At 40.0% G+C, this 72089-nt stretch overlaps 1 protein-coding gene across 1 annotated transcript; it reads left to right on the top strand.

Annotated features, from left to right (window-relative positions):
* The first annotated feature begins 31708 nt into the window (after positions 1–31708).
* lrrc4cb (leucine rich repeat containing 4C-b) lies at positions 31709–65451 on the top strand. The gene is made up of 2 exons (XM_079810177.1): positions 31709–32716; positions 61057–65451. The coding sequence occupies exon 2, from the start codon at positions 61107–61109 to the stop codon at positions 63000–63002; it is 1896 nt and encodes a 631-aa protein (XP_079666303.1). The 5' UTR covers positions 31709–32716; positions 61057–61106; the 3' UTR covers positions 63003–65451.
* Positions 65452–72089: the final 6638 nt, after the last annotated feature.

Genomic DNA, 72089 nt, shown 5'->3' with positions numbered 1-72089 from the left:
GTAGTTAAAGACACCTAATATAATTGGGACCAGATGTTCTTACAATAGTTGTTTCTATTTCTGTTTCATTCAGAAAATATATGTTGAGATTAAATGAATGCTAAACATGTGATTTTCACCTTTCATATTTTTATCACCCACATTTACAGGATAGTTTCTAATCTCAAGACATATATTTATTGGCACCGTTTCAGCATTAAAAGAGAAGTATGCCAAAATGCAGGTAAAAGCCTTCTTGAAAATGTTCCAGCTTTGCTCTCCATAATGAGAACACTGAACAAACAGAGCCTCTACAGAGTTCATTAAGATTACTTCACAGCAATAACTTCCTATCAGGCTTTAATACAAAACACTAACAGTCAAAACACAAATCAGCGTTCCACGTTTCTATTGAGTTTCAGACAGCTATATAAATAGGAGGGGACTGCTGAGCAATGGGTCTGTGATTTGACCTGGTTTACTTGTGTTCGGACTAAATAGTGCAGTTATCTTCTGCCTGCACCATATGATGGCCATATGCTTTTCTATGAGATGCCGTGCCAAGAACCCTACAGCTTCGCTCTAGAGGCTGTGCTTTTTGCTGGCCTACTTCACACATTTAAATGCTTAAATCATATATTTAAACATGTATACTCTGACTGAACAGTCAGTTCAGAGTTCATTTAAGTACCTTAAATGTCATCTCTTAAAATGCATATCACTCCATGGCTTTCTGACATAATAAAATAATTTAACTCTTATTTCATCTTTATTTCATGTCCATTTAGTTGTTTGTAGTTTTCAGTCTGTTCATTAAAATAACTACCACAATTATTATTATTATTTTTTTTAAATCTTACAGTTAAGGGATTACTGTGTACTTTTTAAAAGTTCTGAATGTGATGGACTGAACAGTTGTGAAAATAAAAATTAAGTCTAAAGTTCATTTTTAAAATGCCATATGCAGAGTAAAGCAAAGCAATGCCAAGGTCATGGGTTCAATTCCCAGTGAATGCATGATAAGCAGAAGCTTTATTGTAATGCAAGTCGCTATGAATAAAAACATCTACCAATGCATAATGTAAATGTAGTATTTGGATGTCCCAATAGGCTCTGTTAGTTCAATTATTAGGAAGCAGAAGCTACATCAAACCACCTACACATTGCCTGGATAGTCATCACTCAGAACTCTTTGCATGACCTGGAGGGACTTTGTTGGGAATGATCACTTTCAAAACCTACTCTCTCTGTGTGTGTGTGTGTGTGTGTGTGTGTGTGTGTGTGTGTGTGTGTGTGTGTGTGTGTGTGTGTGTGTGTGTGTGTTGTGTGTGTGTTGTGTGTGTGTTGTGTGTGTGTGTGTGTGTGTGTGTGTGTGTGTGTGTGTGTGTCATTAGACATTTTGGACAAAATGCCACCATATACTTTGCCTATTACAGTTTTTCTCAGTTGCTTTGGTACATTTCTCAGATCAGAATTGAAATTCTCAAAACAACCTGTTCAATCTTCACATCATTGTGTCACTTGTGCACATCAAAAAAGCAGTTTTGCATTTCTTTGAACAAGTTGCAAATGCTTTTGTACATCCATGCAAATGATTATGTACAATTCTCTGCTGTTTCCTACATTATCAGTTGCTTACCGTAAATCCTCTAATATAGGCCCGGGCCTTTATTTTACTCAAGCGCATCGCGGTCCAGGCCTTTATTGGAAGGAGGCCAGAATTAGAGGCAGGCCTCAATTTCTATTTGAGCAAATCAAACTACCAGTAGAATGACTAAAAATGAGATTTTGCGTCTATTTCAACCTATAAAATACTAGGTTCATTTATTGAAAACGTACAGTTACCATAACATTATGGTATGCATACAGAACATTAACAACAAATACCGGTAATTCAGGCTAAATTCCAGTGTAGAAATATGGTAACAAAAACGTAGCAAACATAGGCCACCGGTAGTGCATTGTAAACACTTAACCATACACAGTGATAATTAGGTTATTGATTCATAACAAAAGGCAACAGACACCTTACCGCTCCAAAGTTTAACCATTCCTGTCTCGTTTGATTTGAAGTTATAAAAAAAAAAATCCTCCAATTCTGTTTAATCCTCGTCCTCCTCAGTTTCCTCCTCCTTTTCATCTCTCCCTGTAAACTCCTCATCACTCGCGCCAGCCTCTACAACAAGTTAATTATTGTACAGATCCTCTTCGTCCTCCTCATGTTCAGCTGCGCGTCTGTTCTCATCCTCGCGCCGTAATTAAATGAAATGAATGAAACTTGTTTAACTCAACCATAACATGTTAGTTACAAACTGTAGAGCGTGCAAGATTGTCATTATGTTTATACTTTATACTTTCGTTTTTTGGGGCGAGAGATAAAAGCCCGAAGAGATAAAAGCCCGCCCACACTGACAATTGATTGGTTGACTTACCGAAACAAGCCAATCAGGACGCTCTCCGTCTTACATGCGCTTCATTAGGTGCACACTAGCACACACACGTAAGGTTTCTCGCTCTCTCCCTCTCTGCCGTGCGCGCGTGCACAGTTTGTGTCTCGCATGCGCGCTCTTGCTCGCTCGCTCTAGATTGCGGGAGAATTTTACTAATTTGCGGGCATCAGGGAGCTGCTATAAATATGCGGGAGACTTGGGATGTCTGGGTGATTGACATGACCAGTACCCTGTGGTACTTGCATGTTACTATCACATGCAAGCATAATGTTGAGGCCTGCCCAGAAAAACGTTGGTTCTAATAATAGCCCCGGCCGCTATTAGAGACCGGCCTTTATTTACCTTCGGTGACAGCGAGACCGGCCAATGTTGGAGACCCGGCCGCTAATGGAATACAGGCCAATATTAGAGGATTTACGGTATGTCATGTTGATCAAAATGTATTATAATGGTCTCTGTAGAATAGTCTCACCCCCTACAACATTTAGGCATTAGTTCATAGCATAAGTCTTTACATGCAAAATTGAACAACTTGTCATAATATGTCAAGCATATTTCTATACATTTCCATTAGACGTTCACATTTCTACTTTGTTTTTTTTTCTTTGTGCTATGCAGTGCTGTCTTTTCCTTTCTGTATCGCAATGACATGGTCTGTCAACAAATTACAGTACAAACAGTAAAAGCGCAAATGTGATTCTTGTCCAGTCTCTTGCAATCAAACTCTCACATACACTAAGGTGTAACCTACAATTTACAATAATTGTCATCAAAACTTTCACCATAGTTTACATCAGAACATCCTCTAGAGACTGTTATATTGACAACATGACTAAGCAATTTGACTTTTGTCTTATCCGTACACAATGACACAAGGACTTGTCATTCTGATGACAATGACATGTTCATTGTTCATGTTCATGACACAGATATATCAAATTTTGAGAGATGAACTAAGGATTTTGAGCAAGAGACTGGCTTTTGCAGGTAATCCATGGTGTTTTGCTATTTGTACGAATTGTTTTGAGAAATGCACTTACTGTTTTGCAAATGTCAAGGATGATTCGAGAAATGTACCAAAGCGACTGAGAAAAACTGTAAGTCATTAAGAAGCAAACAAATAACTGGGGATGGTATCTGGAATCATAATGATGTACATATATTGATGTGATGATGACACATTCTGCCTCTCAGCATTGACACTTACCAATCACCATAATGGCTGTCGTCGCTCACAGCCTGTCATAAACACACTTATCAGGAAAGTGAAATGAAATGATAAATTCAGTGGTGGTTGAAGTACACAAATAAAGTGACTGAGTAAAAGTTCAGATACCCAAATAAAATATTACTCCATAAAAGTATTCCTTTTCAATTTTACTTAAAAGTAAAAGCACAAAATTACTTTATGTACTTAATTATTAAAAGTAAAAAGTACTTATTGATGAATGTTTATTTATTTAGCAATTTTATATACTCCATCCTGCTCAAAATATGTGGGAGCTTAAATATAGGTTACAGCTCAGTCGACATCATTATGAATTATTATGATATTTCAAGTAGCCAGCTTTAATTGTAACAGTAGCAAACCCACGAGAGTGGTCAGGTGTTAATATTCAAAGCCTTACAGTACTACAGTTCAGACTGGGATATGTACTTTTTATTTTTTATTTTTAAAAAGTCTTTTATGCTGAATATGCTCACTTTTCCCCAGGATGCTTTGATGAATAGAAGGTTCAAAAGAACAGCATTTCTCCTAGAAAGCTTTAAAAAAAAAAAAATCCTAAAGACATTGTACGCAACTGTTTTCAACACTGATAATCATAAATGTTTCTTGAGCATCAAATAATCATATTAGAATGAATTCTGAAGGATCATGTGACACTGAAGACTGGAGTAATGATGATACATTTAGCTTTGATCACAGGAATAAATTACACTTTATTCACATTGAAAACAGCTGTTTTACATTATAATAATATTTCACAATATTATTGTTTTTACAGTATTTTTGATCAAATAAATGCAGCCTTGGTGAGCATAAGGGACTTATTTTTGAAAAACAAAAAATGTTGATTTCTTTCAAACAACAGAGCTTTATTTATTTTGGCGATTTAGATTTAGATTTAGATTTTTTGCATTCCATTTCGACTGTTTATAAAAACCTTTTTATTTTCTAAATAAAAACTTCCAAAATGTAGGCTATACACAATTCAGGGGCTAAATTGTTAAGGGGACGATATAGCACTTGAAGAAAAACATTTACTGAGAAACTGGAAGCTATGCCGTAGCCTACTCCAAGACATGCAGCTAGTCAGACAAGATATTCACACTAAACCATAGCGCATTCTCAAATCCATCCATTTATAAAAAGCTTACCAGGCAACTGATGAGTAACGTTACGTTTTAGCGCCACGTTTTGTCCGGTTTTCTCACACTTTGGACTTTGAACCCTGGCTAACAAGCGAATAGCGTCCGGCCGATGGCGCCGCAAGCTTGTGCAGTGCTGTCAGAATCAATCCGTGCATATATTAGAAAACTTAACCTTTTGCAGTTTATTTAGTAATTGTTTAAGGCCATTTCGCGATTTCAATCATCATAAAATAACATACAGCAAAAAGTCCTTTCATGTGCTCTTGGCGGCCCCCATGCCTTGGGCCGGCTCTGAGGAAGATTATGCAAACACTTTATTGAGCTGTAAGTAAAAATATTGTTCTCTTACGAGAGGTTCTCTCGTATTGCGTAAGTTCCTTACGCTACGGAAAGTATTCTTTCTTCGAGATTTCTGAAAAACCCAAAATTATCCTTAATTTTGTAACATTGTCAACACAGTGCGGCAGCCTGGCAGACCATAGCAGGCTATTCCAGCGTGCTATTGGCTGCTCTGCTGGCAACTGCAGCAGCCTATCGGTGAGCCCGCGTGACGTGGCGACCAATGAGGGCGCTTCGCGCCCACCTGGCTTCATTTGCCTACAGGTGGGGCGTGGCCACGTGTATATAAGCAGGGCTCACGGGCTGCATATTCGATTTTCTTTTCTTCAGCGAAGCCCTTCGCATCGCTGGATCTGGAACCCGCCGCCGTGAACGCGCAGACAAGCAAGCAGAGGACAGCGCCTGAGGAAGCCGGCAGCATCGCGCCACCTTCAGCCTTCCGTGCCTGCTCTGCTATCCGGCAGCCCCATATCCTTTTACGCTCAAAGTGTTGTCGCCGCTGCGTCACACTTTTCACAAAAAGAGCCGAGCGTTGATACAAATGTCTCGTTCCACCTGCGGCTCGTGTCACGCGCAGCTCAGCTCCGGGGACCGCCATGTGATCTGCGCTCTCTGCCTGGGCCGTGATCACGCCGCCGCCGCACTCCTCGCTGGCGGATGCCAAGAGTGCGAAGAACTGACGATGTCGACCCTGCGGGCTCGACTCGTCCTGTTCGAAGATGATATCCCTCCAGTCCCTGCCACGCCGCGCAGAAAGAAGCGCCGCTCGCAGCGGACTCCGGAGTTCGCCGAGAGAAGCTCGCCGGAACCTTTCCCGCCCGCTTCACTCTCGCCTTCCCCGCCCCCACCCCAGGCCGCCATTTCTGTTGCCGCCTCCGGGGATGAGGCGGATGCGGCCGCGGAACGCGCCAACAGCTGCTCCGTCATGGCTTCCGACAGCGAGGACTGGTCTTCCGCGACCTCTTCAGTCCGGGGCTTCGGACGCTCTCGAGCGGGTGAGGACGCCGAACTTTTGCGCCTTCTCACCCGGGCTGTCGAGCAGCTAGGCCTCGAATGGGCCCCGCCCAAGGTGGCAGCGCCGAACCGACTTGACGGATGCTTCCTAAACAGTCGCCGCCGTGCGCCCACCTCCAGGACTGCACCCTTTCTGCCAGAGCTTCACGAGGAGCTCGCAAAGTCCTGGAACGCGCCATTCTCCGTGAGGGTCTCGTCTCAGGCTTCTTCGACGCTCTCACAAGTTGACGGCGCGGCTGAGAAAGGCTACAACGCTATCCCTCCGGTGGAAGAGGCGGTCGCAGCGCACCTTTGCCCGCCTTCTGGTTGGCGCTCAAAGGCTGCCCTCCCGTCTAAGGCCTGCAGAGTGACGTCATCGCTGATCGGCCGCGCTTTCGCTGCCTCCGGTCAAGCTGCGTCCGCTCTGCACTCTATGGCCGTGCTGCAAATCCTCCAAGCTAATCTCCTCCGCGACCTGGACGAGAAATGCTGTGACGCTGAGTTAATCACGGATTTGCGAAGCGCGACGGATCTCTCCCTTCGCGCCACCAAGACCGCAGCACAGGCCCTCGGACGCTCTATGGCCTCCCTCACGGTAGCTGAGCGCCACCTCTGGCTCACGCTCGCGGACATGCGAGAAACAGAGCGCGCGGCCTTCCTAAACGCCCCGCTCTCTCCGTCTGGGCTTTTCGGACCAGCGGTCAAGGGGATCGTCGACCGTTTCTCCGAAGTGCAGAAAACGACGCAGGCCATGAACCTTTTCCTGCCTCGACGCCCCGGCGCTAGCAATAGCTCCGCTGCTCGCCGTCCTCGTGACCAGCCAGCAACGAGCTCTGCGCAGCGCCCAGCGCGGCCCCCTTCGTCTCAGAGAAGACCGAGCGGCCGCCCCAGATCGCGCTCTTCCAGCCGTGGTAAGCCGCCTCCACCTCGGGGCCCCCGGCCTAGGATCACGCTGAAGCCCGAGCCTCCAAAGTCCTCCTAGCAAGAGGCGAGAAACGACGGTTAAGTCCCGCCGCGGCCGGACCACCGTCAAAACTCTTTTTCCTGTCAGCCCCCACCACTGTGGCTGCTGCAGATGGATTTCACGCAGCCAACGAGCCGGCAAAAATGCCTTCTCGCCTGTCAATAACCGCCGTTTTTACGGCGAACCAGAGAAATCACAAAAGTTGCATTATTTCTGGTCGCACGGCTCGCGCCGTATGTGTTTCAAATGCAGTAAATGTGCCCACTTTTCTGTGTTCACCCCTGCACACAAGCACTATAAACCCTGTGTCCCCCACTCACATAAAGCGGCCACCGGCCGCTCGAGTGCTAGAGTTAGGTCACGTGTCCGCTTGTTTGCGTCCACGACTAACCACCACACGCGCTGTCACACAGCCACTCTTAACCGGTCATGTTCCACGCGTAAGAGTTGTGCCCGCTCAAACGCGCTCACACATTTTCGCGAACATTATGCCTCAGGCGCCACGCGCCGCGCCACACACCATTTGTTTTCCGCCCAGGGTGGCCGGAGCGATGAGTGTAGGGCCGCACACAAGCCACTCCCCGCTCGAAGCGGCAGAGATGCAGTGTGTAGGGCGGCCAGCCATCGCGAGCGATCGGCTGGCCCACAGCACAGAGAGCGCGCGCACTGCGCCCGCCCCTCCTATACAGGCCGTCAAACCCGCGAAGCGCGGCGTTTCGAGCCCGGAGGCCGTTCTATCCCGTGTGGCGCACGCGAGAGCGTGGGAAGCCATTCCGGGTGTATCAGAATGGGTGCTGAAAACAGTGAAGCACGGGTACACTCTGCAGTTTGCTCGCCGCCCTCCGCGCTTCTGTGCGCGTACAGAGACGAGAGTGAGCGAGGAAGTAGCACATCTACTTCGAGCAGAAATAGCCACGCTGCTGTGCAAAGGGGCTATAGAACCGGTTCCCCACTCTATGAGCGAGTCAGGTTTTTACAGCCGGTATTTTCTCGTGCCAAAAAGGGATGGGTCGCTCAGACCGATTCTGGATCTGAGGCGTCTGAACAAAGCTCTTATGAAAAGATCGTTCAAGATGCTCACGACCAAGCAGATCCTCGCGCATATTCGCCCGAGAGACTGGCTAATCTCCCTAGATTTGAAAGATGCATATTTTCAAATCAAGATAACGCCGCGTCACAGGCCATTCTTACGATTCGCCTTCGACGGCCAGGCTTATCAATACACCGTCCTTCCGTTCGGCCTGTCACTAGCACCCCGTACATTTACGAAGTGCATGGACGCGGCCCTCGCTCCTCTGAGAAATCGAGGGATGCGAGTATTGAACTATCTGGACGATTGGCTCATCCTGGCGCAGTCGGAGGCCGAGCTCCTCGCCCACAGGGCAATGCTGCTCAGCCATCTGGACAGCCTAGGGCTCACGGTCAATTGGACCAAGAGCTCATTAGTGCCCACGCAATCAACCTCATTTCTGGGTTTGAATCTGGACACTGTGGCAATGTCAGCCCGCCTGTCACCCCATCGCGCGCGCCAAGTTCGGCGCATGGCTGCGTACTTTCGGCCGGGCAAAATCGCACCTCTCAAGCTGTTTCAGAGGATGCTGGGACGTATGGCCTCAGCTGCAGCTGCGCTCCAGCTGGGCTTAATGCGCATGCGCCCGCTGCAATGCTGGTTAAACGCCCGAGTGCCTCACAGGGCCTGGGCGTCCGGTGGCTTCAGGATCAGAGTGACTCAGGGCTGCGTGTCAGCCCTAGAGCCCTGGTTAGTAGCCGACTGGTACCAGAGGGGAGTGACGATGGGAGCCATCTCACACCGCAAGGTCATCTCGACGGACGCCTCCACCACGGGTTGGGGCGCCGTTTTCGAGGGCAGATCAGCCTCGGGCCTTTGGTCGAGCGAGGAAAAACTCCTACACATAAACTGTTTGGAGATGATAGCGGTAGAGAACGCGCTCAAGCAGTTTCTCCCGCTTATACGAGGACACCATGTGTTAGTCCGGTCGGACAACACCACAGTGGTGTCCTACGTGAACCGGCAGGGCGGTGTCAGGTCCAGAGGTCTGGGCAAACTGACAGAACGCCTGCTCGTGTGGGCACACAGCTCGCTGCGCTCGTTGAGAGCTGCGCACGTGCCGGGCCACCTCAATGTGGGTCCGGACAAGCTGTCCAGGGGCCTCATTCTCCCAGGAGAATGGTCCCTGCACCCCCAGACAGTCCAGCTGGTATGGCGCCTGTTCGGCAGAGCGGAGCTCGACCTCTTTGCAACAAAAGAGAACGCCCGCTGCCCGACGTTTCTATCCAAAAGCGAGGATGCGCTGTCCCAAACTTGGCCCAGCCTCCCGCTGTATGCTTTCCCGCCGATCTCCCTATTGCCTCAGGTCATAGCGAAAATCAGGGAAACGCGCCGTCCGGTGCTCCTTATAGCACCGCGCTGGGAGAACCAGATTTGGTACCCAGAGCTGGTGAAGCTGTCGCACTCACCCCCCTGGCCAGTTCCGCTGAGAGCAGACCTTCTCTCTCAAGCAGGAGGGTCAGTTTGGCATCCCCATCCAGAGCGATGGTCTCTGCATGTATGGGTGACCAACGGATACCCGTTGACCTGCCCGAAGGGGTTATGAACACGATTTCACACTCTAGAGCCCCCTCGACGAGGCGGTTATATAGTTCTAAGTGGTCGGTGTTCACTGAGTGGTGTGTTTCCAAGGGATTGGACCCACAGCAATGTGGAGTCCAGCGGGTGCTCTCCTTCCTCCAAGAGCTTTTGGAATTGGGCAGGTCCCCTTCCACGCTCAAAGTGTATGTGGCGGCTATAGCAGCGTTCGCTCAGACGACGCTAGGTAGCACGCTAGGAAGGAACGAGCTCATCGTCCGTTTCCTCAGAGGAGCCAGACGGATGAATCCCCCGCGGCCCCAGTCGGTTCCTATATGGGATCTGGCCTTGGTCCTAGAGGCCCTGAAGGCTCATCCCTTTGAACCGCTCGAGACTGTGGAACCAAGGTTCCTTTCGCTAAAAACCGCGTTTCTGATAGCTCTGGCTTCAGTGAAACGCGTGGGGGATCTACACGCGCTCTCAGTGAGCCCGACGTGTATGGAGTTCGGTCCTAATGACTCTAAGGTCATTCTCAGACCGAGGCATGGTTATGTCCCCAAAGCGATCGGCACTCCCTTCAGGGCGCAGATTATCTCCCTCTCGGCTCTGCCAGCATCCGATGAGGGGGACGGTGGCAATTTCCTCTGCCCTGTCAGGGCATTGAGGGTTTATGTCACACGCTCCGCCGCCTTCAGGCGTTCTGAGCAGCTATTTGTTTCATTTGGTGGGCGCACTAAAGGTCTCGCCTCCTCGAAACAGACCCTGTCCAGGTGGATAGTGGACGCGATTGCAACTGCATACGCTTCCAAACACCTGCAGTGCCCACTAGGTGTCAGAGCACACTCCACCAGAGGCATGGCCTCTTCGTGGGCTTGGGCCAGAGGGATTTCCATCCATGATATCTGTATGGCGGCAGGCTGGGCCTCCCCGTCTACGTTCGTGAGATTTTACAATCTGGAAGTTCCTGCCTTACAGGCGAAAGTGTTATCAGTTCAATAGGGCCGTTGGTTCTGCCCAGTGATTCTGCGCAGACATAGCTCACATACTGGTAGTAAGTTCGGTACTAGGCTCATGTGAATTTGAAGGAGACCGGCGGTGCCGTTCCCTCATTTACGAGACGAGCTGTTGTGAGTTTGAAGGTGACCGGCGGTGCCGTTACCTCACTCATATAACAAGATATTGTGAATTTGAAGGCGACCGGCGTTGCCGCTCCCTCATTCATGAGACAAGGTGTGGTGAATTTGAAGGAGACCGGCAGGTGCCGTTCCCTCATTCATGGGACAGGGTGTTGTAACCACCCGTCGTAAACCACCCGTCAGTTCGAATGAAGTGTCTGTATATGTGGTGGCCCGTTTTCCTTACCGGCCACCCTGCCCGAGCAGTGTTATGGTCCCCGGTTCCCTGGGATACATATGCTGTATGCGAGGCGCGCACGGCGTTGACAATATGTTCCCGTAGCGTAAGGAACGTACGCAATACGAGAGAACCTCTCGTAAGAGAACGATACTCGGTTACTTAACGTAACCTCGGTTCTCTCTAGAAGAGGGAACGAGTATTGCGTTCCTTGCCGTTTTCATTTACAATTCTGCATTAACTTACTTTTCACGCCATTAGTATTTCTCGCACTCAAGCTCAGAGGATCTCCTGTTCTTGGCTCATTTTGAGTCAGACTTGTAAATTTAGTGAATTGTTAACTGGAGACTATCTGACCAGATCATTTGAATCAGTGAGTTGTTGTCTCGAGAACAGATGCAATTGAATTGAAATGAATCGTTCAGTGCGATTTGTGAACCGATTTAAGTTAATTGAAAAGAATCCGGTTGTTCACAAATAAGACACTGCAGGTGGCGATTTCTTCAGTTCAAAATAACGAGGAACATCATGTTTTTATGAAATGAAGTACAGCTGGCTTTTTAAAGGAAATGGGAGATGAGTCGAGGTTGGTTTTTTGCACATTATGCCCAAAACACACCCATTAAGAGAATAGGGACAACTCTTTTAGACCATGCGGCGGGCACGCCGACCATTTTTCCCATCGTTAAACTATAGCAAAAGTGGATTCGGACACGCCCTAATTGCACTTGCACCGTGCGCTTTAGACCATGCGCTTAGATAGTTAAAATAGGGCCCAAAGTGTCTCGAAATAAAAAATACTCTGCTAAAGGACAAATACTTGAAAAATGTACTTAAGGTAACAAAGTAAAGGTACATTGTTACTGTCCACCACTTTCTCTCTTCAATCACTTTCAGCATGTGAACCAGCAGCTTCACCCATGACAGGGAGATCTGTCTGTTGAGTTCACGTTCTGCCCATCTATGCCTGCACTGTGTTGAATGTGCATTTTTGTGAGATTTATAGCAGTCTCTCTGTGAATTTCTGTGGGGGGGGGGAAAGAGTAAAGGTGCCTTTCATTCCTCAGGCAAATGGTAGGAGGGAAATTCAATGACAGATAGTTATGCTTCACAGCAGACAAGACACTAAATAGATTTATAGAAGTCTGCAGATGTCAGGTTGAGTCAGACTCCTGAACATTATGATTGTGGCAATTTTGTGATGATATAGTAGATGACACCGTGATTTAATGAGTCAGATCTTATCACTGATATATCTATGCTTTTGTTTCAAAAGCAGACAGGACCTGAATCTAATTTCACTCATTTTACGCTCAGACTTTTATCACACATGCTGCTTTGGCATCCGTTTGTCTGTCCATGGAAAGTCTCTAAGCTTTAGACGTCAACAAATCGTTTTCAGTTCTTTTTTTAATCGTCACTTTAACACATATTTTTGATTAGATAATCAAGTGTTCTAAAATAGAAGCAAATAACTTGTGAAAGTATACATATAATATACATAGGTGTCTAATTTCAATGCTATGCCTTTGTGTGTAAAAATGGCCATCTTTAAGCATGACTGTTTGGATTCATATGAAATGGTAACACTTTACAATAAGTAACATTCAATAAGGTTAATAAACGTTTGTTCATTGTCAATTTAAAACATTTACTAGTTGGCTACATTTTAACATTTTAAAGTTGTCTCTTACATTATGCACTATGAATTAACATGAATGATCAAGATTGCTTATAATTAATATATTAGTATTTTTATATTCAAAATGTACAATAAACATTTTGCCATTTTTTAAATTCAAAATAGAAGAGAGATTAAACTGAACAATCTTGCTGCTCAAACTGTGTATAGAACAATTTTTTACTCATTTTTTTGCTCATTTGTATTTTGCATTTACTTGTACTTTTATTTTCAATACTTTACATTTAATAGGAAAAAAATACTTTTCATACTTAAAGGGATAGTTCACCCAAAAACGAAAATTCTGTCATCATCTACTCACCCTCAAGTTGTTCCAAACCTGTATGAGTTTCTTTGTTCTGCTGAACACAAAAGAAGATATTTTAAAGACTATTTGAAACAAAGCAGAGAGAGCAACCATTGGCTTTAAAGCCTACTTTATCCACCACTAGTTGAAGTCTACAGGGTTTCTGGGAGACGTGTGTGTCACGTTCTTTAACGGTCCGCCTGGAAACAAAGTCCTAGTGATGCCAAACCCCCTCAAGGAAAAAAGCCGTTGTGTTTGCAACTGTGACAATGAGTGCTTATCTGGGTCAACTAAATGCTGGATTTCCCAAATTATGTGAAGTTCGTAGCACCAATGTTGCAGTAAACTTGCACAATGTTCTTGAATTAATCATTTATTATATGCACGTCGGTCTGTTATCGTAGAGACATCAACTTTACATTTCCATGCGCCTAAACATGACGGGGAACAAAAATAATTATGATTGGTTGCTTTACATATCAGTCACATGTCTTCTTGGGTGTTCCATGGCCATTGAAAGCTGATGGAGTCTAGACCTTCTACCGTCAGTCTGAAGACTGACGCGAGACTTTTCCATGAATAGCAATGTATGCACCAATCAGAAATAAACAAAATGCAACATGTTCTGAATCCACCCAAATCCCTTGTAAAGTTCTGGTCAAGTTAACATTGCTCAATTTCATTCATCACTGAGAAGCAATTTTTGCCCTTCCCTTTTTCTTCTTGACTGCATAGACGACACTCAAAACATAAAATTTGATCTCAAAGACAGTGATTGCAAACATACAAACAGCATCTTGAGAAAAGACAGTGATATCTATTCAGAGGCGCCTATTGCGAGCGATGCACTGGAGAGCTTGATGTGTAAAAATCATTTCCATCCTCCCCTCATTCGGCCCGGGGTCTGTTCTCTCCTGCTGAGAACAATGTGTTTGTCAATTAGCTTAGGAAGGTGTTTTTGCTCTGTGGGGACAATTTCTGTCTCCAGGCAGCAGACACCTTCCAGAGTCCACCATAATAAGACTGAGATAACGCAAATGAGATCACACGGCATATGATTTTAGTGATGAGTGACTGAAAGTCCCTAGGGTGTGGAAATCCTCTGAGAATATTATTCCCCAGTCTCAATTCTAAAACAAACGCTCTGTTCGGCAAGACCTTATAGAGATGTTCACATACCAGGGTAACACTCTGAAATTTCACTTGGGCACAACAGATAATGAATAACATCAGTGTTTCTTGGTTTGAGGATGCTACAGAACAGGTTAGCACCTATGAATCAAATTAGGATAATTTGTAATCCTAAATCTGATGGAGTCTCAGACTCCCTCAACTGACCCAAGCCCAAAGCATAAATGATTTTATAATGCTGTGCAGACTGAATGAGAAAAATGATGGTATCTGTCCATTATGAAGCCCCCAAAGACTTGCCTCCGTTACACTCACCCGCCTTATGCTGAGTTCACACTGCACGGTTTTAGCCCTGATTTACACTCTCCAGTAGATTTAGCGAAATTGCCTACAAATGCCTGAAATCATCATCACAGCATATATAATGGTAGTGACGGTAGTGGCGATTTTCTCAAACCAATCAGAGATCTGCAGTGTTTACACGTCACATTTTAGTATATGGCACGCTTGGAAACTTGCGTTATTATACAGTGTTGTCTTTGATTCTTCCTAATGTATAGTCATGCAATGTGTAACCTCCTGTCGCCGATCCATCGTGCAACGTGCACACAGCAGCAACTGAATACTACCCCAGATAGTTGTGCAGTGTGAAAAGAACAGTGATCTGGCGACTTGCAATGTGAACTCAGCTCTGGGACCATTTTTGGGATTTGAATAAATCTTGCATACTTGATCCAGGCAAAAATCTTTTTTCCAGTATTTTCTGGAATCTAGTGGAAACTGTCTGCAGGGTGCTAGAGCACACAGGGCCTGAATTATACACTTTCAAAAATGAATTTATAAAATAAAAAAAATTAAAAAAAAAGTGCCTCTTTTTTTTGGGGGGGGGGGGGGGGGGGGGTATTACAGCTCAGACAACATATACTTAAATGTTTATCACTTTTAGCAGTGTTTTATGTAACTTCAAAGGGTTTCCTGTAAAATGACACCAACATTTTGTATTTAGACCACTGTATGTGGGTATAGGAAGCTTTTCAATTTGGGTAGGCCAAATCCAGGCGGAAATATAGTAATTTAATTTAGAGAATATAAGTTACTTTGTGTAAAACAAATGCCAAAGTGATGCATGTCTCCAGAAAGTAGAGAATGTAAGCTTTCAAATGGTATATGAGGTCAGAGCTCCTCCACAGACATTTAAAATTTAAAGTATATACTTGATGATGTGATTCCCTGTACAGGGTCCGCAGAGTTTAAGAGGTTAAACCCATAGACAGCAAAAGAAATGGACACAGCGACCCCATAGACTTCCACGGAGAAAAGTGAAGTCAATAAGAAGCACTCACTTCCTGGCTGAGCGTACTGCGCAGCCGTAGACTGAGCTTGACGACGTAAATGTGACGTGAGCAAGCTGTCTGACAGTTGTAAGCCTTCTAGTAGTTGTGCAAAGTGAAATCTGAATCACCGAATCTTGCAGAGACGGAGAGTTTTCTTATGAATTGTTTTGTCATTTTGCATAGTATTTATTTATTTGAATAAATTGCCTCATAGACAGTAAAAGATTGCTTGTGAGCTTCTCCTCCTGTCTATACGGGTCTATACGGTAATTTATCTACTGAGCGACGGTTGTGGCGTGGTTATGACGCAATCGTTAGCCTATTTTTACAAAAACGGCTTCTACAGGGCGATAGTGTAAGATACAAGGTAATGGAGCATTTTATACATTGTCGTGTTTCTTTAGAAATAAACAATGGACAAATGGAGTCTTTAAACGCTTCAGATGTAAAGTTATTTGCTGTCATAGTGACGCCAAAATGAATGGGAGTCAATGGAATGCTAACAGCAGGAGATGGCTTGGTTAGCAATGGCTGCCCCTATGGAAGGTACGCTTTCCGGCTGCTGGATTACCCCCTTGGTTAAACCTCACCGCATCTGGGTCAGAGCAACACTGTAACCCCTCTGGTTCTACTCCAAGCAGGATTTGAACCAGCCTTTCTGGGATTTTTGTCTTCTAAAAGTTTTTGTGGAATTTTTCATCAGCTGAACAATTGGCATGTGGTTAAACAAAAGTACAATCCAGTGAACACACTGTACTTCTCTCCCTCACAGCATTGTTTTCATTTATATCAAGAATTAAATATGGTACTACACTTATTAAAAAGTCTTTTCGGAAATTTCATACAAACATGTGTTCATTGTTCACAAGAAAAATGTACATAAACCAGAAACGATAATGAGCATGCATACACATGCTGTGCATTTCATCAAATTTTGCAAACTTAAAATAACATGCAGAGTCATCAGAAATATGGCCAGTTAATAGGAGTCAAACGAAAGCAACCACTGAGCCCTGTGCTTTGATTTTATGAAACGCTAACAGATGCAAGAACAGGCCAGGCTGTTTATGTTGTGTGCTGAATGGTAAGACAGAGATTGCTTGGCTAAATTAGTCTATGAATTTCTCATAACTTTAGGAAATTGTTCTGCAGGCATTTTTCTTCATTCTGTGGCGTTGTGCTACCCGCTTAATAAACTGCAATAAAATGGTGCATTTCAACAACTAATATTAAATTACTTCTGGATTTGCAGTTATTTGTTCCAATATAGGCCAAAGTAAATAATTTTGGTGTGTTTAGAATAATGCTTCATGATTCATATTCAAGATTATTCTGAGGGCCACAAATTTTTCAACACCTAGTAAAAAATGAATAAAAAATACTACTTGAAATAAATCATTGCCATTTAAGTGTAAATGTCATGGATATAGGCCTATGTTACAATCCACGCCTGTCCTGGACTCCATTTCCCATAATCCTTCCTGTCCCACTCCTGAACTCACTCCATTATTATCTCTCCGGCTCTCCCCGGATTCCCTGCACCTGGTCCTCGTCATTTGCACTCCCTTTATATTGGACTCACTTCCCTACACTCCTTGTCTGTTCTATTATGTTCCCTATGGTTGCTAGTGTTTGTTTTGGTTTCTGTATAATCCCTTCGGTGAATAAACCCGTCTATTGTTTGGAAGTCCGATTCTGCTTCATCCCTGCTGCACTACACCAAACTGTAACAGAAGAACGGACCAATACTGAAGGACTTCCACCAAGATGGGTATTTTCCTGGTCCTGATCTCTCCCTGGTTCCCAAGGAAGACACTTCAGCGGAGGATCGTCTGTGGAGGCTTTGGCAGGACGGTCGCCCACTGGAGAGGTACGTGGAGGAATTCGCTGAGCTGTCTAGTTTGGTGAACTGGCCAGATGCCCCCCTTAACGCATGCTTTCTGATGGGCCTGGACAAGGATACTATTCATTATATTGAACCTGCCTGTTACTTTTCCCTAGTCGAGTCGATTAATCTGATTCTTTATTTAAATGGTTCTGATTTTGAAAAAAACTTCCTCGTCCGGTCCCCTCAGAAAGGCAAGCGGCCTGGCCAGTTTCCTCTACATATCCCTCCAGTGGGCCTGTCCTGAAGCCCAAACCGCCAAGAAAGAGGGCCGCCGTGAAGCCCTCGTCTCCGAGATGGCCAAGATGGCCGCTGATGGCCACAGACTCCAGTTCTCCACGAGCCCGCTCCAGTTCTTCAGGAGCCCGCTCCAGCCCACGAGCCCTTCCTGTCACCCCTGAAACTCCCTAAAGAAATTTTTTTGAGGGGATATGTACCCGTGTATCATGTGACTCCTGATCCGCCATGGCATCCCACAGCTCCTGATTCGCCATAGCCACGGCCGCCCGAGGCTCCTGAGGCTCCATCCCTGCACTACACCAAACTGTAACACCTACATTACATACGTTATACATTAAACATATATCTTCATTTGTAGTGATACTTCCCTCCACAAAACTCTCATTGCTCCACAGGCAACTCTCAAAATCTCCCTTAAATTATTATGTTATTTAATTTGAAATTCAAAACAAAAGACATATTTATGAAGATTGATGTAAACTTGTCACAAAAATGTATGGCTGTTCGGAGGTGCCAAAGGCATGCTATATCTGTCATTTTCCAACTTGCTGGGCTGATTTTGAAATTTGCTGTCATTTTAGGCCCATGTTGTTTATCTTGAACTGTGTCACCATCAGGTCTGATCAAGCTGATGAAAGAGTCTTCCGTCACCAGTCCGTCCTTCCCTGTTCAGACTGAGGGGAAATGGAGAAAGAATGGGTGCCTGCATCTTGATTTAGGCATGATGGCAGTAGGAGGACCTGACTGAGTCTCTGGGCTTTCAAGAGGCCAAGGAGGAGGACATCCATCATCTAGCGCTGAGCTCAGCCGGGGAGTCTCTCCTCCAGCCACTCCATGCTGTGATGGATGAGCATATCACATAGGATTCTTATTATTTCAAAAGAGGCCAAAGGAAAGGCCGGTGAGTTCAAATACTGAGTGATCAGTTGCAGTGGTGGATCAGAGTTTTATCTCAGAATCTAATCCATTTATGGGCCACTTACACATTTTTGAAGTGGTAGTTGGTTATGGACAGATATTGTGTGCCGAGGGAAGTGAGAGAAGTACAGTATTCTTCTGAGAGGAGGAACAGTGTCAGGCATGGGCCAACGCTCCCTATAGCACCAGGCAGGGTTACTATAGTTTGTATTTCTAATTTAGTGTGTCTTTCCATTTTTTTTCATTCTGACTATGAAATGTCCTGCTCAAGTTGTCCTTGCAATGGAAGTTTGGGTAATGTCACTCTATCAGTGTTTAACCATTGGACTCGCGCTTAGTTTTTTAATGGCAAAATCAACGGCATCATCTTTACAGTGTGTACAGTCGCTGAGCTTTAGGAACCCTCCGGACGGAGCTGAAGTTCAGTTATGGTAATGTGTGTTTAGCTTCCGACACACGCTGTAGACCAATCACAACAATCTGGCCAATCAGAGCAGAGTAAGCTCGCGGAAAGGAGGGATTATGAGAAAATGAAGCTGTTTTTTGACCATTGAAACCTGTTGTAGAAGACATCCGAAACCAAATTAGGAACCTTTAAAATAGCACAATAGGGGCACTTTAATTTAGTTTTATTTTAATGCTGCTAAAGTGAAAATTATTTTGGATAGTTGCATTATATTTCTAAGAGCCATATATTGTTATTAAGAGTGTTATTTAGTGACATTTTCATGTTTAACGAAGATTTTGTATTTGTAAGGTTTCTCTCTTTTTATATGAAACCTAAATTTATGTTTGGCTGTTTTTTATTTTACTTGACTTAGTTTTGAACTCATGAAAATTGAAAACAACACTGCTGTGTGTATAAAGGCCTGCTGTGTGTGAAAATCAAATGTCACTGAATGTAAAAATGTGTGAATTTTAAAACTCATGGATCATGAAAGCAGACATATCCGAAGGTTGTTGAAGTCCAGTGCACAAATTAGCACTTCCAGGATGTGGCATCAGTACTATACAAACAGACTATATGTGCTCTAAATGAGGCCCTTTATATCATTCTCCAGAGTCTGTTAAACAAAACAAAATAACAAAATATCCTAATTCAATGTTGTTTGCAAATATTGTTCTTTTTTCTGACAATGCAACATGGCTAAGACAAAATAAGTCATATTTGTGTTTTCAGACATATGGGCCACAGATCTGATTTGTAGTCTAGACTGTCCCCTCGTGTCCTCACATGTTCTTGATGAGAGAGCGAGCAACAGAGAGAGATAGTAGGGAGGTGATGGGGATGGTTGGGGATTTGGGGCAGAATGCAATGCAGCACTGTGTCATTTATCTGTGAAGTGCTTCACAGAGAGATGTGGCATTATTTACTGCCGCAGTACTCAGGTATCGTTATCCCATAGACCGGACTACTCCACGGCTCAGTTTGGAGAGTACAATGTTTCTTTCTTTCACATCTCATTTTGTCTCTTCACATGCTCAAATGGGAATATCTTAGGACAAGTGCAATTCTGAGCAGCAGCAGTTCTTGTTATCTTGAGTTGTAAGGCTGTGTCACCAGAGGACTGTTTTTTGGGGGGAAGTGTTCTTTGATTCTAGTCACCATCTGGTATGCCTTCATAGCCTGGGGATACAGCTGATAAAAGGCACCATCCCAGATGAAAGTTTCATGGGCTACTGTACCTGGATGGGTGAGACAGAGAAAGAAAGAGAGAAGAGTCCAGAGAATGATCCATGCCCTGAGGTAAAGATTTGAATGATTTATTTTGCCAGTCTATTTAGTGGACCGGAGAAGCCTTGTGGATTTCTTCAGGGGCTTTGTTGTGTTAGTGTATGTCCTTTGCTGATGAAATTGTATGTGAAGGAAACCAACATGTTCAGGACTGACTAACTTCTGTCTTTGAATACGCTTTTGGCTTTTGATATGCTTTTGGTTTAAAAACAAAAACAAAATACAGTAACTCATCCAAAGACTTTTTATGCTTTTAAGATATTATGATGATATATATTTATTTATTTAAAGCTACACTATGAAACTCTAGCTGTTGAAGCATGAAACTACAAGTTACTTGCAGAGGAACATTGCTTTGGTATTCTGCACAGGTAAAGTCTGCTGTGCCCATGGTTACAGGTACAGTAGATTTGACACCTTATAAGTGCAAATGACTTCAAAACTACCCCCATTATCGAAAGAAAGTCAGATAGCCTTTCTGAAAAAATGTTTTATGAGCACGTAGGTAAGTAACTTATATGGCACTGTTGTTTTGACTTGTTTTAAAATAATGTTTGGCAACGCTGACATTAGACATAATTGCTATTCATATCAGATTCTGTAAAATGGTCAACTATTATAACTTTTTTTGTGAACCTTGTCAATGCACAGCAAATGTGATGCCATGCAAACTATCTGAAGCCAAGCCAGTGATGATTTGTGTTTTATAATGGACGCTGGTTTTTTTTGTTGTTTTTTTTCTAACCTGTTTCAGCTTGAGGTTCATTTGTTTAGACGGAGTTCAAGCTAAATTTGGATATAGTAGTAACTTGCACATCTTTCCTTTATTTGCGGTTATGACGCCTCCAAAAACAAAATTAGCTTAAAAAATTTTTTTTGTAAAAAAATATATTTATCCATTCATCCTAACTCTATCTGGATTCTTGGAATGGTTGGTAACACTTTACTTCAAACATTTGTGTATAATGTGGTATAAAACTATTTTTAATGCATTAATTATGCCTAGTAATGCACCTTATAATGCATTCATAAATATTTGTAACCACAGTTATAATACATTATAATACATATATATTCATTGAACACAACTTTAGAAAGTAATGCATTAAAACACAACAAACAACCAATTTCAGGTATAACAAGGAATCTGCAAATATTATAATGCATTTGAACTTTTGTTACAAATATTTATGAAAAGATATAATGCATTATAACGTACATTATGAATACTGTTATACAGGCTGTAAGTAAATTGTTACCATAATTTTTAACCCAACAGGAAATGAATGTCAATTAAGTTCATTTGAATAGGCTGAATTAAGCAACAGAAATCTATAGATACAAAACGATTTAAGTTCTGGGTTAAGATCAAACGCACTTTTTCCTGCATGTAAGAGGAAGTATCAAGAACACAGGCTAGAATAATTCGAGGCGATGACCAGAGAGCGGCTCCCATGTGTGAAACATCAGTTTCACAGCCCGCTTGTTCCATAATACATTGGGCACCTTTTTAAATTGGAAGGGTGATTGTGTGGTACTTCTCAAGGCAAACAGAATAAATCAAGTATTGAGAGATGGAAGGTTTGCTTTCCTTTTTAAAGTTGCTTTAATTTCATGACAATCTCTGGGAAAGGCAAGACGTGTTTTGCAATGTAGAGCAGTCTAAACCCTGGTGACTGAGGATAAAAGCTAAATGCTCATTTCTTTGCTTCTTTTCTTGTGTTATTTCATTTTGTTCATTTTGTATGCTCCAGTAGAGGGGTCACAGCTGCTGTAACTCAGAAGAACGGATAAGACAGAACGATCAAAAAAGACGACACAGACAACGTTAGATATGCTCAATACTAGCATGGTGCAGTTATTTTTAGAACAAATCTACAAGGAAACTTAATCCAAATTAGATTGTCCAAACAGCACAAGCAACACTTTTCACAAAAGAAAACACCAAAGTAAACACAATGTGATGATTTTCAATATCATAAAACATTTGACCCATTAGATGAGATTTACTACAAGTATAAATGCATTGAAAGCTTAAATTTGAACAGTGTGACACAAACATCAAGATCTAATTAAAAACCTTTTTTTTTCAGTTTCAGATGATTTATCTAAAAGTCTAAAATGATCAACATCAAACATAAAAATGTCTTAAAGTTATTATGCAATGTGCAGCAAATAAATACACTATTTCAGTAAAATGAACTGCCCTCTAGGGTCCATAGTCTGTTAGATCCAATTCTCCATTACGCTATGATTAGAGCAAAAAGGCCTGCACTGGTTTAATTTTGTAAAATGTTTGGATTTAAATCAAGTTGCTAAATATTTGCAATGTTTTGATAAAGCCACGACACATCATTGGTATTCCTCTTCCACCTTAGCACAACTTTACTCTGAACTTTTTGAGAAGGATGTACTTTGCCTTTGAATGAATTATAGATGAAGTGTTTGGTTCTTTTGATTTGCTGCACCGCTCAGTGCTAATATGCTGAATGTGGCTGCTGTTTTCATGTGATTCAGGCTGTACCGTTTTGTGCCTTTGCGTTCCTCTAAAAGTGTAAATTATACCATTTATTTAAATATCAGTCCTATATATTTTATTACATTTGCTTACATTGACAGTTGCCTGTGTTTATGTGTGACTATATTTAATTACATCACCACAATTATGCAATCTATGATATCCTAACTAATCTCAAAATCATAGTGAGACCTAATATGTCCAAATCTTTCTAAACACTTAAAATGGCTGACATATTAGTGTTGCGTAATCATGAAAGCCCATCTGAAGAGGGTTTCTTTCTGCACTGAAAAGTCTAGTAGGGAATATAATTCATTTCTGGCTTATCCACTTCAACCAACTTCAGCTTAACATGGGTCACAGCTAATTTCCAAAGTAATTCCAATGTGGCATCACATCAGACCTTTGTTTAAAAAACAGCTAAAGACTTATTCAGCATTAATGATTTTTTACTTAGATGAGTGCAGTATTGGAGTTCTAAGGAATTTGCAGCGAATTGAGACCTTTCTCTCTTATCCAGGTGATTATTTTTAATGTGTGCAATCATTCATTACTGTAAGTGAAATGTCTTAGCAAGTGCTGCAGTATTATTTTTAAGTGCCATATTTTCCATGCCCATTTGTATACTTATAAACCAATGTCAATGTGATTATGATAGCGGAATTAGTGAATATATAAATTGCTTTTTTTTAAATAATTTTTTTTTGGTGAATGGCTGTATTCACAAAACATTTTAATGCTAAACATTTAGGAGAAACTCTTAAAAATAATGGGTGTGTCAGTCCTAATTCTAGTCCCAAATCTGTGAAATATTAGGGGTAGTCATGAGGACCCCTAGAGAAGTGGTTTCCAATCCTTTGTGTTTCTCTTATCTGACACACATAATTCAGTTGATGAAGCTCTGTCCTAATGAGCTGATGATCTGAATAAGCTGCGTTAAATAAGGGAGACACACAAAATGTGCAAAGCGGTGGGTCCCCAGGACCAGGATTGACACTGTACACCATTGAGGCAACAGGTGATAGAGCCTTGGGAGCTGAGCATTCTGCCCTTATAAATCCAATAAATATTTTGATTTTAACCTACGATGACATAACATAAAGGTTCATTTATGTACAGGCAAAATGCATTGAATGATGGAGAACATAACATTGTGGGCAAGTTGAAAATAATGACCTCGTCGTCGCTGATAGCCTTGTGGGCAGCTCAAGTGACCTGAGTTTGAGTTCCGGCTGATGGACCTTTCCCAATCCCGTCCCCCCTTTCTCTCTTCCACTTCACATCTGGTCTACTCACTGTTCTATCATAATAAAAAGGCAAAACGCCAAAAATAAATATTTGAAAATAAATAAATAAGAAGATAATGTCCTATTACCTGTGGCAGTTGTTTTCAGGCACACTTACAAATGATCTAATAGAGTAAACAAGTAAAATATCCTATTTGGCGTGCTGTCCGAGGGGATCGAGGGCTCCGAGCTCAGAATTTAGCCCAAGCCCAGAGTACTCCCCCAGTATAGGAACTAGCTGAGAGTGAGGCATCAGGGTGGAGGACGGCCCACATAAAACTGTTGAAGTAACTAGGTGAGTCAGCTGTGTATATATACCTCCTCTCGAGCTGATTATGAACATGCTCTTCCCGAACTTGGTTTATAAAACATAATTTGTCGCTTGAATTCTGCAATCTATCAAGATGCAGACATGCTGACAATACTTGTTTAATTAGTGACTTAGCCTACATTTTAAAATCTTTATTTGAATATGGCAACATGACACCTATTTCTACAATATTTCTATGATCAAGGGCCCTATTTTTACAATCTGATCGCATGGTCTGAAGCGCATGGTGCAGGTGCACTTAGGGCGTATCCGAATCCACTTCTGCTAGTTTAACGACAGGGGAAAAATTGGTCGGTGCACCAGGCCCAAAAGGGTTGTACCTAGTCTCTTAATGAGTCATGGGTGTGTTTTGGGCGTAACGTGCAATAAACCAATCAGAGTCTCATCTCCCACTCCCTTTAAAAGCCAGTTGCGCACCATTCGCTATTTACATGCCGGAATTTGCGAGCGGAAAGACTTCTCCAGAGAGGAATCCTTTTATTTTTAATCTTTAAAAATGTTTGTGTTGTGCTGCGTCCCTGTGTGTGTAACATGCAGAGTGTATGCACGCTGTGCACCCACCTATAGGCGCATATTACTATGCACCCTTTAAATAGCACAAAAAAACTCTGACTTTAGACCAGGTTTTTGTTGGTCAATGGTGCAGTCAATTTCAGTTGCCTCAAAATAGCAAAGAGCAACCAATGCGCCTGAACACACCTTGTTTTTTAGACCAGCGAGACCATGGGTGAACAGATGGGCGCAAGTGCATTTGCTGTTTAAACAATGTGGCGCTGGATGTGAAAATGGTAACTGCTTCGGGATGAAACTAGCAAAAAAAGTTTTAAGAGGAATCTTAGGCTGCGTTCACACTGCAGGCTGAAACGACCCAATTCCGATTTTTTTGCCCTTATGCGACCTGTATGTGATCTTTTCATGACAGTCTGAACGACACAGATCCGATCTTTTCAAATGCGACCCAGGCCACTTGGGTATGTGGTCCAAATCCGATACATATCCGATCTTTTGAAATGCATCTTCAGTCTGAACTGCCAGGTCACATATATCCGACCCGCACGTCGTTGATACGCGACAAACGTCATCATTGTAACTCCCGTTCCTTACTCCAGTCCAGTGGTGGCGGTAATGCACAAGAAATAGTTGCTAACCGCCAATAAAAGAAGTACGCACCTGTTGCTAGTAAATACACTCCAACGCGTTTCTGCACTATGGGCCGCCGCAGACGTGTCTCTTCCCGTGACAAAGTTAGTTGAAGGCGCTCGTAAACATAATTGAAGGTGGATCTGGTCATTCTGAAGTTACTGACGAATTCGGTATCAGTAAAGCCACTCACATCAGTCTCCCACCACTCCTGGCTGCGGCTCCACACAGGCGCACACACACGTTTCTCTGTACCGACGTTGCTACCACTGCTCCACAAAACGCCATGGCCAAAAACCTTGCTCTCCTCCTCTTTTTTAATTTTCTTCTTAACATGAGAAGGTTGTAATGGTGCTGGCTCCGCTGGAAAATAACTTTAATAAAGCTAAACGAACTCCAATGCTGACACCCATATTTGGCTACTTCCGTAAACAACAAGTGACGTCGTTGACCGTTGAGTACTCTTCTGCGCATGCGGGTCACTTCTGGGTCATTTCACGTTCACACAGGAGATCACAAAAGGTCGCATTTAATTGGAAATGTGAACGGCCTTGCAAAAAAATCGCATTTTTTCAAAAAATCGGAATTGAGCATTAAGCCCTGCAGTGTGAACACAGCCTTAGTGGCAAGATAAAATGTTTTGTGAATACCACCCCATTTGCTTATTGTTAAAATCTTGTATACAGACACAACAGACAGGAATAGCCTTCTTTTTTGGTATAGCAGTGGGGACAGAATCAATTTACTGACTGAAGTGCCTGCATACAACTCAAAGATGTGCTTGTTTGGTTCCTTATTTGGGTGTATTAGCGCACTGATTTAAACCCACATGCCTCAGAGGCGAGAAAAATCTTTGAGCCAAAGCTACAATTAACAAAATAAATCAATTTATTAAATTAATAAATGTATCACATTAGAATAAACTCATTTATCACAAAAATGATAGCAATGAATGCTCCTCAGGCAATATTTTAATGACACATTGAACAATTCAACATTGTTCTCCTTTAGAGCAGTTATAAACTTGACTTGGTATTTTAGATCATGTGTAGAGTATGCTAATTATAAAAAGGCGAGAAGAGAACTCCAAACGAGAGACTCTTTTCAAGTTTAAGGGCTATACAATAGGTACAAAGACAGTTGTTCCACATGGTTAAATTGCTGTTTTATTTTTATTATTATAATTTTAATTGTCATGAGGTATCTGATTGCACAAAACTAAAGTGATTTTAACTTTGCTATTCACAAATCCCTGCTGGTTTAGGTAAGTTAAGGTGACTCATTATTTGACCTGCTCATTATTTGGCCTTTTAGGCTTCTGGACAAAACTGATGTTAAGCATTGGATAAAGTCCTATCATTGTCCACACTATATTCAGGAGATACGTTTTCTTATATAACCGAAAGAATGATTAAACTATATTTTTGTGCAGTTAGATTAAGAATAAAATTAAACACATCATCTCTTCTGCTGTTTCCATTTTTGTACATTTATCTGCGAGAGAAAGGTGCTCCTTACAAATTGTTTCTTAAAATTAGTTAATGTTCTGGTATATTTATGATATAAATCCCATATATATATATATATATATATATATATATATATATATATATATATATATATATATATATATATATATATATATATATAGGTATGAGTCATTTAATATTAAAGTGAAACAGGAAAAAAAAAAACGAGAACAGTGGGACAGTAGTATTAATGATTTAAAGCTATAGCCTTGGTATCTTTAGAAAGTCTCTTCTCTTGTCTTTCATTCTACTTTTTGAAGTATGTCCCAGAAAGCTGGCATGTTTCTGAGTGCAAGCTAGCTGGCTCTAAACTGCAGATGTGTGGGATGTAGCGAAAAAGAGCAAAGAATCAATGTGTGAAGTAGGCTACATGCTCGAGAGCTACAATCAAACAAGCATCTGCTGGAAAATGACAGATTTTACAACAGATTTTACAATCCATCCATCCATCCATCCATCCGTCCATCCATGCAGCTGTTCATCCATGTCTGACAAACTGCACTGCACCATATAGCAAACAAAAATCATAAACAAAGCCTACCTGCTGCAGCATTTTCTCACTACAATTTTATCAGAAAATGAATTCATTCATCCTGTCAACATATGCATAAACTGCTGAGCTTCAGAAAACTGAATCAAAGAAAGCAACACAACTCCGCATTTTGAATATGAAACTATCAATTCAAAGTACAGTCTTATTGATGAATTTCATTTTAACAGTTGCTTGCTTAGCAGCATAGTCTTCTCCCTCTACTAAAAGTATTAGAGCCCAGCCCCACAAAGAATAAAACAAATACAAATCTGTTTATTTGCAAAGCAGATGAACCATAGTAGTTGAGGCAGCATTTTCCCCTCTGTCTTTGCTGGCAGCAGAACCAGCAGAAAGGGAACATCCTATAGCCCATCCTATCTATGAAATCATTATAAGCAAATGAAAGAGCAACAGGCACATAAGACAGTAAGGGGGAAATGAGGCAGTCACCCACTGGCCTTAATTTAGTGTGAGGGCTGGGGGCAGAACAATTTTTACCCCAGACCTCATGACATCTTCGAAGAGCTAGTTAAAAACACAATATTAAAACAGTTGGACCCACTTTATATTAGGTGGCCTTAACTACGATGTACTAACATTTAAATTAATAATTTGATACAATGCACTTAATGTGTACATACATGTTTTTACATTGTATTTACATTTTAAAAATTACCTGTACGCAATTACATCTGTAATTAATTTCTGTAGTTACATTCATAATTACACTGTTGACACTTCCCTTACACCTAACCCTACCCTAAAACTTACCCATACCACCACACCTGTCCCTAATATTACCCGTAATATCCCACCTCAATATCAGCAAGAGTGTTTTGCAGTACAATATGGACACAATAAGTACATTGTACTTATGTTTGTATTTTTTTTAGTATTTAAGGCCATCTAATATAAAGTGGGACCAAACAGTTTGTTTTAATATACAGTGAGCTGCAAATTTTCTTCATACCTGAAGCATTCAAACAATTTAGTGAGGGATTGGCATATTGTAATTTGAGGTGTACCATAAATCATACATGCATTTGCATAACAAAATTTTGGAAATATGTATGTCACTGTCTACAAATTATTCCTTTGCCGAACGATAGATTTCCACAGTCTGTTGTATACAGTTATGAGGTGATTTAGACAACTACGCTCTATGGCTATGAATCATCATCATTATTACGCATTCTCATTGGTTGTTCATTCTCATGAACTAAGTTCATACAAGGTACAGTTGCCCTAAATCGATTAAAATCACCTAAATGCAGCTGATGCCAAACAACCTCAATTAAATCAAATTAACACAAAATAAAACAATAACTGTATACTATCATGTTTTCACAAACTTTGTGTAATGTAACTGTTAGGTACTGTACATTATCATAACATAATGACAGTTTAAGCAGAATTCTTACCGGAGTTCAATCACAAAGAATGATCAGAGGATGAATTTCATCTGTAAAGGAATAATGGGTAAGCATACTTTTAAAGTTGACACACTACACCTCATTACAGTTTACTATCTGCATTTGTTTGCATCATGGAAAAGGGGAGTGGGCCATTCCCAGCAAGCAATTTTGAGTTTAAAAGACGTCCTATAGCCCTGACGTTTAGGCTAAAATAAGGCAAAATTTGGGCTGTCAGTAAAAATTTAATAGACGTCTTACCATAGCCCAAGAATAGACTAGTCATCAATCATGGCTTCGCACAGGCTATGCATAGAAAATGTCAAAGAAGTGATACCAAACACCTTATAAGCACTGTTAACTTTGCTTACATGATGGAATTTCATACATATCGCAAGTTATTTTGGCATAAATGACATGTAACCAAATTCAAGGTTCTTTTGGCTAGAAGTGGGTTACCCATAGCTGGACTATATTGGGTCTAAAGTTAACCTAGAAGGCTTGAAGATATTACAGCACACTCGGATGAAAAGTTACCACTTGGCACTGATTATGTAACTATGCTGGAAATACAAAATGTATAATACTTGAAATATATAGGCCTACCAACAATGCAAGGTTCTTTTCCCCTGTTCAAACTCACAACCGGATCACATATGAATATATGTATGTAAGATTGGTGTTATCTGTGTTGTAAAAGTTTGGAGTGATGGAATTTTCTTACATTAACTGCAGCGACTGTCCCACCCAGTTAGCTATGGTTGAGTGCATAGGCCATAATTGTGATAAAGAGAATCCTATCAGTAACTCTCCTTTCATTAGATCACAGAATGGTGGAATAGGGTGAACAGTATATTGCACTGATTAAACTGAAGGCTCATCTAATGGACCATGTCACTGCAAAAGGCTACTGTTAGAATTTAACATAAGGTGAACTATGCAAAACAGTTTTGGGTAGATTTGCTACGGAGCACTAAAAAACAAGCTTTATAGTCTCAGCCTATAAGGTTTACATATGATGCCACATCCCCCCTTAAAATAAATGTATCAAAACAATATAATGAGGCCTGACAGGGCTAACATTGTTGACATTGACCTGGTATGATAGACTCTACCAGACCAGGTTAATGTCAGTCCTGGTAGTCCAAATGATCAATCATCTAGACCAGCAAATCACCAGCTTGGTCGAAGTCAAACCAGCTGCCATCATCAGCTGCATTTTCCAGAAGGGAACACAAGCGCAGCTACAATAAGGCTATTATAGCACATTAAGAATCTCCAGGCTATATGACATGCTATCTCCTAATAGCATGATAATTAATGATCATAATCCATCAGAACAAGTACAAAGTGTTCCATTCTTTATAGAAGCTTATGCTTACAAGCATTCACATTTGCCGCTGAATATGTATATGTATGTAACCGATGAGATCGTGAGATGTTTAAGTTTGATATAGGTCTACATTTTGGGGATGTCAAGCAAATTAATTTGAAGGAAAATTTATTTTAAATAACTTTAGGATACTTGGCTTCAGCAAAAAGCATCCCTTTTCCTAGTTACTTTCAATACTTTTTGTAATTTCATAATATTTCACTATGGAACTTTGCACATGTATTTGGAATCTATTCATCCCCAGAATTTTTTTTTTTTGTAAAACTTTACAATACGGGTGCACTAATATGCATTAATTCATGCTTAACTAATGCACAGATAATCATGAGTTAATGTATGACTCATGAAGAACTAAACCATTTATTAGTGATTACTACATCAGCAAATAATGAAGATTTATTATTAATAGATTAAGTAATCATTAAATTAGAAAAAAAAAATGGTGCTATATTTTTCAGAACCACTGAAGCACCAAGATTGGTGCTATACAGCACTTAAATTACCCTATGATTACGAGCCAAGAACCACTTTTAGTGCCATATAGCACAATTTTTTGGTGTAATTAAATGTGTCATATTGTATTAATTCCCTAATAACATATTATACTAACTAATAGTGTAAATTAATATGTTAATTACCACAATGGGTCAAAGCCATGCATTTCAACTTCCAGTTGTCTGCTTTAATTAATCATTAGCTAACGATTTACAAAGGTATCATTATGTTATGACTTTACTTGTTGAGGCACATGACTATTAACTCATTCAAAATGAATTCAAAAGCCATAACCAAAATGACATATTACTTAACAATTACGACCTTTAGTCATTCATCCTAAATGACTAAATCTTAAAAAAATAATAAATTGGGTTAAATTTGATTAATGGATTCATAAAGAATTAATTAAAGCTGCATACAATACCTTGGTCAAAAAAACTAAAAAACAATATAGCCTGTAAACACTAAAAATATATTTTTGTAAAATAAATAAATAAAAAAATTATTTGTGTTCATAAAGGTAGGAAAGAAATAATGATAGAAAAAATATCTACAATGCTTCTCTGTAAATAAGATTTAGAGATGTGGTGTTTCTGGTGATGTTTGGCAAAATATCGATGAATTCCGGTAGGTGGCAATCCCACATCAATTTGTGCCAAAAAAGGAGAAGACAAATCACTACCACACATTAATAAAGCTAAGTTTAAATAAAGATATCTCGCTGTTCTTTTGGCTTTGGACGAAATGAGTGAGTAGACTGTGCGCGCGCACTCACATATGCGCATCATTCAGCAACAGATGCGTTTCAAACGCGCAGTGTCAGGTTTAATATAAAACCTGACACTGCGCTGTAAATATTCCCTTCTCCTGAGCCACATTTTCACAGACGGGTGCCTGTTTCTGTGTGCTTACACTTTCTATTTACATTTTCTGACGAAACATAGAGCTGCCTGGCGCAACAGCGATTTATAAGCAACACGAAAGAAGGGGAAAACTGCAGCGCCAAACAAACGTCGCTTTAAATGAGCCCAGACGCGGTGAGCTGAGATTCGCGAAAGGAACGTGTTAAGTTTAATACGCCGGCATTAAAAGACAGAATTAGCTAGAAGATACCTTACCAACACGAATTAAAACGTTATTGTTGGATGTTGAGTCTCACGTGTCCAGTCGAGCCGGTGGTTCAACTTTGAGGAGGCTCTGCAGTGGACATCGCTCACGAGAAATAAGGCGAGAGGAAGAAGTGCGGACTCGAGGAAGCTGTGAGGTGATGCTGTAACACATTCAACAGCATTCAGCGGAGTCAGCACGTTATGTTTCATCTATGGACTGCGGTGGTGGATGTGGGCAAGATCTGAGGAGCGTGGGGCCAGTATGCGTTGAAGAACGGCGGTATATGGCAAGGGTTTTAAAGGGCACATCTCGACCAGAGAAACCTACCAAGTACTAACTCCACTGGATTTTACCCAAAGGGAGGCTGTTGAAAGCCCATGTGGTTTAGACATTTCCTTCCCGGATGTGGATACTAGGCTTGTTTTATGTGTCCAGCAAAACATACAAACGGTGGTAGATTTATGACCCCTTTTCTTTACAGATTTTGTAGAAGATTTGTTCTCTTCCAGCCCCCCTCCCCCTTTTTTGCACCTGCTTTGCTTTGTCAAAGCTCACCGAGCGCTTTAGAGCGCACTGCTCTTACTTGCATCTCCGTACATCGTGCATGGATTCTACATGAACTGGGGTTTTGTGAGGGCTGCAGTGATGCTCCCATCTACTGATATCGCTTCACAGCTCGCATTTCCTGACAAAAATGGGTAAGGAACCGTAGCCTAATCTAACCGGTCTGTGCAGATCTATTTGAAAGCGAACCTATTTTCTTATTAAGTTGACGTTGAATAGATGCATTTCATCTTTTTAAACATCTATCTATCTATCTATCTATCTATCTATCTATCTATCTATCTATCTATCTATCTATCTATCTATCTATCTATCTATCTATCTATCTATCTATCTATTCATCCATCCATCCATCCATCCATCCATCCATCCATCCATCCATCCATCCATCCATCCATCATTGTTGCATGGGGGTAATGGGTTTGCATTATTTCTGTGGCTGTAATGTGGTAGATTGTGCAATATTTGTCATAGTGATCTGTCTTATGCTTTTCTGTTGCTCTACTTACCATTACTTTTGCTAGAATATGGCGTTGGGTCATTCATATTCTGTTCACATGTGCATTGCTATGCTCTAAAGAGACAAGGGGAAAGAGGCAGTGTATCCATGATGGTCGACACAACTGTTCCTCATTGATTCTAATAGACCCCAGTGAGTTTTGATGCTTCCTGAATACTGCAAGGAAAGATTAGTAGTTAACAAACTGCATCATAACCCATTGTACAATTAATTTGTGATTGAATTAAAAAAAATTACATCAAAAACTCCCAGCAGTGTAGTTCCAGGAAGGCGGGCATCTCGCACTGGTGCTAATCTGCATTTAACATTCAACCCTCACAAGGCTTCAAAACTTCATATACTGAGGTGCTGTAATGGACACTATAAGCAAATCTGATTTATTGGAAAAGCTTCTGAGACATGTATTGGTTTTTGAGAAAGCTTACGTAATTTATGATGGATGATTCATCGGTTCGTGGGTTGTTGCTTCACCAGAGGTATTGAGGAATGAGGAGTTCGTCTTTTTTTTGGGGGGGGGGGGGGGGGGGGGCATGGTGCTGAAAACCATATCAAGTTATGGCAGAAAAGAACATTGTGAGATGACTACTTCAAAGTAGCTCAATTACAGTATTTTAGAATGAATTCTCTAAAACTAAAAATCCTTTACAGTCACAAAAATCATTATATTAATTTGTAGTTTGCAAGGATGGCGTGATGTTTCCAGTAAATTATCAACTGGTAACCACACCATACTTACTCAGTTAGTACTTATCAGTGTTAACAAACAAGTGGCTAATTTAGTTCCCAAAAAAGTTCTGTCAAATTTAATTCTTAGACAAATAGGCAATTTCGGAGAGGCTAGCAAAAGTGAGCTAGCTTTGAAAGCATGATCCCACCACCCTTCCTTCAGAGCGTCTCCAAAGCATGCCTCCTCCAAAACACATGAACGCGCACTGCCAAAGCAGAGTCTGCAAAGCATCATGAGAGACGGCGTTACATTACCTAATGTCTCAAAGCACATACCATTACAATAATAACTAGGTGTGTAACAAGACACTTAGCACACGAGATTGGGTTCGAGACAAGACGAGATTTTTGCACAGCATTTTTAATAAATCCTCAATGACGAAATTCATGACTGGAAAAATGGTCTGCAGGTGCAGTTTGAAAAGTTTGAACTATTTATCTTGTAATAAATGTAATTTCAGTTCTACTTTGAGTATGAATTATCATATGCATTGAAAGACAACAATGTACAAGCACTCTAAAAGGTTTTTGCCACAAACTCAACTGACTGGCTTCTCTCCTGTATGAGTTTCCTCAGACCTTGAACATGAATTATGAGCTCCCAGAACTTCTTATTGAGTCCTAATTGAACTCCTTTCCACAAATTGAAATAAAACATAAAACAGTATAAATCACAAAAATAAATAAAACAGTTCTTTATTAGTCTTATTAAGTGCAAACAAAAAAAGCCCATAATCAAAGTACTCTCTCAATATTCAAAGTGCATACAGAGACCAGAGCTAAGATGTGGCTACAACTACACAGCCTAGCCTAAGATAGGTTTGATATCGGGAGACAGGCTATTGTATGTAGGCTAATTTGCGCACATCAGGGAGGTTGCGGTTTTCTTTCGCGAATCGAATTTGCGATCGCACGTACTCTGTGTATAGGGAGCGGTGGTGCTGACTGCTGAGCAATTATTCTACAAGATAAGACATTTATCAGACGCGTAAAGGCTCTGTTACGCAACAAATCCTCCACCATGGTCTTGTCAGTGATCTCGCTTAAAGACCCTTTCACACTGGATGCGTAACAAAAAAGCGAAGCAGAAAAGCAAATATTTAGTGTGCGAATAGTTCGCGTCAAAACCATTCACATCAGCCGCGACACAAATTTGCGACGTCTGTGACGTTTCAGAGCTCCAACATTCCAAAACATTCGTGGCGACAACTGAGAAAACATGGACACTTCCTCATTCAGTGAAGACGAGCTTTTCATTTGATTTAAAAGACCGAAAAGAAGGTTCTGGGTGCACCCAGTCTTAAAAGAACAGAGAGTCTGAAGGGGAGTATGCTAATCTTGTACAGGAGCTAAAACTTTATCATGGCCGGTTCCGCACTTACTTTCAAATGTCCGTGGGACAATTTGAGGAGCTCCTCCAGAGACAGTGGCAGGGCATCTGACGGGTCAAACCACACACTTCTGGAACCAGTCGATCCGGAGCAGCTGTGGTGCCAGTTGAGTCACAATGTAAACATTTAAGCGCCTCAGTTGTACTCACGGAAATGCATTCATTTTCTATAGTCGCGGACACAATTAAGTTTAGAAAAAAAATCTACGAGTTTTAACTCAAAAGGTTATGTTATCGTTGTCTGTAGCCTACAGTGGGCAAACACAGCTACAGCTGTAATTACAACTACATGATACTACAATGCCATACCTGGCAAAGGTTAATGTTGATTGAATAGCTAATGACATCAACTGGACGTTTCGTCATCTTTGTTTCCTTGTATGTGATGGGTTTAAGCCTTTTCTGTCGCTGCGAGAGTTTAAAAAAATCGACATCAAAATGAAAAAAATAAACAATGTTTCTTCGCCGCAGCACATTCGCGTTCGGTGTGGAAGCACTACATAACCTACTTATGTAGGTTGTCTACAAACCGGAAGGTTGGTGGTTCAATCCCCGGTTCCACCTGACCAAGTGTCGAGGTGTCCATGAGCAAGACACCTTACCCCAGCTGCTCCCGACGAGATGGATGGCGCCTTGCATGGCTGACACCGCCATCGGTGTATGAATGGGTGAATGTGAAGCAATATGTAAAGTGCTTTGGATGGCCATAGGTCTGAAGTTCTATATAAATGCAGTCCATTTTCCATTTACCATTACACAAACAACTGATCAAAAAATAAAACCATTGCGCGAATTATTCGCACATCAAAATCGCGTTTTTGCGAATAATCCAATGTGTAAGGACCTGTACTCTCGTCAGGTGATCAGTGAACTGTGATTCCTGCTGCACTGTGTGCGACTCTGAAGCTTGTGCTGGATGAGCAGAGCAGACATTTACAATAGTTTACAATTGAAGCGACCATTATCCAACTGAATTAAATGGTTTTTATTTCTATAAAAAAAGCTAAACGACAGTTTAATGTAATGTAAAAGTAGTGGTGGCATATTCCATGCTAATTTCATCCTCAAACTCCGTCATGGCGATATCGCGAGAGCTTTTCACTCGACGTGAAATCTCGTCACATTTCAATATTGTGAGATCTCGTGGCACGAGATCTTGTCACACCCCTAATAATAGCATAAACAATTTACAGAGCTCTGACTTGTACCACATGACTGCTGCAGATTAATTTCGGCGTTGACAGTGTTGCGATAGAAAGGCATAAAATCGAGTTTGTGGATATGAACAGCTCAAGGTAGAATGTCACGGGTTGCCATCTCTTAATTACGATTATGGCATGGCGTGAACGCAGCATAAGCTTGATGTTTTGGTTAAAAGGTGGCTGCTGTTTGTTTGCATGCTGGATGATTGTTTGCGTACAACTCTCTGCATAGCCTTACGGAACACGCTGATGATGTCTGCGATTGTCTCACGCTCACGCTGTGATGTCTGCGCAAATAGGGTGCACAGAGGTATGGAAATACATAGGTTGACAGGCAAGTAGCAGGACATTCTATCATTGCATTCGGACCGAATACAAAGATTGGACAAATATTTTTTGGTCCTGAGACTTTTTTTATATACAGTGGCAAGAAAAAGTATGTGAACCACTTGCAGAATCTGTGAAAATGTGAATAATTTGAACTAAATAAAAGAGATCATACAAAATGCATGTTATTTTTTTATTTAGTACTGTCCTGAATAAGATATTTTACATAAAAATGTTTACAAATAGTCCACAAGACAAAAAAAAAAAAGGTTTATGAACCATTGATTCTCAGTGCTGTGTGTCGTTCCCTGGATGACCCACGGCTGTTTTTTTTGTTGTGTGATGGTTGTTCATGAGTCCCTTGTTTGTCTTGAGCAGTTAAACTGCCCAATGTTCTTCAGAAAAATCCTCCAGGTCCTGCACATTCTTCAGTTTTCCAGCATCTTTTGCATATTTGAACCCTCTCCAGCAATGACTGTACGATTTAAAGATTCATCTTTTCACACTGAGGACAATTGAGGGTCTCAAACACAACTACTAAAAAAGGTTGAAACATTCACTGATGCTCCAGAAGGAAACACAACACTTTGAGAGCTGGAGGTGAAAACTTTTGAACAGGATGAAGAATTCATAATATTTCTTATTTTGTTTAAATCTCTTTTTTTTTTTTTTTAGTACTGCCCTTCAGAAGCAACAGAAGATACTTGCATGTTTCCAAGAAGACAAATTGAGTACAATTTACCTTGATCTTTAAATTCAATAAGTTTTCACCCTCCAGCTCTTAATGTGTTGTGTTTCCTTCTGGAGCATCAGTGAATGTTTCAACCTTTTTTAATAGTTGTGTTTGAGTCCCTCAATTGTCCTCAGTGTGAAAAGATGGATCTTAAAATCATACAGTCATTGCTGGAGAGGGTTCAAATATGCAAAAGAAGCTGGAAAACTGAAGAATGTGCAGGACCTGGAGGATTTTTCTGAAGAACATTGGGCAGTTTAACTGCTCAGGACAAACAAGGGACTCATGAACAACCATCACAAAACAAAAAAACAGCCGTGGGTCATCCAGGGAACGACACACAGCACTGAGAATCAATGGTTCATAAACCTTTCTGTTTTGGGGGTCTTGTGGACTATATGTAAACATTTATATGTAAAATATCTTATTCAGGACACTACTAAATAAAAAATAACATGCATTTTGTATGATCTCTTTTATTTAGTTAAAATTAATAATAATAATAATAATAATAAATTGTATTTGTAACGCACTTTACATCAAACAAAATCTCAAACTACTACAGATTTAAAACAATAAAAAATTAAATAAAAATAAATAAGAATAAATAAAACAGAAAAATTAAAGTAAGAAATCAATCAAAAGCTCTGCTAAAAAGGTGGGTTTTTAGACCACGTTTAAAAGCATCTACAGTCTGTGGGATCCGCAAGTGGTCAGGGAGAGCATTCCACAGACTGGGGGCAGCTGAGCAGAAGGCCCAATCTCCCATAGTACTAGTAATTATTTCCATTTTCACAGATTCTGCAAGCGGTTCACATACTTTTTCTTGCCACTGTATATTATTGATTGCTATCAGGAGAGTTCCAACCAGTATAACAAAAAGTGTTGAAAATCATTTTAAACAAATTAGCTAATTCATATTTTAGTTTTTTATGGGTGTCCTTAATATATACTTTCTCCAAGCACTTTTGTGCTCTGCCTAAGCTAAGATAAAAGAGTAACAAGTAATAACAGAATGGCAACAATATTTGACAAATTAATGCTTACAGATATAATAATGATTCTCTGTGTTTTAGATAAATATATGGGCTTTAACTTTGCCTTTCACTGCAAATAATCCATGACAGATGTTCGGAGCATTTTCAGTCCACCGTGGACCATAATCATTTTAGCCAGCTTAAATGAAAGCTTCAAATAGCTTAATTACAGTGTTTTAGAGAAAATTAATTCTCTCAAATTAAATGTGTGATTAATATCCATATCCATTGGGGTCACTATGTAAAAAAAGCATTATATTAATTTGCAGTTTGAAAGAATGGAGTAATACTGTTCACAGTAAAGCATCACCTGATAATCACACCTTTTTGTTATGAAAACATTCTTCTTTTCTAAGACTGTGGCCTGAAATTAATTCCTGGGCTGGACATTCCTTATCCCCTCTTTTTTGATTGATAATATGTCACAAGCAGTTCAAAGAAACAAGGTTCAATGTGTAATGCAGACACTGACATGCTGTCAGGATGAGTGTTAATGTATTGAATGTGTCTGCTGAGCCAAAAAAATGCCAGATACTATTCAGTTCCCCTAAGGCAAGGAGGAGCCTGTAAACGAGAGCATTTAGCCAATATCACACACATTAACCTCAGTAATCTCTGCCATTTAGAGAAAAATGAAGCAGTTCAAATGCTTCTGCTCAACCTGATGCTTCATAAAGACCATCTCTAATGTGGGTCAGGCTGTGCAAAATTAAAAAGTTTCATGACAGAGACTGAAGGGATTGTGTGGACCAGCTTCTTCAAACGCGCGATATATGTGCTAAAAACGAGGAGGATTGTGCTCTAGCGAAATCTGTAAATGCATTTTTTTGTCATTGCTGAAGTTAATGCAGTGAGGCCGAATGAATGACCACACCGTGGTGTACTGTTCTCGGGTCAGCGGAAGTAATATTAGACAAGATATAATCCAGCCTACGGTGAGTCCTGCTTCTGCAGTTTTATTAATCGTGTGGTGTCCCTATTATTCCATCCCAGCAGAATTTAAAGTAACAATAGTACAATGGTGGAATATTAAGTGGGATTAATGTCTGACTTCCTCTTTAGCTAAAATGTTTGACCTTTGGACCATTACTGTAGAATCGATAGCACTTGGTAAATGCATTCATATTTATGTCAACCCTTGTGAAATGTACAACAAACATTCGATTATTTTGTGGCTATTGATGAAATCTTTCTGGTATGTTTGAAGACAATATCAGCTACACTCTACATCACTAATGCTAGACTAGAAAAGATAGTCACTCAATTTAATGCAAAATAATATCTTTTGAATTATGCCATTACTGTTGAAATGTTTCCTGTATTAGTCCTGCCCATGAATTAAAGAACCATTGAGCTAAAATATTGTATACAAGACTACAAGGCACAAGCTTGTAAAGCTTTGTTTATCCTGTAACTTTTAACAATCCTCATATCTGATCTAGCGCCCAAGACGACTGAGCTACGAAAAACCCTCTGGTTTTTATGTGTTTTATTCAGGCTTTATGTTTATGTTTAATAAGGTCTCCAGTGGCAGATTCTAGCTGATGATAATTCTGGAATCACCAAAGGCTGTTGCTGGGTCATGTGGCCTCTGTGAATGCCTTTTCACATTACTCTTCTGTGAATTTGTACTGGAGCGAAGATACCGTGGTTTATTACCTGCAGTATGTTGGTTGTCACAGTAGATCTCCCTTAACAATTTCGACTGCATTGAGGTGAATGTGCTCCTGGAATGGCCTAACCTGGTTTCCTTGCTCATTGCCTACTTGCCTGCCAAGCAATATTGAGGTCATGGGTTCAAATCCCACTTGGAGCCATAGTAAAATTCATCAAGCATATATGTAATGAGCTACCCTGCACAGTGACACAAGCTAACAATTAGATCCATCCAAAATGGCTTCATTTATAGCCCTGTGAAGCTGTGTGAACTGATATATAAGCACGCCCTATTGATGTTTTTTAGCTCGAACACATTTTAGAATCTTTATCGTCTCTTTTATTATGCGAAAGACAGCGCAATGAATCAGTTGTTGATGTAGATGTGTCAGCCTGTGGCCAACGCAAAGAGCAGATCGCCTAATGTGAATTACGTAAGCAAAAGATGTAGGTCTTGGGGAACAGGATGCAGCCCAAATGTCTACAGATAAATGATGGAGCAAACATGCTGCACTGGTTTTAGTTCTGCAGCAGATGCCTAATGCCATACACGGACACAAAAACCCTTTCTGAGAGTCATTTGGCGCACTGGAGAGGAGCCAGGGTGTCGCACAGATGCATAGGCACAGAGAGGTTAACGTTCGTGCATTTTAAATCTATGGAGATAGGTCCTTTGAGCAGCTTATTAAGCAAACCTCTCATTTCAGTGAAAATGAAAATTGACTCCCATACCCCCAGGCCTCAGTCGCTGTAATAAATGTCTGTGCATTTGAAATACTCAGCCTTTGCGGTTCAGACAGAGCCGCCACAGAGCTTGTGCTGTCACACAATAGCGACAACCTCTGTGCTGATTGTTGATTCAGAAATCCTGTGTCAACACTATATCCTACAGATGAGCCAAATGGCATAAATTGTACTGTTCAGTGAGATTAGTCAGTGGAGACAGAGAGGGAGGTGTTCTCAGCTCAGCTCAGCTTATAAATATCACTTTGCCTTGATTGCACTGTATGTTTGTCATCACCGCCGTGGAAGGCACAGTACAAATCTGGGTTGCTCATTATATTGGAACCCCTTTTCAAACAGCCACCCTCCCCTCCCCTTGAGGATGTCTTCTCCCACTCTCAGCATATTTCGGATATGGGGAGAGGAACTTGAAGGCAGTTGGCTTTTTCAAGCCTCTCAGATCAGTTGGCCTGGATTCACAAAGTGTGTCAAAGAGATCCATGTCTTTGAGGCTGATAAATCACAGACTTCCTAGAATGCATACTGTTGTGACAGGGTCCGGGATCGGAGCTGTTCCACAATAAAAACATTTGCCAACCAACAGACTCTCCTAATATGATGGCAGAGGCGGATATAGATCGGAAGAGTTTGGCATTTCAGCAGACACTGCTATACATGAGCCAGTGTCTGAAGTGTCTTGAGTCGCAAATGCTGTAATTAATAAATATATTCTCATTCTGTGTTGATTTTACTAAACAAGGTTTTACATATCTTACCTGAGTGTTTTTCTTCAAACTCGACTTGGTTTGAACACGAAAGTTACTCTCTGTATCACATTCATGCACTTCCGCGCTCGCTCATCTGCGTTTAAACATTTGAATAGGCTAGTCTGTCTGTCTCTCTGTCTGTCTATCTATATATCATCTATGTCTGTATTTCTGTCTGTCTGTGTGTTCTATCTATCTTTGTCATTCTGTCATTCCATCATTCTGTTGTTCTATCGTCCGATGATTTTATTAGTCTGTAAGGCCTATAACTTTAAACTTTGAAAGGCTTTTAAAACTTTTAAAAGTTTTTTTTTTGTCAAACATTTTCTAGTAAAAAAAAGAGAATTTGAATTATATTTATTTTTCCTCGAAACACTACTTTCTGATCTCTACCAATACGTTTCTTGTTCAAACCAGATGTGAATTTGTCCATTCATTTAATCAAATGGCATGTGTTTTTGGCACGTGTGCAAAAGAGTAATATCTTCATACTCTTTGTCATAAACTTCTAAACGGTCTTTCGTGTGAGCCATATGCAAAACGATCCATTTAATTATTAAAATCTGTATTGCTACAGGAATAAAAGTACTGTACATACAAATGTGCATATTATTTGTACTACAGTATTGACTTTTTATCAGTAAACTTTTACCTACTGCTAAAATCTATCTTAGAAGCATATACACAATAGCATTCAGCTAGACAAAATTAAATTCTTGTATATTATAATATATTATAAGCAGTCAAGCAACAAAAAGTCGAACAAAATGTTTTTTTACTTAACAAACAGCATTGACTTCCATGGTGAAAAGTCATCTAAATCTTTTGACCAGTACCATGATGATGACGCAAAAGAAAAATAATGTGTTTTCATTTTGGTTGCTTTGGACAATTTGCTAACACACTAACTATGTTTATAACTAGAGTTACTACATATTGCAGACATGCAATGTTGTGATGTCCCATAGAACAGTTGTGACAATTGCACTTACAGTTCAGAGAATCTTAAGACTGTTTCAAAAAATGTGTTATATAAAATGCAGTTGATGTGTAGTCATAGGTTTCGAATGTCACTCATCTAGTCAGATTTTAGAGACAGATCTGTTTTAAAATTTCTCTTAATCTTTTTTGAGAAACATTAGAAACGTTGAAGCATTTTAGAGGAAGCCAGAAGACTTTTTTTATCAATCTGTTTTTCAGAGCTTGATAAGATATGGTATTACAGGTACAGTCAAACCAACATTTATTCTGACACCTTCAACAATTTCTCACATTATCACAGTTTATTCGCTATAGTTTCAAAAATAGTAATAAAATATGACAAGAACTCAGAGTTAAACTGTGTCAGACTCAGAACAAATTCATCTTGATAATGTTAGATAACTTTGATAGAAAGGTATGTAATGGATTGCACAATCAACCAATCAGCTGCTGTCAGCTGTTACATTTAAGTACAAACATTTAGATAATACCATTTTAGGTTCACCAATTACCAAGAAATACTTAATTTTGTTATGTCTGTGGTGTAAAAGGTTGCATTAGCAATTAAAGAAAAAACACTTAAAGGGTTAGTTCACCCAAAAATGAAAATTATGTCATTAATTACTTACCCTCATGTCGTTCGACACCCGTAAGACCTCCGTTCATCTTCGGAACAGAAATGAAGATATTTTAGTTGAAATCTGATGGCTCTGAAAGGCCTCCATTGGTACAATGGCACGGTTCACTCTCAAGACCCTTAAAAGGTACTAAAGACGTCGTTACAAAGTCCATCTCACTACAGTGGTTCTAAAATAACTTTATAAATCGGCGAGAATAGTTTTTGTGCGCACCCTAAATAACGACTTACATAGTGATGACGATTTCAAAACAAGGAATCATGAAGCTTCGAAGCGTCATGAATCAGCGAGTCTAATCAGCGGTTTGAATCGCCAAATTTCAGCAGTTTGGCGGTTTGACACGCGATCCGAATCATGATTCGGCTCATTGATTCATAATGCTTCGAAGCTTCATGATGCCTTGTTTTGAAATCGTCATCACTATGTAAGTCGTTATTTAGGGTTTTTTTGCACACAAAACTATTCTCGCCGATTTATAAAGTTATTTTAGAACCACTGTAGTGAGATGGACTTTGTAACGACGTCTTTAGTACCTTTTAAGGGTCTTGAGAGTGAACCGTGCATTGTGTCAATGGAGGCCTTTCAGAGCCATCAGATTTCAACTAAAATATCTTCATTTCTGTTCCGAAGATGAACGGAGGTCTTACGGGTGTCGAACGACATGAGGGTAAGTAATTAATGACATAATTTTCATTTTTGGGTGAACTAACCCTTTAAGCAAAACATTTTCACTGTCAGGTTTTGGTCCCAAATTTGTATCAGTTTTACTGGTAGTCCATTCTATGAAGAACTTTTAGGTATAATATGTCACAAGATACTTTATTTTGCTTTCCTCACTTACATAAATTAACAAGTGCACCCACTACTAAAAAATTATATCTGGTGTCTGATTAATTTTTAGTTTGACTGTATATGGTATATGGAAACTTGGCTGTTCCATGGAAATCAAAACAAAAAATTATAGGGTAGGAAGAGAAGCCACCCATACAGGAGTTGGTCAAGGTGTCTGTTTTAAAACAGGCTATGCTACTGATGACCAACACATCTTACATGAGAATTTTAATGTTACCCTCAGGTAGAGGTATTCGGGTCCTAAAATCTGTACCCGACCCGAATCACTTTTTACTTGACTTACTAGTCTTAAAGACAAGATGACTATTATACTAATATAATGCATAATAACATTAGTGAAACTATAAAAACAGAATATCTAATAAGGTTTAACAGAAAACTAAACGTATAAGTGAATGAACTATCACAAACTAAGCTTGTTAGCTTGAGAAAACTTGCTCTCAAAGTCGTCAACATAATTGAAACAATCCGATTTAAAGGCCTTCTCTATCTTACTAGAGGGTGTGAGATATGCCACTTTGATTGACATCGTTCACAGTAATCCATGGAAGATCTTGCTGTCACATGTCTGTCCTGTCTTGTGAAGCACATGTGGTGTGTTGTTGTTTTGGGCTGTGCTCGTGTCTTTGTCTGATCCCTCCCCCTTGTTATCTGATTAGTGTTTGATTTCTTCCACCTGTTCCCTCCTGATTTCTTCCCCTTTATATAGTTCCCATGTGCTCATAGTCTTGGTGGTTTACGTTGTATTGTCTGGTCTTTGTCGCCCTTCCCTGTGATCCGCTCCCTGATAATTTTGGTATGTTGTTTGTTCCTATTATGTTATGTTTTCCCCCTTGTGGGTTTTTTGGTTTGTGTTTATGTTTATTTTTATAATAAATTCATCCGTTTTTTCCTGCATTTGAGTCCTCACCTCAGTTTCCTCAGTCATCCCGTGACACTTGCAAGCAGCGAGTCTAAAATCCATGTTGATGACGCTCGTTGAAAAGGTAGGCAAAAATGTGGAGCAAATTAGTCTAATTGTGGAAGCAACCTTGCGTAGAGTCCATTGTATTTAGAAACGTGGATTCAGAGAGAACGTAGAAAACATGAGATAATAATGTTGTCATAGAATTGTTTTAAATAACATTTTGTTAAATGCTTGACATAGTTTAAAAGAATTAGGGTCCTCTCGGGTCCATTCGATAAAAGCACATTTATTTTAAATTAGCCGAGACCTGAAGCCACTAATACCGAAACCGAACATGTCAGAGGCACTCGTCAACGATTTGGACTCGAAGACCTTGGATTTTCCAATCCAAGTGGACCCCTGAAGACCTCTAGCCTGGTCCTACCAGACTCTCGTACATTTCATTTGTACAGAGAGTCTGGCCACTCTCTGACAAGCGTTTACTTCCTTGAAGGCGGGTACTCTGTTGAAGTTTAAAACTATTGGATCTACCCAGAGCCACTCTGGATCTGCCATAACCAATCACTAACGTTTGGTCGTGACGTATGTCATCTCAAACTACCGCACGACATCAATGTCATTGTTCACAGCCACTCCCTCTGTTCGCTGATTGGACCGGTTAAAATTTGATCGGAGAAAACAAGAGAATATACCGAAATCCCAGACGGAGGGCGGAGCCAGGCTAGAAGACCTCTACCCTACGGGAGACTATAGGATTTAGATTTTGATGTGTAAATCAAATCATTATAAAAAAAATAATATTTTATGCCAACTGCTGTTAAATTATTGAATAGAGAGTAGAGATTTTTAGATTTGTATATATTTTAGGTTTTTAATATATCTTGGATGGATTGTTGCATGTATTATTATTATTTTATTGTATGTATTATGTGTTATGTCAGTCCAACGTTGTGCACTGGCCATGTCATGGTTGTCCAAGACAAATTTCCCAAAAATGGGAGAATAAAGTATATTCTATTCTATTTTATAAAAAAAACATTCCTTATAAAAGTAAGAATATTCTTGCATCAGAATTGATTTTCATCCCAGGCCACTCTGGTGAGTTTCTGTAGGAAATTCTATAATATACTATCCAAATATTCCAATTGTTCCATAAACTTGAAAACTAGAATGAATTGAGGTAATGTGCCGGCCTCCTCGGAGAGACACTCAGGGGCTTGAAACACACTGGATTTATGTGTGCCGGCATGCTTGCAGCTGAGTGCTTCAATTGGCCAGGCTTCATGCAGAGTCAATACTAATGACGGAGGAGACTATGCGGCCACAGTCAGATTATAGCTTGGAGGCCCTCAGCTGCTCCTATTGTCATCTCAAGCAGGGAAAGTAATGGTTACCACTGTTTGCCTCCCCTGTTCTCTTCTGCATTGTCTGTGTTGTGCAGTCATTAAGGTTAATGACTAGGCGGATATATTTGTTTTGAACAGTGAAAAACTGCTCACGGGAACATGTAGGTGTGCTGAATGAGATTTGGGGCAGTGTGCTTTCACACCATATTTCTCCACCAGAAATAAGTTGTTGGTCTACTGTAGCGCGTTCCCTTCACTTCAGTGGAGTGAGCGCTGCCGCTCGAATGCGCGTGCAGCAGAAGCTCGCATTGTAATTCATGTTTTTTGTATGTGACAGCACCGTGTCGGTGTGATAGATACCTCGGCAGAGGCGGCACTTCAGCCGCATCTCATTCCCGCAAATGGATGCCGAGTGTCCAGCCGGATAATCCCTCTGCTGACAGGGGTGCAAACAAACGAGGGCATTCCAAACGTTGCTAAATTAATCAAGATTGTCATCACCAACAGCCCATCTCATTTGAAGACTTAAACACAGGCCTCGGTCCATCCATCTCGAGTCAAAATAAGAAGCGTCCGACCCTATATGTGCTACTTTTCAGAGAGGAATAGTGGTAGGTGTGATGATGACAACGGCTAGTGTTTCGCTAACGGGGGCTTCATCGATACTGAGCGTGCTGGTTGATGAGTAAAACAGTCTCCCTTGTATTAATCGACCATGAGGGACCACTTATCTGAGTCAAACTGCCCGCTTCCACACACTAAGGCATGTCAGTGCATTAGAGGAGCAAAGGCTCTTTGAGTGGATTGGCTGTGTAATGCAATCTGTATGCATGGGATGAGCACCATGCTAGCTGTGGCTCCTTCATTTGTGCTCAACCAGCAGGGTCAGGCTGTTGTGTTATTCCTCACTCTTCTTGCCTGCTCCATTTTTGCCTTCCACAATCATGAAGTTGAATTCAAGCAGATGCACAAAGCGAAACACCAAGTTCTCATGGCAACACTGAATCTGCAACATCTGTAGTATCTGTACAGTGACACATATCACCATCGAATGATTATCTTGAATGCAATAAAAACCCTGATGTTCATTGACAACCTACCTATAAATCTAACGGCGGAAATGACAGTGTAGAATCATCTACTAAAGCAGTTTCTGTTTTAGACAAAGATTTTGTGTTTTAATTACTACACATGGTAACTTGGCTAATGAATAATGAATGTGGCTCTGCACTGTATGTGCTCTGCCTTTTAATGCACCACTATCACTCTTTGCCTCAGTCTCCTGACTCTCTCTATTCTGCTCTATCTTCATCTGTCTCTTGAGTTGAGTTTAAGAGGACGACAGAATGGATACGTCTTCACATCTGCTTCACAGAAAAATGTGGATTTAGGAGATATTGAAAGGAAAGTGAAGCGAAGTTAATGACTCTTTCTGATTGCGGGCAGAGTAGCATAGTCTCATTAGGAAAAGTCACTCTATAAAGACGTTTATGTTACACCACCAAAATGTCACTGTGTTTCAAATACACTACTATTGCAAAGTTTTTTCTATGTTTTTGAAAGACACCAAGGTTGCATTTATTTGATCAACATTACACTAAAACAGTAATATTTTGAAATATACATTTAAAGTAAATGTTTTTTTTTTTTTTAAATATATGTTTTATTTGGGGGTATTTTAATGCAAATTGCCATCTGGTGATTTTTCAGCATCATTACTCCAGCCTTCAGTGAAACATGCTATTCAGAGAACATTCTAATATGCTGATTTGCTGCTTAAAAAACATTTGAATATTATCACTGTTAAAAACAGAACGTTTAAAGTATTTATTTGAAATAGAAATCTTTTGATACAATGTAAAAGTCTTTGACATTGTTGATCAATTTAAAGCACCCTTGCTGAATATCTCTTTTTTTGGAGGGATTCCATTACTTTACCCAATGCTGAACTTATAAAAAGTAAAAAAAATAAATGAATGAAAATTCTGTCATTGTAATTACTTTATTATCCTTTTCATTTTCCGTTTTGTGTGCGACACAAGTATCACAAAGTAGGCTATTCTCTGATTTTCTGTATTCAGCGGAGCACAAAAGATGTTTTTAAAGTCAGTGGGGTCCAAAAATCATTGCATCCCATTAACTTTCATTGTATTCGGCCAAAAAATATATTCTTTTGTGTTCCATAGAAGAAGAAAAAAGAGTCATGGTTTGAAACAGTATGAAGATGAGTAAATGTGAGCATTTTCATTTTTAGCTGAACTGTCCCTTTAAGATGTTATTCACTCTTCCCCGCTCCCACAACACTTGAATCTCACATTTATTTAAACATTCAGAAGTTGCTGCTTCAAGAAGAGTAATAACAAATTTGTTTAAGCGTTACTAGAGTGACATTTCCCTTATAAGATGCCCTAGTGAACATGTTGAAGTTTAGTCCTAATGACAGCTTTTGTGACTCAAGATCCACATGTCCACAGAGACAGTATAGGGGATGGAGATGCACCACTTATGGAAATATAGCGATTATAGGGATGGTATGTCCTGCCGAGTTTGTTCACTCTAGTATGTGCATTCACTGGTCCAGCCAAATAAATGCCGTTTTATATAATGTGTTTGCAGTTTTTAGAGATTTCAGTCTTCCCCTATTCAAGTAGATAGTAGCTGTACTTGTATGCCAATTGCACTCATTAAAAATAGCTCCTCTGGGGTGTCGCCATGATGGTCTCCGGGTGACTTGTCTTAAAGGAACACTGAATGTATGTGAGGTATCTTGCACAAACGAAGAAGGACCCCAGGTGTTTCCTTGACATAGTGTGCCATGCAGCATTGTAAATTCCCATTCCTTTTGATGTAAGATGAAAACAGTCATGCTGTATACTCTTGACAGTATCTCTTTCTCGTTGTCAGTGCAATGCTTAATGGACTGGCTGTGCAAAAGATTTAACAGGAAACAATGACAAGCACTTCAAAGTGGAATTGAACTTGGTTGATCTTAGCCATTATTAAAACACCCATTTCGAAGATATAGACCATAAAAAATGTAAACAACAGTATCATTTTGCTTTTTCTATTGTTTAGTAGCGACTGTAGAGGCTCTAATGCAAAGCCATGAATTATTCCTAAGCAAGCTGTCTGTGTGAGAGAAAGGGAGACAGAAAGATGTAGACAGACAGAGAGACCGAGAGAGGGAGTGAGTGTACGCTCTGACTCACAACTGCTGTGCAACAGCCTGGACACAATGTGGGGTCCAGTCGTTGAATTAAAATCACAGCAACTTGAAAGAGGATATCCTGAATTCACTGCAGTAAAACATGGCACGGTTCTCTGAAAAACCATAAGAGATGGTGTGTTTCACTCTATCTGCTGCCTTTTTTCTTAAATCATACAAGCGTCAAACAGAAGCCACAGCAGAGCTGGTCATGCATTTGGTCATGCCCTGGTTTTTTGATGTCTTTTTTAGTTTTTTTTGTGTGTCTTTGCTCTATGGGACTGGTCGAGGAGCGTAATTGTAAACAGACTTCATTTTAGTAGTCAGGCAGATTTTTAGCATATTATTTCTTGCCACAGCCATATCACCCTGGTTGCCCACTGAAGCTAAGCAGGGTTGAGCCTGGTCAGTTCCTGGATGGGAGACCTCCTGGGAAAACTAGGTTGCTGTCGGAAGAGGTGTTAGGGAGGCCAGCAGGGGGTGCTCACCCTGTGGTGTGTGTGGATCCTAATGCCCCAGTGTAGTGATGGGGACACTATACTGTAATAAGCACTGTCCTTCGGATGAGATGTTAAAACTGAGGTCTTGACCCTCTGTTGTCATTAAAAATCCCATAGCACGTAAAAGAGTAGGGGTGTAACCCCTGTGTCCTGGCCAAATTCCCTCCATTGGCCTTTATCAATTAAAGGCCTCCTAATAATCCCCATCTACTGAATTGTCTCTATTATACTCTCTCTCCTCTCCACCTATAACTGGTGTGTGGTGAGCGCACTGTTGTATACTGTGGTTGCCGTCGCATCATCCAAGTGGATGCTGCACACTGGTGCTGGTTGAGGAGAGATCCCCTGATTTGTAAAGTAAAGCACTATATAAAAAATGACAAAAACTGCCTCATATTTTAATATATTTAAATAGAGTGAAATACTAAATACATACATTGGCTAACAATGCATACAACATTTTTGTCTATCAGTACAGGTAGCTCAGAATACGCAACACTTCACATCAACATTTTATCCAGATGGGTTTCTGAAAGTCTTGACGGCAAAAAAAAAAAAACAAATAATAAAATGGAGGTGGTTTGAAAATCTGATTTGAATCGCATTTCAAATGCAACACTCTGGACACTCTGGCTGCTCAAATCAGATCTTAAAATGCCTCAAGTATTACCAAATCTTTCAGAAGGAATTACTAATTATTTGGATCAGTATTCTTAAGTGAAAAGCATGATAATTCTCTAGTAATGACTGAATTCAGTATAAGCTTTTGAGGTTTTTGTAAGGTTTTGGATAGTAATGACCTCAAGTGTTACTACATCCTTCTAAAGGAATTCCTAATTATGAGGATCAGTTTTCTGAAGTGAAGATCATGTTAACCCACTAGTAATGACTTAAGTCTTACCAAATCCATCAGAAGGAATTACTATCCTAACCTCAAAAATGTACAATTACTTCAGTAATTACTAGAGAGTTATCATGTTTTTCACTTTAGAATATTGACCCAAATAATTCCTTCTGAAGGATTTGGTAATACTTGAGTCATTACTCATTACTCTGTTCTAAAGTGCTACCAAATTGTCTTTTGCATCACTCTTAACATGATGCACAACGGTAACGTCTAAACCCGTAATGGAAACATAGCACCCATCGCTTCACAGCGAAGCCAGCCGTGAATACAGCACAGAGCATCACAATATATACCGTCGTTGAGATTTTCTTGTGCAACAGAGGAGTTCTGCACCACGAGTTGAATAACTCCACCACGATAATTTGGACAGCGAGATATGATACACCTCCATTATTCCTGCATCCGTTTTTCGCCAGAAACGTGTACGCCTATGTCGTAACCAAAGCAACCCATGCAGATACACTTATGTCTGGACACACAAATCTTATTTGATCACTTGCAATTAATAGTGTGGACCGTCTGTCTGAAAAGATCTGATTTGCCTGCAGTCTGAACATAGCCTTAGTGGATTCTCTAAATCAGGGCTGGGCAACTATGGCCCTCAAGATTCAATGTCCTGCAAAGTTTAGATCCAACCCTAATCAAACACATCTGAACAAGCTAATTATGGTCCTCAGGATTACTAGAAAGATACAGGCAGGTGAGTCTGATTAGGGGTTGGAGGTAATCTCTGCTGAAAAGTGGATCGCAGGGCCAGAGTTGTTGCCCAGACTTGCTCTAAATGCTACTGTATATATCTAGATATCTTCACTGAAAACACAAGGTATTATTACTACAGGTACTAGACTTGCCATGATATCTTAATTTAACAACCTATTATACTATTGCCTTCAGCATAAGACGCATGGATAGGCTCCAGCATCTCTACCACCTGCAGGACAAGCGGTTTGTAAAATGGTTGGATGGATTTTACTGGTATTATTTCTGATTTGACACTAGGAGTTGCTATGGTGTAATTGTTTTGTCTGTACAATAATGTAAACAGTTTGACCATGAATTGTGAATTTTATTTTTAACTAAAAATTTTAATGAAACTGAAAGATAAAGAAAAGCACTGTTAATCGTATGCATGATCTAAAGCAACATAGGAAAAATGTTCCTCATTTTAAATATTTAGTTATATTTAGCCTCAGGATAGGATATTAACTCACTATACAAGCAGGTATAATTGTTTGTTACCACAGCAACTATTTGCTTCCACAATAAACACGCTTCTCTTATGTAAAAAGTACCTGTACAAATGAGAGGCGGCAAGATCACATGGATACTCTGTAAGGTGACATTAGGTGACAACACAGTAGGCTAATGTATTTTTTAGGGTATTGACATTTTATAAAAAGGTACTTTTTTTTGCAAAAACTTTTCAGGTTTAAATAAAAAACTTTCAGCTACAGTAGGCTATTTAAGATTCTCATTGTACAGCATATTTTGTGTACATGGGCACAGTGTGAGGTCTAGAATACTGTGTAGGTGAATGTTGAAAGGTGACTCTTGATTTTGCATTTCATATTTCATGAGGTACTGTCCCTGTGATTCTGGATTCGTTTATATTGCATTCAGGGGTCAGTGTGGTGCGCTTTTAAAGATTGCTGTCTGCTGTGTTTTAGCATGGTCAGCACTCTGCCTCCCTGATTTTCAATTTGAACACTGAAGTAAACTGAAGGGGCCAAGCTCAGGAGTGATCGCTCTGCTCGCATAGTCTGGAAGAAAAGCATCTTGGGCCCTGTCACTACAGATATTACAAGTACTTTAACTTAACAGCAGGGACAATAAGTGTTTTAACTAACCAAATGTTACAAAGTAATTTTCCTTCAACCTTTCTCTTTAAAATGTATTCACTTTTGCATTGCACACTGAGTTGTGAACGGCTTACAAAAAATTCCAGAACACAATGAGAATATGCAAGATCCCAGTCCCTCCAGCTGTGTATTTCCAGCAAGACCGTCTCCTGCCAAGACTCTCTTTGTCTTGTAATTGTATTCTTACTCAACAACTTAGCCCATTACAATATGGATTTTCTCCAGGGATGTGGTTGGAGAGCCACATACGAGTTGTTCGAACACTTCCGCTCTGAAAGATTATCTGCTAGAGTCTATTGTGTTGAGTAATGTCATTATATGGGCAAATCTGATAAAGTCCTGATGTTTCTCATGTAGTGTGCTCAGAGTAGAAATGTTCCGATGCAACTATGCCGCAGTGACATCGATTTGTCGAGAGCTGCTTTCAGTAACCGTTTTAACTGGCGCAACAGTGCTATACGTGCTTTAGCTTCGTTTCCTACGCCGTTACGTTTCAGTGCAACAATATGATAAATATGGAGATTAAATCTTCACTAACCAGCTTTTTTCCCCACTAACCTGCTGCAGTGCTGTGGGATGTGATTTTGGCAGGAGTCCTGACAGTTTAAAAGTGCACCAATATTTTTGCTAACAAGGCCCTCACGACGTCAGGAAACATGGGGGTGCACCATCCCACTGCCAATGAATTACCTCCACGGCTCCTGCCTCTGCTTGAAATTTTGCAGTCACATGCTTACATGCCATATCTCATGGTTAAATGATTCCAGTCAATATTTAAGGCCATCGCAAGACCATAAAACTGACTATCGGCATGAGGTCCTCTAATGATTTAGCAAATGGTCATAAATATAGACAGCGGATTTGATTTAAGTCAATATCTGTAACTCCTCTATAACTCTGAGTTTCCCTGTAGTATTGTACAGCTAAGTGTTGTTCATTAGAGAATGCAAGTCCCCTTTTTGCTGTGAATATAAATAGGTGACTAAATTAACTGTGGAAGGTCATAATTTCCCAAGCGAGGGTTGCTAACATGCTTACAAGTAATGATTGCAATTTCATTTTCTTGATTTAATAGGCCAGAGGAAAACAATTAAATTGCAAGTGATTCTCTCTCTGTGTTTGTGCCTGTGTTTATCTCTGTAGATTCAAACTCTTGAAAGTTGCTCTCAGCTGAAGGCCCAAGGGAATCTGGGCTGAGCTAATGATATTTTTTTCTTTAACAAGTTCATCAGATTAATACTATTACTTGTGATATTGAAAGCTGCAAGACTAATGGAATCAAATAAATATCAATAGTATTTACATGAATGTATTAGATAATTGTTGATAAATGTAAAGGCACAGTTTGTAAGTTTCACTGCTAGAGGTTGCTTATTCAAAACAATAACAAAGGTGTAGCTTGATGATGACGCCGTGAATGAGCGTGGAATTATGGGAGGTGTCATATTCCCCTCCACAGCCGATGGAAAGCAATCCGACAAGACTCATGAAACTCAGAAAACATGTTCATGGGTGATCTAATGTATTTATTAATTGTTTTATTAACATAACTGTGGTATGAAGCAGGGTGGGGCCGAAGCCTGGGACATTTTGCTGTTTTTATTTTGCTTAAATTCCACAGTCGGCCGCTACTGCTTCTTTCATTTTATGTTTATTTTACGAAAGTTGCATTTCAACGTTCGCCTCCTCCTTCCCCGAATTTGAACCTTGTTACAGTTACGTTTGATCACTTAAAGGGATAGTTCACCCAAAAATGAAAGTTGGCCCATGATTTACTCACCCTGAAGTCATTCTAGGTGTATATGACATTCTTCTTTCAGATGAATAAAATCGGAGTTATACTACAAAAGTCCAGGCTAATCCAAGCATTATAATAGCAGTAATAGTTGTTCTGTTTCTGAAGTCCATAAAAAATGCATCTGTCCGTCAAATAACGTGCTCCACATGGCTCTGGGGTGTTAATAAAGGCCTTCTGAAGCGAATCGATGCGTTTGTGTAAGAAAAATATCCATATTTAAAACTTTATAAAGTAAAGTCTCGGCCGACCGCCTTCCGTGTTCAATTTATGGAAAAAGTGTTGAAAGGTCCTCTGCTGATCGAAAGAATAACGCGACCAGGTACGCTCGTCATGACGTCACGTACGCATCTTGAGTTTCACTTTCAACTTTCAACACTTTTCCATGGAAGACAATCGGCTGGAACTTTACTTGATAAAGTTTTAAATATGGATATTTTTCTTACACAAACGCATCGATTCGCTTCAGAAGGCCTTTATTAACACCCCGGAGCCGCGTACAGCACGTTATTCGATGGACAGGTGCATTTTTTTATGGACTTCAAAAACAGAGCAACTATTTCTGCAGTTATAATGCTTGGATTAGCCTGGACTTTTGTAATATAACTCTGATTGTGTTCGTCTGAAAGAAGAATGTCATATACACCTAGGATGACTTGAGGGTGAGTAAATCATGGGCTAATTTTCATTTTTGGATGAACTATCCCTTTAAATTCACATTATTTTTGTTTCATTCTAAATAAAACAGCCGCAGGTCCTGAAAAATAAAGGTCACTTTATTTGATAAATTAAAACGGGCTGCTAACGCAGCACTGTTTTACTTGGTCAAAACAATCATATTAAAAATACATTTGAGTGTGTTGAAAGTTATGTTAACATTACTCTGTGCGTTCACTCATTGCACATTGCATTAAGCTAGATCAATATTAGAATATCATATTAATAAAAGCTGGAGGACTTGTGTTGCTATGGTATGCAATGGTATACAAAAAAAAAAGGTTCTGTCCTATGTGTTCTTTGCTAGATTAACTGAGACTGTTACAGCACTTGCATATTGTTTTAGTAGCTTCTATTGCTCTCATTTGTAAGTCGCTTTGGATAAAAGCGTCTGCTAAATGACTAAATGTAAATGTAAATATATTGTTTGGTGGAGAAAATGTTGTAGTACTGTTACTAAAGCTTTTTCTGATTATGCTGTTAGCCACTTGATAAAATAGCATTGTCTCTGAGACATGGTACAAACATGTTACTCGCGGTAAATCAAGAAAACAAGAGAGTCAAACAATAAGCCTAACCGTGTTGAGATAGCCTATATTACAATGATTAGTTTTCTGTCGATAAAGGTATCCAAACATTTGCTCGCCTGTCTAATAAAACATAATATATAAAGCGTCTTTGGTGTTTTCATGGTTTCTACAGAACTAAAACCCGAAATCGAGGGTAAGGCGGATATGACATCATTGGCGCAATGACACGGGCCGTTACACCGGTCAAAATAGCTAATTTCTCTGGATTTAAACATTATTGAAACATTTGGGATAATGTAAGTGCAAAAGTCAACAAAATATATAACATTATTTGATTGGTTTTCAGAAATCGTACATCTTGTGCCTTTAAGGAGATCCTACTAACATTATAAAGTTTCGGCTTCAGAAATATTTGGTGGGAACATTAGATGCATGGACAAGATCTCCCTGCAGTCTGATCCACCCACACAGCCAGAAAAGAACGAGAGGGGGGAGGGGAAAGAGTGATTACGGCCATTTCATCTGATTATTCATCAGTGTCATTATGATAATGGAGGCAGCATAAGTTATTTTGGCACAATCCAATGATTGTGGCGATTATACCTGGCCATAGACGCTTCAATCTAAATGACTTTACATACTAAGACTCCTACCGGATGCGCAGGGAAAGTAGAGGAGCTGAGGAAGATCTATGTGGGAGTAATTTGCATTACTCCCTCGTTTTGTATCTATTTTCTCTGGCTAAACTGCTTGAAAAGGCCTTCTAAGAGGCAAGTAAGGTATTGATTTTTTTACTTGTTTAAACACACCGGTAGGATAGGGCTTCGATCATTTGAAAGATGTGCATCACTCTCTTTAGAATATACTGAAGCTCAGATGCCGAATGAAATTGTATCATACACGCTACTGTTTAATGCAGTGCGTTTTGGTTTTATTTCGCTGAGCTCGAACATTGCAATAATGTTAATGTGTGTAAAATAAATCGCAGAAGGATCATACTTTTCTAAATTACTTTGAAATCGCACGCTTTCCGAATAAATCGGCAGGTTTATCCCATTGTTTAATGCTATTGTCTATTCAAGGTGAACATGACATGTACTTATAGCGCACTTCAGTCTTTGTAAATTTTAAATGGAGGGCTTCGATTTGTAAAGCCTCTTCTTTGGCTTCAACACAGTCTCCCCATTTAAGTAAAGACCTTGGCAGGCATCCATAAGCACAATCCTTTCTGTAAGCCATTGTTTCCAGGTCCTGAGGAGTCAACACAACGTCTCCTGAGAACTCACTTCAGTGTGTTGTTTTGGTTTGTCCTTTTCATACTTCTAGGGCAAATAAGCCAGAGAACATTAAAGAACATTGTACTGTGTATGTAAGTTTTTACATAATATTTCAATTTAGTTAGAATAACTGATTATGCATTGTTGTGTTGCCTCTAACCCAACAATGAAAATGCGAAAGGGAAATGATGCATATACTATTTACCTATTTCCCAGAAAGGCATTCTGTATTTTACACACATTTTATTAGGTGCACATTTGTTGACAGTCTGAGATGTCCCCTGCTTGCACTTGACTGCATTTAGATGTGTATTCTTAACACTGAATCGATTGCTGTCCTTGTGGAGACCCTTGGTTTCCTAAATGTAGGAAGCAGAGATTTACTGAGATAACAACGAGAGGAGCACAGAGTGTTCCGAAGGACTGCTTCCAAAAATACGATCTAATATTCTGTGAATATTAATTGGCTGATTTAACATCGAATACATAACCCTACTAGGAAAAAAAGATCTCAGTTAATCATTCTGATTATTTTGAACTATGTCTGATATTTATTATGTTATATTTTCATATGTTTTAACTGAAGATAAACAACATAAAATAATAATGAGCAATATGAATCGAGTGCAGTTGGTATAATGACTTTAATCAGTGTCCTGCAGTGACCTTCATCATAATATGCCTTCGCTCTGATGTCTTAGAATGCATTTGGAAGAGTTATCAGATATTGATTGAGAAGTAAAATTCAGAAGATGACCGAGGACAAGTTATATCCACCAGAGAACCTATACAAGAGACTCTCAGTTGTGTTTTTGATAGCGAATGACTGTAGCACTCATGTGAATATAATATTTGCGCAAGGGTAGGGTGTCTGTTTGAGACTAGATTCAAATGAATTGGTTTAAAAGCTTTCAACAGCTCTCTGAAGGGAGGTTAATGTTTATTAGATTTTTATACTGATGTCCCTTGATTATATTCTTCTTGAGCTTCATAAAGAAGCTTATTTTAATTAGTTTATCTGTATCTTTATTTTTGTTTGTGTGTTATATAGGTGTTAAAGCTTTATCTGTGAAACAGGTCATTCATTTGATTGGCATTAGAGACCTCAAGGCATATGCAGGCTTTGAAAAGAGCTCTGCGGGGGGCAATTCAGTAAAAATGCTTTAAATTAGCACATAACTCTTAAGATTCATCATCATCAACAAAGAGCAAGGATAGGCCTTGCATATGCATTTGGATAATTATTAAACTGCTGTTGTTTCTTAGGTGACTCAAAAAGTGTTTGTATATCATTCAATTATTTTGGATATTTCCCTGCAGCATATTTATGTCTTGACTCTTGATTATATAATTTCTTATAATAAAATGAGGCATATGCACAGTCATAGAGACTGGTTTGAGATACAGTATGTAAAATACATGTGAGTTTGAATGTGACAATTGTGTCATCTCTAAGTGTGTGTCAGAAAACGTAGTTACTGCCTAAGACTCAAGCTAATCACTCAATCAATACCTGAGAGATTAGTGTGCTTCCTCTGTAAATTTGTTGGTTATTTTTGGTAATGAAAAAGAGGCTCCTGCCAGGACATGCCCTGATTACCTCACGCATTCCATTAAATGTGCGTCCATTGGAAGTTCTCTCAGCTTCTCACAGTAAGGTGTCAATTACGCTGCTGCTAACTAACATTCATTGCCTACCAGCGAGATTAACGTCTCACTGTGACTAAATCAATCACAGTCCTCGGTTTTAACAATTTTATAAGATAATCAGCAACACAGATGCACAGTGTGACCATCTGAGACATTTCATCGTGTAATGGGACAAGAAAGACAGTTAAAGATTAGTTCACTTCAAAATGTAAATTTCCTGATAGTTTACTCACGCCCATGCCATCCAAGATGTTCATGCCTTTCTTTTTTCAGTGGAAAATAAATAACGTTTTTTGAGGAAAACATTTAAGGATTTTTCTCCGCACAATGGACTTCAATGGCAACCAACAGGTTGAAGGTCCAAATCAATGCAGTTTCAAAGAGCTTTGAAGGGCTTCAAATGGCTCTGCACAATCCCAGCTGAGGAATAGGGTCTTATCTAGTGAAACCATCTGTCTTTTTTTTTTTTTTTATGTATATAAATGTTTTTTTTTTTTTTTTTAAATGACCGGAGGTTTGGCTAGATAAGACCCTATTCCTCAGCTGGGATTGTGCAGAGCCTCTGAAGCCCTTTGAAACTGCATTGATTTGGACCTTCAACCCGTTGGTTGCCATGTAAGTACATTATATTGAGAAAAATCCTGGAATGTTTTCCTCAAAAAACGTAATTTCTTTTCGACTGAAGAAAGAAAGATGGGAGTGAGTAAAATCAATTTTCATTTTAAAGTGAACTAATCCTTTAATTCAAATTTAATCATTAATTTTATTCTAAGAAGAATGAAGTATGTTCAAGACACATACTATTTAGACTTGATCATCACTGACAAAAGTATGCGATATTTCCAGTCGGGATTCAGACTGCTTCTAACAACAGACTGTGATCCAATACTCATGACAAAAGTCAAGCTCACAATCATCTGGAACGTTTATTTACTGTATAATACCATTTATTAACCAACATGCAGCCCACTTATTCATTGAGGTTGTTGAGGAGGTGTTATTGGTGTCATGCGACTTCAGCTCCTGTAGTCATTTTGATCGGAGAGCTCTCTGTCTCATACTTTATTTACTTTCCTACTGTGGTGGGAGATTCTGCGAGTCAAATTATGCAATTATGACTGAGCTTGCTTGATCTTGTAAATGAAAGCATTTCTATTTATTTCAAGATACTCGATCGCCTCACTTTCAGTCTCACTGAAATTAAATTTTGCTTGTCAAAGTCGGATTATAAAAGACTTGTGTCAGGGGTCCTGAATTCCTCACCCTTTTTATTTCCCACTCATTATTAATGAGAATACTGATTATAGTAACCTATTTGCAAACAGCGTAGGTAATAAGACATCTCATTTTTCATGAGAACACTTGAGCAGATAATGAGAGCGGAGACTTGTGGGTGAAGGAATTTTAAATTTAGTGTGTGCTGTAGCAGTGGCACATTTCTTGTAGGTTTTGACAATTCGGTTTCTCTGTATCTTCATAGTATGTGCAAGCATAGAGTGCTGAATATACAAGGCAAACACACATCCTTATCTGCAGATATGCCCAGTGATGGACCTGTCTGCAGCTTAATCCATCCCTCTGACAGCTTGCTGTGACAGGATTTCCATATATCTCATTTTAGTGCATAGCATAAAAGATTCAGGAGTGTTTATTTCACATATTTTTTTAACATTACAGTAACATCACACAAGCATGTTCTTTAATGGGTGTGGCTAGTTTCTCAGTGAAAAATTATGTATTTATTATTCTCTTTTGAAACCAACTAGTTTTTTTTTTTCCTTTGTTAATTGCAGGACGTCTTGATTGGGTTAAAAAAGTGTGGACAGAAACATAGGTTAGGTCAAAGTGAAATACATTTCTGCTAAAACAAAAAGAAATCAAGAAAATGACATCTTTCCATCAATTATTCTTTGAATTCTTTGTGGTGTGTGTTTCTGTGCGCAGGCTCATTAAACATCCATGACGGAAATGATGCACAATTTATCAGCCACGTTGAAGAACTATATTTTGCATGTACATTGCCTAAACAGCAGTACTTGTTTTTGTTCGACATCAGAATATCAGAAATGTGCATGCGGCACCATTTGACAGAAGAATGTTCTTTTTGTTATGACAAATTGCCGAACAACAGCAGAATCTGATGTTCTGTTTGACTGCCATCACGTTACGCTGACATTTCAACATGACACATTTTGCTAACAGATTTATTTTCCTCTTCCTCTTTTTCAGACTGCCTATCAATGTTTGGGGAGAGAAAATCAGTGGGCATTAAATTATGAATGTTGAACAAGATGACCTCTTACCATCAGCGCCAGATGTTGAGAGGTCCTAGATGGAAAGGGGCTTGGTTTGACCCCTTGTTTCTCCTGCTTTTAGCCCTGCAGTTGCTTGTTGTCGCCGGATTGGTGAGAGCCCAGACCTGTCCGTCTGTATGTTCCTGCAGTAATCAATTTAGTAAGGTCATCTGCACGCGCAGAGGGCTAAAGGATGTCCCTGATGGCATCTCCACCAATACACGATATCTAAACCTTCAGGACAATCAAATCCAGGTCATCAAAGTAGACAGTTTCAAGCATCTACGACACCTTGAGATTCTTCAGATTAGCAGAAACCACATCCGCAACATCGAGATTGGCGCCTTCAACGGCCTGACCAGCCTTAACACTCTGGAGCTTTTTGACAATCGCCTCACGACCATCCCAAATGGCGCCTTTGAGTATCTATCAAAACTGAAAGAGCTGTGGCTTAGGAATAACCCTATTGAGAGCATACCATCTGATGCCTTCAGTCGCTTGCCCTCCTTGCGGCGGTTGGACTTGGGAGAGCTGAAACGTCTCTCCTACATCTCGAGCGGAGCATTTCAGGGCTTGAGTAACCTTCGCTACCTGAATCTGGGCATGTGTAACCTTAAAGAGGTCCCCAACATTCAGCCCTTGATTCGTCTGGATGAGCTGGAGATGTCCGGGAACCAGCTCACCGTCATCCAGCCCAGTTCTTTTAAGGGTCTTGTCCATCTTCAGAAGCTGTGGATGATGCACGCCCAAGTCCAAACCATAGAGCGGAACTCCTTTGATGACCTGCACTCTTTGCGAGAGCTCAACCTGGCTCACAACAACCTTACATTTTTGCCCCATGATCTCTTCACACCTTTGCACCATCTGCAGCGAGTGCATTTGCATCACAATCCCTGGAACTGTAACTGTGATATTCTTTGGCTCAGCTGGTGGCTGAGAGAGACCGTACCAACAAACACCAGCTGCTGCGCACGCTGTAATTCCCCTCCCAGCCTCAGGGGACGCTACATCGGTGAGCTGGACCAGAGCTACTTTCAGTGCTATGCCCCCGTTATCGTCGAACCGCCTGCCGACCTCAATTTGACTGAAGGAATGGCGGCAGAGCTCAAATGTCGGACAAATTCAGTAACCTCTGTCAGCTGGCTAACACCAAATGGCTCCATCATAACACATGGGGTGCTCAAAATGCGCATTACCGTCCAAAACGACGGAACGCTAAACTTCACCAACGTCACCATCCAGGACACAGGAACCTACACTTGCATGGTAAGCAACATGCTAGGCAACATTTCAGCCTCTGCTGTCCTCAACGTGACATCCGTTGACAACAGTGGCTTTAGTTACTTCACTACGGTCACCGTAGAGACAATTGAAACCCCTATCGATGGGGAGAGTAGGACACCGGTGCAGCCTTCTTTCGGCTGGGCGTCCTCCTCGACCACAAGGGGAACACCCATCACCACCGAGAGAGCTTACACTATTCCTGTGACTGACATGGACATTGATGGCGCTCTCAATGGTTTGGAGGAGGTGATGAAAACCACCAAGATTATTATTGGCTGTTTTGTGGCCATCACGCTCATGGCGGCCGTCATGCTTATAATATTCTACAAGATGCGCAAGCAGCACCACCAGCAGGATCACGATGGGCCGACCCGCACCATTGAGATCATCAACGTCCACGAGGAGCTGACGAGGGTTCCGGCCATGGAGAGTCACCTGACTCTTCCGCCCCTGGAGCATGATCATTACAACCACTATAACTCCTACAAAACTGCTTATAACCATGTGTCTGCTCTAAGCTCGCTGCATAGTTCAGTGCATGAACCTTTACTAATCCAAGCCAGCTCGAAGGATAACGTACAGGAGACGCAAATTTGACCATGTTGGGCGAAGTGAATTCTACTAATGCCGTTAAAATTTTGGTTGTGGACATGCTGTCGTCATGAACTTGACAGTGTGCATTAAGACGTTCAGCAATGTCAGTGAGAGCCAGGGTGTATGTATCATTATTTTAACAAGTGTCTTTACAAATCTTATTTATTTAAAGATATGTGAAGTGACTGAATCATGGAATCATTAGACAAAAAATCGTTTTTCATTTTCAGTTCTATATTTTGCAAACTGGGGGAATCGATGGTTTACTTTCATGTGCTGGTAGAATTAAGGTCAACTGCATTGCTTATGAGAGCAATGAGACAACAGTTGTTGTTGTTGTTGTTGTTTTTAGTTGTGGCATATTACATCCCATTGCTCCAGTGTGTTTTCATTTTTTTTTGAGACTGGCCACTGAAAACAGCAGACTTTAAATCGCATGGAGCACTTTGATATGAATGGTGGGCCTGATGGATGCAGCGACTCTAGAGAGGTGTATAAATGGTTACATTTCCCCATGAAAAATCCTGTCATTGAACAAAAGCTTTCATTATCAGGGCCTGGATTATTCTGCAAATGCAGCTAGCGTGAAAGGAAACATTTCTAAAATTTATAGAAGCCACTGTTCTGAACACACATCAATTGACTTCAATTCAGAAAATAGGTTTGCATAATTGCCTTGAAGCACTTCTTAAATCAAGTTAGGGTAAGGGATAATCAAGTTATTATCTAAAACGTGAAATTCACTTGAAAAACGTGGCACTTGAAATTCAGCATTTTGTTGTTGTTTTTCCCCCCAAAATCTGTAAATATATTTACAACTGTAAATGCCACAGACCTATAAATATAAAAATGAATTTCTATACATTAGTGAACAGTTCAATTGTAGCTCCAATGTCACATGTGTGTGGAATAGTATGATCGTGAAATAACCCTGAGTAGCTGAGGACAAGGGAATATGATTTCTAAGATTGTGTGGGTTTCAGAAAAAAAATGGCTGAGGAAATAAATAATGAAATAAGAAAAATAGCCTGTTATTGTCTCTATGGAAACCAATAACCTAGTGAAAAACACACTGGACAAAATCAGAGTGCACCCAGTGCATAAAACGTGTATTGTTTATTTGAAAACGGCATTATTTTCAAGAGAAGGGATTTTTTAATCACAGGTTTTTACTGTGAATGTGTGCATTTGTGAGTTGTGCCTGCCATATACTGTACCATCCATTATTATTTTACCATTGTCTGTCGAATTTTACGTTCATTCTGTTGTGTGTTTTAAAATTAACTGTTGGAAGGGTTTATTTGACTGGCAACTGCATACCTCACCTAACATGATCGAGTGTGTGTCCATACGTGTAAAGGGTTGTTCGTTTGTATGCTTTACCATGAAAGCATGTTTTTCACCAGCTTGTGTATTGCTTTCTCAAAACGTTGATAAAAGCTTATGTGTGATGTCTCTCTCCCCCCTTTTAATCATTTTGGACGGCATGATAAGAAGATGTGATACTGGTCTCACCAGTCAACTGCTGAAGTAAACCTAATAGGTTCATATGTCAAAGGCATCAGAAAGGTACATGAAGAAAATACCTCTAATTCATTATATGTGCTGACAAGTTTCATTTTAAATAGACGTTTTCCAGCAGGGAATTCATCACACAGCATTTTGTATGCAACGTTGTATCCTCTTACATTTTAGCATTGAATTAACAGAGTCGTCTGCTGAATGTGACAAATATCCTTTTATATTTAATTCTACATGTTTAATTTTGTGGTGGCCCCAGTCTTTTACTTTCACCCTCATTGTCATTCATATATATATATATATAGAAGATGAACTGTTGTTACATGTTAAGCATTTCATAAAGGATAAACTGCAGCATTTGTGTTTTTTTAATCAATTATTTTTTTGTATCCAATTAAAAAAATGTTCCTACCATTTTTATTGTACATAGCAGGTGGGATGAATTGGAACACATGAAAAACAGCATTGTGCTGTTGAAAAAAACGATGAAAATGTCTCTGTTTTCAGAGGGTCTGTACGTGAAGGCTAGCTTGCTCCTATCTGCTTCGGTGTTCCTGAGCACTGCATCAGTTACAGAAGCTACTATGACTAGATCATTGAAACCTACATGGCCTACATAGAAAATCTGTGGTTTTGGACAAAGCGGATTCTCTTTTTTGTTTTCTTCTTGTGATTTGTTTGTTATTAGATTTCTATGCTGAACTGAAGTGATTTTTTTGGCAAGAGAATGTCTCTTTATTGACATATTTCTACAAGAACTGTTATTGAAAATAACCAATAATATTTCTGTCAAACTACATATTTGCTGATCAATTCATAATGCTATGGGGATACAGCTAACTAAGCGTTAACCATGAAAAAATATAAAATACCAGAGATTGTAGTTCATACAGTACATGCTGTAAATGTAAATAAAATGTTTTCTTTTTCTAAAGTGTGGGGACTGTGCTTTAGCTGTTCATGCTATAATTTCCACAAAACCAATACATTTGTATTTGTATTTTCTCTGTTTATTACAAAAAGAAATATAGCTGCAAGCAGCTATTAATGGGGTTTGAGCGCTTTAAGGCATTTAAGCACATGCGTAAAAGAGTATTGTTTTATTTGGCAAGCCTGTAACCACCTATAGATCATAGATGGAAAAGTCCATTTACAGACAAAACAGGCAATTTACTAAGGAAACATTTTTAACAGTTATCAAGGAACCTAGAATAAGTTCACAACTCTTGGTGGTCCTAGAGGCAAACAGGCCCAGTGAGTTTTCGTTCCGATCAGCTTCCCTGTCTGAACCGCTCGAACTTCATTGGCCGACGAAGGCCATGTTTTTCAAGATACGCACATGTCCTTGTAAATGATCGCGGCACAATAGACAAAGACACTGCATGCTAATTTGCTAAGGCCTTTTTCATGCGACCACAAACCAAGCTTGTACGTAGGTGAGTTTGGGGAAATTATCTCATTCCATTCAAGTAAAAATGACCACTCCCACGTCGAACGTTTTGGTGTCTGTCATGGGATAAATCAAAATTTTTACTTTTTTTGATAATCATTGACAATCAGATTGCCCAATCAGGTGGAAAGCCTAGGACTAGTTTGCAAATATATATATATATATTTTTTATCCAAAATACGAACGTTTGACAAACGGTTTAGGAGTTATGAGCCATTACATACTTTTGATCACTGTAGTTTGGGGCGAGCCTTGGTGATGTTGTAGATGGGGTAGGTACTACCATCCCTCAAAGTTTCAAGTCTACGACTTGCGTTTTGGTCTGCCCAATCACTTTTAGGGGAAAATGCTGATCCTTGGAAATTCTAACAATTATTTAGCCATAGCATACAATTCCTTTTGGTCTCAGGGGTAAATGTTAACCTCGCCTTGAACTACATTTTAATAAGATGTTTCTGAAGTGGAATATATGTTAGATAAATGGAAATATTTCTGACTTGTGGCCCAAGCCTTGATTGGGAGTGTGACCAATCAAGGCTTGAGCCATAGGATGCATTAGCTCTATATGTTAAGATTTCAATATTTTGTTGTACTTGTCTACACCAAGTAGTCTTAAGTTAATATTCATTGATCCTTGCTGTTGTATTAAATAGGTGTCAAATCCCATAAATAACTTTTAAACTAGTAATTTAAATGATGCATGTGAGGACCCTGTCCGTTTGAAAAACCACAAAGAGACAGTACAGTGCATACAGTCAGTCTATAAATGGAAGAAATCAAAAGCACATTTTATGATATTGCTGTTTGATTTGATTCCCGATTTGAAATATGTTATTTAAATGTAATTTCAACAAACTGCAACAGATTTCTCTCTTTCCACATTCAAGTAAATATGAGTTGAACTTGCATGGCTGGAAATAGCTTGCCTGTGGGCGTTAAGAATATGGCTGAATAAGTGAACTGACATGCCTTAACATGACTTTGGAGAAAGCCACATGTTTGTGATTTCCCTTGTGAATAAACTATTTAGATACTATTTAGAAGTCCTCCACAATAAGGTTACAATAGCTGACATCTGGTCACCTATTATTACTCTATAAACTCTGTTTTCATCTTAAAAATTAGACACGCAGTTCAGAAACTGTAGAATTACAGTGTGTGGGTGACTACACTCTAAAAACAATGATGCTATATGGCACTAAAAGTGGTTCTTGGCTCATAATCATAGGGGAACCTATTTAAGTGCTGTATAGCACCAATCTTCAGTGGTTCTTCAGGAGTTCTTCACCGGTTCTTTGGCTGAGGTGCTAAATAGCACCACTACCATATACAGAACATATGGTGCTAAATAACACCAAAAGTGGTTCCCCTATGATTACGACCAAGAACCACCATATATATAGTGCCATATAGAACCTTTTTTTTTTTTTTTGAGTGATGCAAGATGTTGATAATGAAACATTAGCATATGTTTTTGTTAAATATATGTGTTCTGTTGAACCATCAACATGAGTCCTGCTCTACACTGAAAACAATGATTTGTTGAATTTACTAACAAATTTTATCGTAAGTGGTCACAATCAATTTATTTTATCTCAATTTAAACAAAAACACATGCAATTCCCATAAAACCAATTCATTTTTTTAAATTAAAATCAAAAAACTAAATTTAAATGATTTAAACGAGCACAAATGAATTATGCTTAATTTAATCGGGCCATAATCATTTTTTTCAGTGTACCACTTTAGGATACTACCATATTACATCCATTGACATACAAATATATGTGCAAAATATACTTCAAGTTATTACTTACTGTATATGAAGTGAAGTGACATGAAGGCCAATTGGTAACCCATACTCGGAATTTGTCCTCTGCATTTAACATATCAAAGTTAGTGCACACATTAAGCAGTGAGTAGTGAACACACACTGCAAACCGTAGCCCGGAGCTGTGGGAAGCCATTTAATGAGGCAATTGGGGGTTAGGTACCTTGCTCAAGGGCACCTCAGTCGTTTCATGCAGTATTGAGAATCGAACCTGCAACTTTCTGGCTGACTCTCTAACTATTAGGCCACAACCACCCACAATATAGGATGAGTTTGAAAGCAAGGACTTTTTTCTATCACCTGTGGATCTGCAAACCCACTGAGACTTCATTTTCCATGGCAAGAAAAGGCTGTCTTCATGCGTTATTCCATTCAAATGAGGAAGCCTGCATGAAGCAAAGCCACAGGTTCACACTGAACACTTTATAGCACTGACATCAAATTGAGAGACAAGTGACCCCTAGACACCCAAAGGCATATTTTGGTTTAGGATGGACTTGGTTTCACAGCACCTTATGTTGATTTATGAGCTACTTGACATCTAATCCATAGGGCTTAGACTGAGGTCTTCACAGCGCTACAAACTTGTGAATTGAATTTATAGGTGCCCTGCATTGTCTCGTTCCCCGTGTGATTAATTGTGCAGGGCCTCCTGACAGACGGAAGTACATCAGTTAATTAATTTTTCCAGGACAACGCCATTAGCCACACAGGAAGAGGACGGGTGTGCGTTGGAATAGAATACAGGTGCAGTCTGCGTGTCTGCCTGTCCCAGCCCACAGCGCCGCCTGTAATAATTAATCTCTTCAATGATTCACACAAGCTGTCAGCAGCCCTCGTCTTTTTACAGGTAGCAGTATCCCCCATCACTGCAATTACTGCGATATGGAAGGGATCAGTTACAACAACATATACCATTTGAGCGATGACTGGTTCCTTTACGTAGAAACTCTACAGACTTTGGCATCTTTATCTTTTAAATAGTGCTGATATAGTTATCTGCCGTTATGATCTTTTCTCTTGTATTGGCAGCGAAAAGGCGATGAAATACGGAAAGCTTTGCTTCTGCCAGGAAATCCACTTACTCCTCCGTCTGCAGAAACATTTAGACATCACATTAATTCATCTTCATCTCATATTTTTGGCTGCAAGCGGAGAAGATATGAATAGATGAATCTAACAAAACAAAGTACACATCTAAAACAAAAATAAAAGATTTTCTTGTGGATGAAGTCAATGATAATACAGTCATTACAGCAAATCATTACTGCAAAACTCTGACAAGGTGATCAGGACTCACCAAATGAACAAACAAACAAACAAAAAGATAATTAAATATGGAAACATTAAAATCAGCATGAAACAGAACTTGCAATAGTTTTTTTAATTTCCTATTGTGAGGTACACCGATCAGACATAACATTATGACCACCTTCCTAATATTGTGTTTGGCCCCCCATGCCAGAACAGCCCTGACCCTGTCGAGGCATGGACTCCACTAGACCCCTGAAGGTGTGCTGTGGTATCTGGCACCAAGATGTTAGCAGCAGATCCTTTAAGTCACATGGATGGAAGGACCCAAGGTTTCCCAGCAGAACATTGCCCAAAGCATCACACAGCCTCCGCTGGCTTGTCTTCTTCCCATAGTGCATGTGTTCCCCAGGTAAGTGATGCCCACACATCCGGCCATCCACGTGATTTAAAAGAAAACGTGATTCATCAGACCAGGCCACCTTCTTCCATTGCTCTGTGGTCCAGTTCTGAAGTTCACATGCCCACTGTTGCCGCTTTTGGCGGTGGACAGGGGCAGCATGGGCACCCTGACAGGTCTGCGGCTATGCGGCCCCATACGTAACAAAATGCGATGCACTGTTTATTGTGACACCTTTCTATTAGAACCAGCATTAACTTCTTGAGCAATTTGAGCTACAGTAGCTTGTCTGTTTGATCGGACCAAACAGGCCAGCCTTCGCTCTGCACTTGCATCAATGAGCCTTGGCCGCCCATGACCCTGTCACTAGTTCACCACTGTTCCTTCCTTTGACCACTTTTGGTAGATACTGACCACTGCAGACCGGGAACACCCCACAAGAGCTGCAGTTTTGGAGATGCTCTGATCCAGTTGTCTAGCCATCACAATTTGGCGCTTGTCAAATTCGCTCCAATCCTTACGTTTGCCCATTTTTCTCACTTTGAGGACAAAATGTTCCCTTGTTGCCTAATATATCCCACCCACTAACAGGTGCCGTGATGAAGAGATAATCAGTGTTATTCACTTCACCTGTAAACCTGTCATAATGTTATCCCTGATCGATGTATATCCAAGTGAAAAGGCTTCTGATGCAAGAAAAAGTTATTTTTTTAATCAGGAATTGATTGAATCATTTGGATTGTTGTCGTTTGCTATTGCTATCTAATGTGAGTGACAGGTCGTCCCATAATTGCGGCAAAAAACGAAGAGAAGAGAAGAGAAGAGAAGAGAAGAGAAGAGAAGAGAAGAGAAGAGAAGAGAAGAGAAGAGAAGAGAAGAGAAGAGAAGAGAAGAGAAGAGAAGAGAAGAGAAGACATGTTAAAAGAGGGAGAAGTTATAAAATACTAATGTGAACGGATTAATCATTTATAATAAATGATGCAATATTCCTTAAAAAATAAGAAATTTGATTTAATATGGTGACTTTAAATATTGATTAGAGCTGAAATTATTTCATAATTTTACCTGTAAATTATTTTCACACTTCCTCTTCAAAAAAAATAATCCATTACACTTTACAAAGCAATCGGCCATGCAACTTTATGAACACAGCAACAGTAATATTAATGCTGTGGCCATTTTCACAACAATGGCTAATTGAGTCACAAGATGGAATTAAAATGAAGAGGGAGAGAGTGAGTCTCTATAGTGTGATGTGGGAGACATGAAAGTAGAGCCTGGTTTCGGTTACCCGAAGAGTGGTCTGATATACAGTGTAGTAGCCATGATGAAGATGAATATAAGAAAATATCAGAATGCAGAATACAGCAATTGACCAATTAGAGTCAAGCATTCCAGAGAACCGCAGAATGGGTAAATAAATTGATTTACTGGCTGAAACTCCATGCTGATGTTTGCTGAAGGCAACTTTCTGACTGTTTTGTTTTTATTCATTGGGCATTATTATTTCATGAGGAAAAGCTGTCTTAATGCCAGAGAACCAACCCAACTCACGGTGTTAAAGCTGCATAAATTCCAAGGTCTGTTTTCCACCTCATTAATGAATAACTATACAGGAATAAATGAGGAACGCAATATGTATATTCTATATTAACTATCAAGAAACTCTGATTAATGAATTAGTAATAGCGCTCAGTTGAATGAGGTATAGTTCACTATTAGCTAATCAATAACTATTATTGTTTTCATACCTCCCAGAGGACTACTAAGAACTATACAGGTTCATAATTAATATGAATAATGCATAATGTATAATTAATTATAATGTGAAAGTCATGGTAACCCACTAGTAATGACTCAACTATTACCAAATCTTTGCCAATCCTCCCTATAGTAATGACTGAAGCCATTATAAGCTTTTGAGGTTTTTGTAAGGTTTTGGATAGTAATGACCTCGAGTGTTACTACATCCTTCTAAAGGAATTACTGGCCATTTGGATCAGTTTTCTGAAGTGACGATCATGGTAACCCACCAGTAATGACACAAGTGTTACCAAATCCGAAAAAATCATTAGAGTTTGTTGTTAGTACTGTTACGTCCAAATACGTAAGTTTATTTATTATTGAGGGGGGTTGTGTATTTGTATATTTGTGTTGTGGATGTTTTATTCCCTGCCCTCTTTTTCTATTTCTATATATGGCAGGTACTCTGATCAGCTGCATTCAATCTAACAATGCCTGAGGTGATTGGATGGTGAAGAGGAGGAGCAGAGATATAAGCAGTAGTGGATCTGTGGAGAAGAGATAGCTCAGAATCTTGTTATAAGTGTTCTTTAACAGAATGAGAACTGAAATTGTGTAATAGCCTATGTCTTCAGTACCTTTATATCTTATGTTAAAGAGGTCACAAACTGCGTTGTTTCATTGTTTTATAATGTTTCCTGTGGTGCACTTATAACGTTAGCATAGTTTTTACATTAAAAAATGGTCATAATTTAAAAATAAAAAGCATTTTTCCTTCCCTGATTTTAGCCCTCTGATTTGAATGCTCTGTTTTAAGGGGCGTGTCTGCGGTGAGACTTCAGTGTAAACGCCCACTACTGTGATTGGCTAACATCTTTGCATATGAAATAGCTA

This window comes from Gobio gobio (genome assembly GCF_949357685.1).
Source record: "Gobio gobio genome assembly, chromosome: 2".
Lineage (NCBI taxonomy): Eukaryota > Metazoa > Chordata > Actinopteri > Cypriniformes > Gobionidae > Gobio > Gobio gobio.
This window is presented reverse-complemented; position numbering and strand designations above follow the sequence as displayed.

What these genes read in the sequence shown, in the direction of transcription:
- lrrc4cb (XM_079810177.1), top strand. Translation starts at nt 61,107, where the DNA reads ATGTTGAACAAGATGACCTCTTACCATCAGCGCCAGATGTTGAGAGGT.